Genomic DNA, 72,089 nt, shown 5'->3' on the forward strand with positions numbered 1-72,089 from the left:
TGCCAAACTCACATACGCCAATGCTTTTGATTCTGACTTTTGCTTATTGTTGAGAGAAAGACGATGTGCTACGCTGGGTGATATGCAAGAGGCAGCCTTGGAGGTGGAATCAAATATTATGGCAGCAGAAAAGTTAAAGAGTCAAGGTGACAGAAGAAGGCCGAGAGGTGAGGCTTCTTCTTCCACTGCATCGACTTCCGAGCCTAAGTTAGACAAAATGACCAAAATGATAGAGTCATTGGCTGCTGAAATTTCTAGGTTAAAAGTTGATCAGACTTCAGGCAAAGCAAGGCAGCAAAACACATTTGTCCCAAGAAATCCAAACATATTCAGAAAAGCAAATGAGCAGCTACAGATTATGCAAAGGGGTGAAGAAGCAAGAGAAGATCATAAAGTAAAAGCTCCCTTCCAGAATGCAGTCATGGAGGGGGAACAATATGAAGAAGATGAAGATGAAATTCACTGCTTGGAGGATAAAGGTAATGCTGCGTTTGTAACATTGGCTGAATATGAAGAATCATTGCTGCAAGAGCAAAACAGCCAGAAGTGGGACAGTGGTGCCGTTCTGCAATCCGGTGAGCAGCAGCAAAGATATAATCTAAGATCCAATGCAAAGAAGGTAAAGGAAAATACTACGCAAGAAGCAGCTACTCAAGCAGTGCCACAGAACAGCAGGCAAAGAAGACCAGCAGCTGATCTTGTTACCCTCAAGGCCCCTGTTCAAGAGGTAAAAACTACTGATAAATCATTCTCGTCTTTCATTTTTGAGTCAGAAGTTCAGAAGCTGAAAATAGCTGTCCCTCTGGCTGAGTTGGTCAAGAGCGAATTGTTTAGAAAGACCATCCTTGAAGCCCTTGAGCTAGAGCCTAACCAATCCTCCGTTGACTCTGTCAATTTGCAAGATGACAAGCTTGCTATTGTGCTTAGTCCCATGATTGAACTTGCAGATGATACTTCTCCATCTTTCTATGTTTCATTAACTATCCACGATAAAATCCTCCACAATTGCCTGCTAGACACAGGGGCCAGTCACAATTTAATGCCTAAAACTGTCATGGAAGAGCTAGGCCTTGATATCACTAGACCCTATCATGATTTGTTCTCGTTTGATTCAAGGAAGGTGAAATGCCTTGGATTAATTAAGGATCTGGCCATTTCCCTAACCCAGTTGCCCATGAAAAGTATGATGATGGATATAGTGGTGGCCGATGTTCCTCCTAAGTTTGGTATGCTGTTGTCTAGAGGGTGGATTGAGAGACTAGGAGGGACATTGCAGAATGATCTATCTTATGCAATTGTTCCAGTGTTTGGAGGAGAAAGCAGGAGGTTATATAGAGAAGCGCAGCTGGCATATGTTATTAGTGATGAGAAGAATCCTACAAACCATCCCATATATGCAGTGGACACTGATTTTGGAGCTTGCATTCTCCAAATAGAAAAATCTCAGAAGGCTGCGTTGCAGATTAGGAAACCAACAGCTCAGGCTGAACATAATACAGGTGGTCAGATTTGGGAAATGTTTTTTGATGGAGCATGTAGCAAGGAGACTGCAGGAGCAGGGGTGGTGCTAGTGTCTCCACAGCAAGAAACAGTTCATTTATCTCTGAAGCTGGTTTTTCAGGTGACAAACAACATAGCAGAATATGAAGCACTGCTGTTAGGCCTTCATGAAGCCAAGGATAGAGGAATAAAAAATCTGAAGGTGTTTGGAGATGCTGATCTGATAATTCAGCAAGTAAACAGAACGTTCCAAGCGAAGCATCCAAGGCTGAAAGCTTATAGAGACGAGGTATGGAGAGTCAAAGAGTTCTTTGATTTTTTCTGCATTTCATATATTCCTAGAGCCCAGAATCAGCTTGCTGACTCCCTTGCTGTCTCTGCTAGTTTGTTCATCCCTCCATCGCCTCCCAAACTAGTCTATGAGGTACAAATGAAGTATAGACCCTCTGTGCCTGATAATGTCCACCATTGGAAGGTTTTTGATGATGATGATGAGTTAAGTAGGTTCCTTCAAGTCATTGATGAGTTCTCTGAAATGCAAATTGACCAAAACAATGATGCTTTGTTAGAAGATCCCAAGTCGCAGCTTAGAAATAAAATTGGCAAGAATAGCATAGTCCAGCTTCCTAGTAACCATATTCCTAAGGGTCTAATTCCCCTTGAGAGATTGTTTGACCATAATGATGTGCCTTACAAAGCTGCCCAAAAAGAAGATCAGTCTCAAGTTTGAAATCATGATATAGGAGGTCCAGGTCAGCCCAAATTCATAAATCTGTCCACTAATCTATCTGCTGATCAGAGTGCTGAATATTGCAAATTAATGAGGCAATTTGCTGATGTGTTCGCTTGGGAGTACAGTGATCTGAAAACATATGACAGGAGTATAATACAGCATAAAATTCCACTTGAAAAAGGCACTACTCCTTTCAAACAGAAGCTGAGGCCAATGAACCCTATGCTCCTTCCTCTGGTCGAGAAAGAAATTAAAAAGTTGTTGGCTGCCAAAATTATAGTGCCTCTCAGATATTCTAAATGGGTGGCCAATCTGGTTGTTGTGAGGAAGAAGAATGGAGAAATCAGATTGTGCGTTGATTTCCGGAACCTAAATAAGTGCTCCAAAAAAGATAACTATCCCTTGCCCAAAATGGAGCATTTGTTGCAGCAGGTCTCAGGTGCCAAAGTGATGTCTTTCATAGATGGGTTTTCAGGCTTTAATCAAATCGCTGTGCATCCAGAAGATCAAGAAAAGACGGCATTTACCACTCCTTGGGGCACGTTCATGTATGCAAAAATGCCATTTGGGCTGATGAATGCTGGAGCTACCTTTCAGCGCGCTATGGATATTGCTTTTGTGGGTGAAAAGGATAAATTCATGCTGATATATCTTGATGACATAACTGTTTATTCTGGCAGCCACAGTGATCATTTACAGCATTTAAGAAAGGTGTTTTTGAAGTGCAGAAGGTTTGGGATTTCACTCAATCCCAGAAAATCCCAATTCGCTTTGAAAGAAGGGAAATTGTTGGGACACGTAGTATCTGCTGCAGGCGTTCAGATCGACCCAGAAAGAGTCAAAGCGATTCAGTCCTTGACTTTTCCAAGATCAAAGAAAGATATACAGTTTTTTCTTGGCAAAATCAGCTTTGTAAGGAGGTTCATTCCTAATTTTGCAGAGCTAGTCAAGCACATAACCTCCATGTTGAAAAAGGGAGCATAGATGAAGTGGACTGATGCGGCTAGAAAATCTTTTGAGTCTATTAAAATGGCTATTGTGCAAGCTCCTACTTTGATAAGTCCTGACTATAGCAAGGAGTTTCATATGTTCTCATTTGCCTCTAAGGATACCATTGCAGCTGTCCTGTTGCAGCAAGATGAAGCAGGCCAAGAGCATCCAGTTGCCTTTTTCAACAAGAATCTGAGGGATGCTAAATTAAGATATGATATTATTGAAAAGCAGGCTTATGCTTTGATCAAATCTTTGAAGGCTTTCAGAGTATACATCTTGCATTCCAAAATAGTTGCATATGTGCCTTCTGCTGCAATAAAGGATGTTTTAACTCAGCCTGATGCTGATGGAAAAAGAGCGAAGTGGATTGTGAAAATAATAGAATTCAACATAGAGCTGAAACCCACCAAGCTGGTAAGAGGTCAGGGATTGGCTAAACTATTGGCTGAAGAAAATTGCAGCTCTTTAGACATTGATTTCTTGTTCAATATAGCAGAAAATGGTCAAATGGAAGAACATGAAACAGCTGAAACGCAGAGAGAACAATCGGTGGCCGAGAACCTAGCTTCATGTAGCTGGTATGCTGCAATAATTAATTTCCTGCTAAAGCTAGAAGTTCCTTCAGAATTTTCTCAAAGTCAAGCAAGAACGTTAAAGCTCAAGGCAATGAAATATTGCATCAAAGGTAGCTTGCTTTATTGGAGGGATCCATCTGGAGTGCTTTTAAGATGCCTGGATAAAGAACAGTCAATAGAAGTTATGCAGCAGTTCCATGACAGCATATGTGGAGGACATCATTATTGGAGAACTACAGCCCAAAAGATTCTCAGAGCCGGGTATTATTGGCCCTCTTTATTTTCTGATGTATTTGCTTTTGTTAAATCTTGTGACAGGTGCCAGAGATTTGAAGGTAAGCAGCAGTTGAAATCCCTGCCCCTAAAGCCAATCATTGCAAAAGGACCTTTTCAGCAGTGGGGCTTGGATTTCATTGGTGAAATCAACCCACATTCCAGTGGCCAGCACAGATGGATATTAGTCGCCACTGATTATTTTACAAAATGGATTGAAGCAATCCCCACAAGGAAGGCTGATCATAATGTGGTAATGAAATTTTTATCAGAAAACATTTTCAGCAGATTTGGTTGCCCACATAAGCTTATAACAGATAATGCAGCGGCCTTCAAGGCAAAAGAGTTGGTGGAAATGTGTGATTCAATGGGCATTAAACTTGTTCATTCCACCTCCTATTACCCCCAAGGGAATGGTCTAGCAGAATCCTCTAATAAAAGTCTGATTAGGATTATTAAGAAGCTGTTAGAGGATAATAAGAAGAATTGGGATGCCAAGCTGAAGCATGCACTTTGGGCGGACAGAGTGACCATTAAAAGATCTACAGGCTGCTCTCCCTTCAAGCTGGTATATGGTACTGATGCTGTTTTTCCCATTCAACTTACCCTCCCTGTGGCAAAGCTGCTCCAAACAGCACAAAATGAAGAAGATGAGATGGCCAACAGAATCACTGATTTAATAGAATTATATCAGATCAGAGAGCAGCTGATTGAAAAGGCTACAGCACATCAACAAAAGGTCAAGGAAGCTTTTGACAAAAAGACAAAAAGAAACAATTTTCAGGTTGGGGATTTGGTCATGAAATGGGATGCTTTTAAGGAAAAGAAAGGCAATCATGGGAAGTTTGATGCTCTCTGGACAGGCCCTTTCATCATTTCACAGATTCAAGGGAACAATACCTTCATATTGAAGGGTATGGGGGGAGAACCAGTCTTTGATGGCCCAGTTAATGGGCGGTTTCTGAAAAATTATGTGATTTAAGGTCTTTCGGCCTTAAAAGCTGTAAATATTTTGCTTTTATCAGTTTTAGTATAGCTATAATAGACTCCATGCCCAATGGAACACTAGGAATTTTGGCTAATTTGTTTGTCGCTGGAAAGGCATTGGTCTGCAGGTTCTTGAGACCTCACAGGGAGGATCTTATCCCCAGAAGGAGCCAGTGTTAGCTTTGCTGAACAAAAAATCAAAAATGAATTTAAAATTCTGTCAAAGGCTGCAAAAAATGCTTATAATCATGCCAAAGGATTCATTGATGCTGTCAAAATCCTCAAATTATGACTAAATGCTTTCTACCGATTGAAAGAGCTGCAAGAGGAAAGCCCTAGGGAAGGCGGAAATGATCTATCGGGAGGCTTTAAACACTCCAAAACAGGCAAAGTTCAAAATTGCAGTCCTAGCAGTTCAAATGAGCGACAGCCGTTCGATCCGGCCGATAAACGGTCCAGATCGCATCGGCGGGTCGAAATTGGAGGAGGCAGATCGGCGGATTATATCGCGTCGGCAGATCGCATCGGCAGGATGGCAGTGGCAGCGGCAGTAACAGTGATATGGCATCGCCGATGAAGCGATCGCCGACATCGCATCGGCGTGTCGCTATCGGGCGGTTCAATAGGAGCATGGCCTTTGCACATATGAATGACCGCCGGTTGGCCGGACCCGACGGCCATACAGCGTTGTGTTCTATAGTATTTCGGGTCCGCGGTGTTTTCGCTATCGGCATTGTCAAAGGGGCAGATGCGATCGCATAAGTTATGGGCCGATGCGATGGGCCGGACCCGATGGCCCCTCAACACTCCATTTCATATTTTTCAAATCCGCGCCCTTCGCGTTTTTAATCTTTTTGTGTATTTTCTTTGTATAAAGAAAATACAAAGGGAGCCTTGACGGGTGCCTATTGCGATGAAGCTCGGACCCGATGGGTTTCCAAAGCAAAATTGGTATAACGTTTCAGGACCGCCAGAGCCATTGTTCTATGATTTTGTAGCATTTCTTCATGTATTCCCAAGTATAAAGAAACAAGGGATCGGCCAGCATAAGGTATGCATTGCAGCCCAAATGACGGACCCGATAAATGATTAAAGTCATGACTGAGCCTTTTAAAGAAAAAGTCGAAGCAGTGATGGGCGGGAATGAACGGTGCAACAACGTTTCTTGGATTTAAAGCCAAACAGTCATGATTGAGCCGCTTTAATGATTCAGTAGCTGCCATTAATCAAAAGTATGGCCGAGGATGAAGCAGGACGCCGACTATCAATGCAGAGCATTAAATGGTTATGGTTCCTTTGGTATTACACGCCACCTGCTCCAAGGAGAACTGCAGAGCTACAGAGAGGACAAATCCATTTGCAGCACAGCCAGAGTTGTATCAGCAGCCCCATGTCTGAATGTAAATGTGGTTGGTGGCCATTTATGGGCTCCTCCATGTATTGTTCAATAGAGATATTTTGTATTGTAGCAGTATATATACTCAGAACAGAGATGTAATGGATTGATGAGTGTTTGATGAATGAGAACTTATTGTAGCCTTTTAACTTCTGGAGACTGTTAATACTATGAGGCCTGCAACTTCTGGTCTTGATTTCCATTAATACAAGCTTCTTTTGCTGTCACCTTCTCACTTTCCACTCCTTTTTCTTGTTCTAGGCTGTGCCTGCTTGCATTTATTTGATGTGCTGTGAATGTTTGATAACAGAGGAGCTGTCATCCTACCTCTGTATTATAATTTAGTGGCTCATTGAAATTGTTTGCAGGTCGCTGTTGTTCAAATAGGAGAGAGTTGTCATCCTCACTGTCTATTGAATAATAGTCTTGCAGATCCTTTAACTGATTGCAGCTGGCCATCACAGGGTTTTGTGCATCTGCTGGTGCAATCAGTCTTCTCCATCATCACTTTTACCTTAAACCGTGAGTAGTTGGTGGTTGAAAGCCTTGTAGTTTGGGGGTCTTCACCCATGTCTGGGGCAAATCATAATAGGAGTGGTTATCTGGATTAAAAGTGTTGCATATTTTCATTTATCCATCATTTTATCCAACGTAATTGTTGAATTTTTAATGTTCCTAAGCATCATTGATTTACAACCTAGGTGAGTTTCTTGGGGTGATAACAATGTCAACGGCATTGAGATTTGGTAGAAGATCAGAGTTTGGGCACTCCTTCTTATGTATGTAGGTTCAAAGAAGATACTTGATATTGTCAATATAATCCATCAACCATATTTCCTGGTCAAAGACTTCAACACCTGGTCAAACCCATGCAAGTGAAGTTTCGTTGCTCTCAGTCGCTGTGTTTTTTTCTGTAGGTGATGATTTTCAAGAATGGAGGTTTGTAGTTTGAGCATATGTCTTCTAACAAGTGTATGATGTTTTAGGGGTTGTCTTCCACCTGTATGACACATTCAAAAATCCAAGAGATGATCAAAAGTATGAGAATGGTGAATTTGCCATCTTTTTGCTGCGCTTTTTCTAAAGGAGGAAGTAACATAACAAATTTATTGTGTTTATACATAGTCAACAGTTTAACCTTTCAATCTAACTCCATACCTCTTGAAGTCAATTTATATGGTTATGACAAGTGTCCTTAAGTGTCTTGGAGATTTGAGCCTCATCCTTATGAAGGCATTCAATGTATTTTGTTAATGATTCCTTTAGTCAAACGATTTCCTAATTTGTAGAAGGTGGTTCTATATTCGCTGCTACAAGCAGTAAACTAAGTCTTTTTGGGGAATTTGGTTCCCAAAGGGAGGAACTAATATTTTGATGTATATATGATATAATTTTGATTGAGAAAGGTGTGATTTGGAGTGTGATAGAGAGAAGACAGTGTGCATTGTGCAGTTCTATTTAAAAAAAAATCAATGAATGATGAAGGCCGAAGTCTACTTGTTCACGGATTCCTGTGTCAATCATTTATGGTGCTTTTTATCTCTCGTTTGTGTTTTTTATCTTTTTTTATGGTCGTGCTTAAATTTTATGTCTTTAGCATTTAGTTAAACAAATTTATTTCAGAATTCACTTTCAAGTGCTCTGTTATGAGTAACTCAACATTTTAGCTTTTTTTTCCTCCACCATAATATCTAATTCATCCTAAGCTATATGCTTTAGATATTATCAATTTCATTATACCTCTACTCACCTCTCTACAATGAAATTTTCCAAAGACACCATAAAGGATTGCTTACATTGGCCCTGTCTAAGGATTCTTCATTTTTCCATCATAGCACTGAAAATATTTAGCTTAATTTGACTCCATTCCCAATGGATTTTCCCTCTTCCCTACCATCAAACTATTAAAATTATTTTATCTTGACCTATAGACCTAGCCTAAGATCCGTAAGGTTTCATAAGGGAGAGTCCTCTCTAGGTTTAGAAGGGCTAGCTTCCACCCCTAAAGATTGGTTTGTGGTTACTTTTGGGTTCCTCTCCTCAACTTGGAGGGATTATGAAGTGCTAACATAGTGTCATTGTTGTTGTGGAGTGAAAGGTCCCATTTTCCTCGGGAAATAACCATCAAGTTTCAGATCTGATTATTGATAGTGAACAGTGATTAAACACAAGAAGGTTGTGCATTATTCACTGGGAAACTCTATTGTCAACGAGATCCAGAATTCAACATCAACATTCCACTCATGACTCTACTGGCTCAATATGAGTTCTAAATCTGCAAGGTATGTTCCTTTAAATCGTATGCATATTCCAAGTTTTCTAAATCACATGCCTCATGTATATTGGAAAACTTATTTTCCAAGATTCAGAGATCATAAAGCAGATGATGCCACTCTTCATTTGGTTAACTTTCACATATGTATGTAGATTTAAGGTTTAATTTCATGAGTACTATTTGATGAAGATGTTTATGGAAACTTTAGAAGAAGATGCATGATATTGGTATGAAGGATTACCAACTACTAGTATATATTCCTTATAGAATTTTCACACAATATTCTTTGAACATTTTAAGGGATCCTATCCATCCTCGTTGTTGGTTCAAGATTGTTGTCATCATTTTGAAAGTTTTATTAAACATCTAGAAAGTGTTTATGATGACGAAGAGTCCATGGACAAAGATATACTAGAGGCTTTAAATGATAACCCTTTTCAGCATCATGAACAGAAATTAGAGGTCAATTGTCACACTCATGATGATTTTCAACAGAGTATAATTTATCCCTTAACTAAAACTGATCAGCATCTTAATGTATACATTCATGTTCCTTCTCCTGATATTGAAGAAGAGATGCAACAAGTTTGTTAGCATTTATGTGATCAAGATAGAGATCAAGACACTCAATCAAATTGTTCTTCATACCATCTATTTTTTGAATCTTTGTTTCAAGAAGAAATTTGCCAAAATGAAATCTCTAAAGTTGCATGTATAAGTGAATCAATGTGTAACATAAAGTTTTTGGAAGACACAGGCCCATATGTGAAAATTATGAACTAGAATTGTTGAAAAATAGTCACACACCTTTTGAAATTATAAATTCATAAACTCTTGAAAATCAAGATGACATGCTTTTTGTGCCATATAAAGGATCAATTTTTGACATTCTTGTTATAGATGAGATAGTTGTTGCATCTAAACATTTTCAAGAATATTCAAAGTCCTTCTTTTTGTATGATGAGAATAATTCTATCAAACAAATTGTTGATATTTCATTTGAGAATGATCTTAAATCTGACTACATAGAACATGGACAATTAGAAATTATGGATGGAGATTCCATTTTTCCTTGCATTCATCAACAAGAAGGACATATTCATGATTTTTGGGATTCTTTTGCATTTATGTTGCCAAAATCATAGAATGAGAAATGTGTAGTATTCTTGGAATTAGTCAATGGATTTGGCCTCTCAAAAAGGAGAAATTTTGAATTTGGGTTCAGATTTCATGTTGTTTGGTCATGTCTCAGATTTTTCTTTTTTGTTTGAGCAAAATGAAAGCATAAAGAAACCAAGTAACTATTGGCTTGATTGGCTACATTGGAAGGAGTTATTCACATAATTTTGCAGCTATCCTCAGTATATTATAAGAGAGTATGGTGTGCAATAAGCTTGTTGGGAAAACATCCTTTAAGTTTGGGTTTGCAACATTGTTTTAGTAGTTTGGTTTCAGTTTTTGAATTGAAATAATAATAATAATTATCAATAGTTCTTAGTTTGGAATTCAGTATGGCACTTCATCAATTTTGAACATCATTTTGCAGTAGAGCACACTTTTTATTTTCAGTGGGTTTGGTCATAGGTAGGTTTGCAAGTTGCAAGTGGTAGCAGCATAATGGATTGGGCTACTAATCTACATTGTTCTTTGGTACCTCTGAGGGAGGATGCCATCCCCATTGGAGCCAATGTTAGAGTCCTATGATATAGTAATAAAAGTCAGGTTTAGTATTTTCATCATTTTGGTCAATTTGTAAAAGTGTTGCTATGATCTCATAGAGATCAAGCACTTAGTTTTCGTGAAGAGTGTGAGATCGATTCTTTAGTGTCAATTTAGGACTAGATATATTTAATTTTTTGTGCGGTGAAAGAAAATTCAAAGAAAGAGAATAAAATATGGATTTGGATGAGGGACAACAAACTTTTAACAGGCTAAGGGGGCATTGCAGGAAATGCATAAAAAAAGAAGAGGAATGTTGGACCTGTTAGCTCAGGCAACTAAGGTTTGATTTTTGACAGGTAATCAAGATAATTTTTATCCAAGTGCACCAGTTTATATCAGTCATATCCTCTTATTTCTTGGAACCTTTTGAAAAGAAGATAAGTTACATAGTAACACAACAAATTTGTTGCGCTACTGTCAAAGGCATTGAGATTTGGTAGAAGACCAGAGTTTGGGCTCTCCTTCTTATGTATGGAAGTTCAAAGAAGATATTTGAGATTGTCAACATCATCCGCCAACCATCTAGCTCTGTCAGAGACTTGAACCCCTAGTCAAACACATACAAGTGAAGTTTCACTATGCTCAATCACTGCGTTTTTTTTTTTTTTTTTTTTTTTTTTTTTTTTTCTTCTGTAGGTGATAATTTTCAAGAATGGAGGCTTCTAGTTTGAAAATATGTCTTCTAATAGGTGTTTGATATATTAAGGGTTGCATTCCACATGTATAACACATTCAAAAATCTAGGAGATGATCAGAAGTATGAGAATGGTGACTTCACTGCATTTTTGTTGCACTTCTTCTAAAGGAGGAAGTAACGCAACATATTTGTTTCATTTCTAAACAAGCAACAATTTAACCTTTCAATCCTACTCCAGACCTCTTGAATTCAGTTTATATGGTTATGAAAAGTGTCCTTAATTTTCTTGGAGATTTGAGCCTCATCCTTATGAAGGCATTGAATGTATTTTGTTAAAGATTCCTCTAGTCAAACAATTTGCTAATTTGTAGAAGGTGGTTTTGTATTTGCTGCTACAACCAATAAACTGTCTTTTTGGGGAATTTGGTCCCTAAAGGGAGGAAATAATATTTTGATGTATATATGATGTAGTTTTGAGTGAGAAAGGGGCGAGAAGGCGTGTTATAGAGAGAAGGCATTGTGCATTGTGCAGTTCTATTTAAGAAAAAATCAATGAATGATGAAGGTCAAAGTCTACTTGTTTAAGGATTCCTGCATCAATCATTTATAGTGGTGTTTATCTCCCATTTTTGTTTTTTATCTTCTGTTATGTTCGTGATTAAATGTTATGTTTTTAGTGTTTAGTTAAACAAATTTATTTCAAAATTCACTTTCAAGTGCTTTGTTATGAGTAAATAAACATTTTAGTGTTTTTTCCTCCACCATAATATCTAAAATTCATCCTTAGCTAGATGATTTAGATATTATCAATTTCATTATTCCTCTACTCGCCTCTCTACAATGAATTTTGACAAAGACACCATAAAGTATTACCTACCTTGCAACTATTTAAGGATTCTTCATTTCCCCATCATAGCACTGAAAATATTTAGCTTAATTTGACTCCATATCAAATGGATTGTCCCTCTCCCTTGCCATCAAACTATTAAAATTATTCTTACTTGACCTATAGACCTAGCCTAAGATTTAGAATATTTCACAAGAGAGAGCCCTCTCTGAGTTTGGAACAACTAGCTTCTAGCCCTAAAGATTGGTTTGTGGTTACCTTTGGGTTCCTCTCCTCAACCTGGAGGAATTGCAAAGTGCTAACCTATGAGATCCCCATTGCCCAACCTTCCAATTTTTTGTCTTTTGCAATTCAGTTCTTTTCTTATTCAAATTGATGATGAGTTGGCCCAGCCTTATAATAGTCCCCTAGCTGAAAATACAATGCCAAGGGAGCGATGCTAACATATTGCCATAAATGTCCTTGATGTCTTTGAAAGCATCACATTCCAAAATGAAATGTTTTTTTGGTTCCACTACCCCATAAGTGCAAAAGTTACACACCCGTTCTTACCAAGATCCTTTAGGTCCTTTCCACTGTCCTATTTCACAACGAAGTTGATGCGAGTTAGTTCTTAATTGAGGAATAAGAATCTTTTCTCTCCACGAAATGCTAGCTCCAATGTACTATTTTTGTTGAAGATCACAAGTAGGGACACAGTATTCCTTCTTCCTGCCCAACCCTTTCCCCCATATACGCTTATGAAACCTCTCCATAACAAAATGCTTTAACTACTTGCTATTTGAGGGACATGCCTTGAGGTAGATATTCCATTTTTACATCCATTTGTTGTTTCGTCTCATCTATGTTTTTTTCCTTTCACTCTTGCCTTCATTGAAGATCTAAAGTTAAAATGAATATAGACTAGTTAAACTAACACATATAACTACAATAAAAATATATCTTAATTGGTTGATGACTATTTTTTTTATGTAGTTTTAAATTGAATATAAAATATAAAAATTATATTAAAAAATACAAAAAAAAAAAAATCTAAACAAATATTAATCATAACTTTGCACAAAAAATATCATGTGATAGCTCCTGCCAATTTTTATGAAAAAATATTAGTGAGATTAGAAATCTCTGAAATTATGACTTATATAATCAACAACTTCTATTTTCAATTACTTTTTACTTTATACATAAAAAAACGAGTACTAAATAACAACCTTACATATTAAGCATTTTTTAAAAGACAATTGTTTTGAAAATTCAACAACACAATTTTGTAATTTTTACTACATAAACTAATTTAAAAACAATTAATTTATTCTTTCTTTCTATTCTCAGAAATTGAAAACACTTTAATGATACAATTACAAAAAAAATTCAAATTAAAAATACATAAAATATATAAACTATGCTAACTATAAATACATAAGAATCACATTAATAATAATAATAAACAAAATTACTCATATATTAATAGTAAACGCATTGAAAAACGCTACCTATTTTCCGTACTAAACGCCACAAACTCACATTCGCCAAAAGTCGGGGAAAGCACTAGACGGCATCTCTTTATAATATTAAATGCCGTGATAGGGATACGTATATTCCTCCCAAAACCGGCGAGAAGTACCAAACGGAACAGCACCCTTTCATAATATTATTAATTATATGACAAGTATATGCACGTGGGAATATAGACTTACGTATTTAAGTTCCCTTCGTGTAGTGTATTTTTTAATATTTTATTACTAGGATAGAAAGGTAGAAAAATATTTTTATATCACTACAGTTTTGTTGAGTTAACACGTGAAGGTTGGTAGTGTGGTAAAGATTTTGAAAATAAAAAGAGATGTGAGTAAGAGTTGGGCAATCCAAGAGAACGTGTTTTTCATCTTCAACCTTTTTAGTATCACAAATGTGACAAACTCTTTCTTCTCAAGATGTTTTGGACCAATCTCTGGTTTCACTTTGGAGCTCATGAGAATTAGTTCTTATCTTAACAATGTTCATTTTCTTCTTAGCACTAGTAGAGATACAAAGATACTTTTGGTTATCAAGATTAGGGTTGATCACCTCCTTATAATACCTTCACTTTCTTTTCACTTCTAACTCCTTATCATCCCACAACTTATCCTTAAATTTGGAAGTAATAATATTTTTAATATTATCCTTATTCTCCAAGATGATCACCTCCTTTGCCCCAAATGGTCTAGCCAAGACTGGGCATCCTTATGCCAACCTCACTTGAGCTGAAGGTGGGAGCTTTGGTTAGAGTTAGAAGCAGTTATGGCGAATCTATTGGCTTCCATATTGTATAGATTATTCTTATACATGAGATACCTAATCATAGTCATGCGTTCAATGGGGGTAAGGCTAGCTTCAATCAAGAGGATAGGGTTGGGAGTATTTCCTTTAAATTTGAGGTTGTAGGATATAAATTGGGTTGGGAGTATTTCCTTTAAATTTGAGGTTGTAGGATATAAATTGTTTTTGTATCAACCCAATCTTCCTCCACGATTCTCTAGATATATTACAGCCCCAAAGCTCACATCCATATAATATAACAGGGATGACGAGAGTCTTGAAGAGAAAAAAATTTTTACTCAATACCTGAAGATTTGTCAACTTACAATAGTTTTCAAGGACATAATAAGCTTTCAAGTCTCTAATTATATTTTTTCAATGTGATTATACAAATTAGTGTATAGTAATAAATAATAAGTTATAATTATTAAAATATTGAAAATATATATGGGCCTTAGAATATATGTGTGTGTTTTTTTGGGTGCAAATCAAACCACACCAAAAAAGACTAAAAATATAAATGACTCAAATTTACATATTACTATTTGTATAAAAAGAGAAACAAATTTGGTAAGAGCTCAAGTAATGTGAAAAGTAATCATTGTGTGAGAACTTCATAAACATTATAATAATAATAAAAATGGACAGTTTAAGGGTAAAAGCATGTTAATGTGTATCACTTTTTCCCTTTTTGTGGCAAAGAAGTTTTATAAAAATAAATGGAGTTGGAATGTTTACTCTTAAATTCACAAAATCATCAAAAACTAGGTGGTGGTAAAAGAAGACAAAACATGTCAATTTAAATTCAATTTCATGTCATATTTTTTCTAAATTTAATATATAATTTTTTATCTAATTTATTCATTTTCTTTAAAAGGTATCATTAATATTTTACATAATTTTTTAAGTAGTGACAAAACCGCGACCCCCCATTTCTTTATTGATTTATGTTTTTTAATTCCAATTTCTTTGAGAGATGTGTTGTAAACATTTTAAAGATTGCTAAACAAATTTAAAAATAAAAAGTAAGCATATTTTTTAATTATTATTAAAATACTAGTAAAAATGATCATATTTTCGTATATATAAAACCGCGACCCAAGGAACTACCCTTTCAAGTTTATAAAATCATTTTTTTTTTAATATAAATTTGAAAATAACATATAACAAAATGTTGAAATTATTTTTTGAAATTTTTGAAATTATATTTTATATTTTTTATAATAAAATTTTTAATTATGATTATAATAACGTATTTTATATTATTCAAAATATAATATATAAAATTATTTGTTTAGAAATTCTACTTCTATTTTTATATATATATTTAAAGAGTTTTAGCATTTCATTTAATTTTACATCAAGTTATTTATATTTTGTGAGTGATTAACCATGGCTTTTACCAATATTTACTATCAGTTGACTTATTTGCAAATTTAGTATTTACTTTTTATAACATTATTTATATTTTCTAAACCCATTAAATAGGTTCACTATAGCTTTTACCAAAATTTATTGTGAGTTAGCTTTGTTACAAATTTAGCATTTATTTTTTATAATAACAAGTATGAAACTCAACTCATTTAATTGATACTTTTATATTATTTTTTTTTTATTTTTTTTTATTTGAGTACTTTTTTGCTTTTGCCATATAATGAGACACATTAACATGCTTTTACCCTTAACATATGCTCAAATTTGTGTATATAAGATTTATCTAGGTTTATGTGATTATATTTTAATTTAATTGAGGCATGTTTTAATGATTTTATAGTTACCATTATTACATAGGTATACAAGGAAATGAGGGATCAAATTATCTTAGGAGTTGATTACAAAAAAGAGATGTAAGGGAATATTCATCACAATTTACTGACCACAAGTTTATCTAGGTAATGGACTACAAATTGAGAATCAATTACACACAAGGATTAGTGAGTGGTTTTGTATTAGGACGGGAGGAGATTATGAGATAAGAGGAGTGTATGAAGAAGGTTTTAGTCTATTCCACACACACCATTTGATCATCATTTTGATCAAATATATTCACACTAAAATTTGGTGGCATGATATTCAAATACTCACTGTAACAACAAGGAAGTTTAAATGCATGAAGCACAAATGGATTTTTTAAGTGGGATGAAACTGCTCATCAATAGGAGAAATCTAGATTGCAAAAAACATCATAGTGTCCATGCTAGCTCCACTTGGCTTAGGACAATTATAACCTCATCAGCTTGCATCACTTATTTTTGAGGGTTATTTTTCCTTTCAAATGAATGGAAATAAATAAAAAATCAATGAACAAACAATGAATGGTTCTTTTGTTAATTAGTTCTTAATGAACAAAAAAAGAATGATTCTTTTGTTAATTAGTTCTTTGCAATTTTTATTAGTAAATTATTGAATAGTTTATATCAAGAGAATGGTAGTATCAACTACTGGATTAAGTACCAAAAATTGCAAGGAAGAACACGAGAAAAAGAGATTTGGAAGACCAACACCAAAAATTGTTTAGTCATAGAATAGACCAAAATCTATGAAACATTCACCTTTATAATTATTGAGTTTTTACACAATAATAGAAATTCTAGATTAAGAGAATTCTTCGGCTTAAATCACATGATAGTATATTTGTCGACGCGTTTCGAACCAACAAGTGTGGTTCATGGTCAGGACAAGTTGAAGAGCCAGACCATGGCTATATATTAAATAGGGTGAGCAGATCATCCAATGGCTAGGTTTGAATAAAAAACGGCTCCCTCACCTCCTAGTCGTTTCGTCCCCCTCTCTCTTTTAGTAGCTTGTTCTAGATTTTTTCCCCTTGTTTTCCTTTAACCTTCTTTCTTTAAGCCTTCTTCCTTGGTTTATTTTAATCCTTCTCATTCCTTCAGGGTTAAATTATATAGTATAAGATATTTAAATAGCTAATTTATGTTCTAGTAAATCTATGTTTTTTTTTTTATAAGTAAGCATTTGTATTAAAAGGAAAATATGGTACAAAACTTCTACAACTGCAGATAACGGGCCGCTAAATAGCAGGCCAAGCTTCAGGAGACTAAAAAGAATAGACGGCCCACCACGCAGAGCGGCATAGAACTAAAAGACTGAAAGGGCAGCCGGAAAGGATAAAATATCCACCTCGGCTCCCAAGAGAAGAAAAGACAAGAGCAGAGCTGAACTAACAGAAACTAGAAGAAGAAGGAAACACGGTCAAAACCAAAGGATTTACACAACAAGGGTGGAATCATTTGGTCGACCTTTTTTCCCTTTCTTTTTACCTACTTTGACCCAACCACTTGGACTCTGTTGATCTGGCATGATCTGTAGACTGCGTTGGGCTGAGGGCGAAAGTTCCTTGTCTGAATCCGAAGGAGAAGACTCATGAGTTCGTTTCTGAGATATAGGAGGGACTGTGGCTTCCTCATGACAAACCGAGGTTGAAACCTGTGTTGCCATTTCGTCCCTGACTTCCTCATCTTCCTCCTCGTCCTCTTCATCTGAGCTGGAAAAGACATCCATTGGGGGAGGATCATGAGGTTTCCAGCTTTTGGATTTTGGCTTAGAATTGGCCTTCTTTTTTTGGGTAGGCATTGAAGGACACGAACTTTGAAGGTGCCCTGTGAGATGACAATTTCAGCATCGAAAGGCTGTATTCTCGAAATCCAAGGATTGAGTCCAGTGGAAGTCTCCTATTTTTAGAATGATTTGATCAGGTAGTCCTTTTCTTATGTCTATTTCTGCGCAGATTCTGGCGTAGGTGTAAATTCCTTTTTGCCCTCTTGAGGCGTCTGTGTCGAGGAAATGTCCTAAGGAATTACCTATTCCTTCAAAAACAGCAAAGTGCCATAAATGCGCTAGAAGGTTAGGAAGTCTGACCCAAATTGGAAGTTTGGTGATGACTGCTGTGGATGGATCGAACTCTTGGAACCATGGAGTGAGGAACAAACCCGCAGAATTCCAAAACCATGGGCCTTTAGTTAGGACTCTTTGGTAGTCCTCACTGTCAACAAACAAGGTAATGAAGAAACCTTTTGAACATAGAATAACGTTGCAATTGTTGGTCCAATTTGAGTGAATCCATTGATATAGATCTGCTGTGCGAGGCCAAAGACCATTGAACATGCAAATGATGCCTAACTCTGCAAACACCTGGTGATTCCTTTCCAACGTAGGATGACTTATTTCAATGGATGGGGATTCCTCTAGCTTGTCTACTAAGAATGGTTTAGGAGCTTGAGCTGGTGAAACTTTTTCCTTGGGCTTCTGAGCATGGACGGCATCCTTATAAGAAAATGCTGCAGCAGAGGAGGACTGTCCAACAGCTCCCCCTCTCAATCGAAGGGAAAATGTGATGGAAGCATTTCTCTGAATGTTATAACAGGAAAGGGGACATGAGTCCTCCAATTGTTTGCCTTCGAAAAGGAGACGCTGAGAGGCTAAGGGAATCCCCTCCTTATCTTCCATTATCTGCTTAAGGTCCTGCACTAGATCTGAAGGTCTCACCCACTGCAACAAAGTTTTTCGTGAGAGGAGCACAATCAGAATCTGAAAAGGTGCTGAGTCATCTGTTTTCTGCTTGCTGCTATGATCCTGATTCCAGACAAAACTGGTGCATGCATAGCTATCTGAGGGCGCAAACTGTGCTGGTTCTGTTAATTCCTGTTCAAAAGAGCAAGCAGAACTCCTCTCTATATTCTTCTTGCTTGGGGATGCGGCACCCCTGGAACTCATGGCTTTTACATCTGCAAGACCATGCTTAGGCCCATCTCCTGCTGAACCTTGTGAATCATGCCGGATTCCTAAGACCCTTCCAGCACATTCATTCTGAGCTGAGATTGAGAACAGGGCCCTTTTTGGGACCAAATCTCGGTTGGGCTTTTCGTCAAACACTTGCCCCGCACACTTCTTGGATCTAAAATGAAATATCTTATTTTGCTGGTTCTGGAATTTCACGCTTCTAAATTTCCCCACTCTCCAAATTCTCTCCCTTTGGACCCTATTGGCCGCTGCATTGGGGGCGCCGACATCCGATTCTAAACATTTCCGCATATCCAACCCTGCACTGCTGCACGAGTTGGGCTTTCCCGTGGAGCCGCCTGCTCCTCCTACCTCCTTTCCCCACGCTGATGGAGCCATCTTTGGCTTCCCGCTAATTTCAGATTCGGCAATCTCCATTAACTCCTTCGAACCCGCGAGAGCCTTCGGGCCATGAGCCTCGGTGTACCCAGTGGAGAAGACCTGAGACCACCAGGTTGCTCCGTGGCCACTGCACCGCAGGCTGTTCAAACAAACAAAAGATCTTCGTTGGCGGGGAAGGGGGCCTTCTGGCCAAGAAAAGACGGATTCCTGGATCATTTCCATGTCTCCTCTGCAACTGGATATTTCCGCGCTTCGCAATTCCTTTCTCGTTAGTAAATCTATGTTAATTAGTTACCCATTCCTTAACTTAATTCTATTATTATAAAACTATAATAAATTCCTTACTATTACTAATTCCCTAAACCAAGTAACTGGGTTCCTACTAGATTACTAAGTAATTGATACCCTATCCACTGATAGGGAGATACCATTATCATATTGAATTTTACTTTTAATACCAATAGTAATAATATTAATATAATAATAATTGTGATAGTAATACTAATCTGAATGATCTATTATAAGAACATATTAACAATATCCTTAAATTTAGTTTAATTAGTTACACAATTCATTAACAATAAGGTTAACACAGTAAATTCATTAGAATAATAGTATATTAATTATTATTAGTTATTATTAAATCCTTTCAATTATTGTCCCTAGATATATTATTTCGAGCATTTTCCCTGATTCTATTATTATCTTTTCACATAAATTACATATGATAAGTATTATAATAATATTTTAGCATAATAATATTATATAATTAAATAATTTGAATGTCAAATCTAGCTCTTTATCTAAAACTGACTTAATATAGCCATTTTTTAGTTAAACCTAGTTGTTGGATGATTTTCTCGCCCTATTTAACATACAGCCATGGTCTAGCCCTTCCACACTTGTTGCTTCGAAATGCGTCGACAAATATACTATCATGTGATTTAAGCCAAAGAATTCTCTTAATCTTAACATGGATCACAGAAGCCTCAATTCAACAATAGAAATTCTAATTAAACCTTTTGTAAATTTTTCATTAAAATTAATATAAATTCAAACAAGTCCTTTTGAATTGAATTTTTACCGAATCAAATTTATCTTAAATAATTTTCTAAATCTAATTATAGATTTTTATTTCAATACCATTCTTTACTTTTAAATATATAATCAAGTTATTTGTACATAAAAATAAAATATAAGAAATATGAACTAATTCATTATCATATGAGTTGCGTTAATAAATCAAATCAACCATATATTAATTTAATTAATATAAATTATTAAAGCAAAATAATAAAATTAATTAGAGAAACTCAATTTCACATAAAATTGAATAATATTATTAATTAAATAATTAAAAAACTTACTTAATCTTTACACAAAATTGAATAATATTATCCATAAAAAAAAGTTGTTGCATCAATATTATGCTTGGTTTTGGAGTTATTCTTACATTATAATAAAATAATTGAGCAAAATATAGAGTATGTAATGCCCTGTCCTTAATTAAACTTGACTTAAGACTTCCGACTTCTAATTACTTATTACCAAATTAAGTCAGCTGCGTTTAACTCTGAGTTGATGGCAGTCATCAAAGGATATGATTCACGTGTATGGAATATGTCTTGACTAATTGCGGTTAATATTGTTTTGGGATTTCCTTGTTTTGTTATTCTCTTTTTTTGGTTTATCGGACTTAAAGAAACAAATTATTTAGTTTGATTTAAGATTTTATTCTTATGCTCAAAAAGCTTGGAGAGAAGCTTCCTGAGCTCACTGTAGTTTTGACAACGTAAAAGGCTAGGAAAGTTAGTATTGCAACAAAGATTCTGAAACTAAATAGGTTTAAATATTACATAAAACTAGCAATTGTCCCAAAAGGTACAAAGAGAGGCCGATAGGATTATTAAATTGGAATTGTTGAATTTTTCTAGAAGAGTTAATTGATTTGTGGAAAACCTTGTCTTCTTGGACTGGATCATTGTGCAATTACTTTTCTTTAGATGTTTTGTTTATATCTATGTTACAAGGAACACATTGAATGTCTTATTTCATTTTAGAGTAAGTTAATTACCCAAAATCAAGAAGTTAAGTTGATTACCCAAAATGAAGAAACCTCTATAGATGGCCAAGCATATACAAAGAATATATCTCATTCATATGCAATACCAAATCCATCTTTTCTTTTCTCTGAGTAAAATTTCAAAAGCATGAACACATGCCATTTCATATGCACAATAAACCCAACTTCTGAAATTTCAATGCTTGGATGCATCCCACTCATATGCTACAGTGAACCCATATTTTTTTAAAATTTCAATCCATAAACACATCCATTCATGAGCCATAACAGAACCACAAAAAACAAAACCCAGCCCTACAATGCCAGAGCATTATCCCCATTCAAAAGCAAAGAAGTAGCAAATATAAACGCGAGTGTTCCACCGTGTTGACTGCGCAAACCAATCATTGCCATCTGAAAAATCAAGAAAATAAAGACGATGACCAGTTAAGGAGATGATAGTGACCCTTTTTCTGGCCTTCTTTGGCCGCCTTTCGCCTGGAAGGCTTCATGCTCGCACACATAAAGAAGAATGTCGACTTCAAAAGCTGCAACGTTGTCCTGCGGCAGAACAAAATTGGACAACCCAGTTCCGGAAATAGGATCTGCCTAAGATTTCCCCAATGGCAATCTGATCAGAGTTTTTGCATAACAGGGCCAGGTACTTTATGCGTCATGGCATTTCTCTGGAATTTCCCATACACTGCTCCTCCATTTCACAGGACACACCAGCTTGCATTGCTGTCCATTCAGGCTGGTGAAATTGTGGATATACCACAGTAGTATCAGAAGTAAATGCCATATCTGATGGTTGAAGCATCTAGAAAAACAACCAACAAAAGCTCATAGATCAAGCTCTATCCCAGTTATTCTCTTAATGACAAGTATAGAGATCCAAATTGTACAACAGGTTTATAACAACATGTTAATTGAACTTACATCTTTGGTGAGAAATCCTTCCATGTTAAAGTCCAATCTGGGATTAACAGCTTCAAGCTTCATAGATAGAAACTGTGGGAAATGATTGCAACTGAGTTATGATCATAATACAGCAAATAATCTATAAGATTAATCTTTTGTGGAACTTTTAAAGATCTTACCTCAACTTGGCGCTGAAGTGATTTTACATTGTTAATTATCTCAAAAGCATCACTGCTTTACCAGTTATCTACATACAAATAGCCCGTTCTTTAGTTCAACATGTCAAACACAAAACTAGTGGAATTCTGCCAAGCAAAAGACATGACCTGAAAGATAAAAAAAGCTCCGGCTTAGAGTCTACACTACCTTATTACATCCAGGAACAAGATCTTGCAAAAGTTTCATAGTTTGCTTATCTTTTCTCTTCGCGCCTGTCATTCAGAGGACAAACTTATAGCCCCTCTAATTTTCAGGTTTTCATCAACATATTGTGTGACTCTGACAAAGTTTACAGAGGCATACTCATCCCCCAAAAACTGACATGCTTAATGTTTTTTGCATCAGCCAATAACTAATGTTCTTTTCCCTTTCTCTGTAAGAACATGACTCTTAAGCAGTAAAATTAGAACAATGTTGTTTTACCATTTTGTAATCATCTATCCTTGTTTGATATTTGAAAGGATTTCGATCCCTTTAACTATAGTTAGGAGCTGGGTTTTGAAACAGCCATTCAACCTTGGACTCAGCTAATTCTGTGCTCAAGGACTTGAATTGTATCTATGTTTTGAAAAAATATAAATACAATTCTTCCTCATGATGAAATATGAAGGGAATTTACCCTCTCTGCAAGACTATGGCTATCAGTAGCTTGGCCTCTCCTTGATCTCACATGGATGTAGTCTTTGGGTGGCTCTGAAGGCTTGGCACTTTGTGCAGATTGTTTTGAATTCACTTCAGGCTTCCCACTGTGGATTCCTTGTTCTGCATCAGACTTTGAATCATCCTTTTCCTTTTTAGCATCTGCACTTTTGGGACGTTTTCTTTTGCTGAAAAATCAAGAAAATAAAGACGATGACCAGTTAAGAAGATGACAGTGACCCTTTTTCTGGCCTTCTTTGGCCGCCTTTCGCCTGGAAGGCTTCATGCTCGCACACATAAAGAAGAATGTTGACTTCAAAAGCTACAACGTTGTCCTGCGGCAGAACAAAATTGGACAACCCAGTTCCAGAAATAGGTTCTGCCTAAGATTTCCCCAACGGCAATCTGATCAGAGTTTTTGCATAAGAGGGCCAGGTACTTTATGCGTCATGGCATTTCTCCGAAATTTCCCATACACTGCTCCTCCATTTCATAGGACACACCAGCTTGCATTGCTGTCCATTCAGGCTGGTGAAATTGTGGATATACGATAGCAGTATCAGAAGTAAATGCCATATCTGATGGTTGAAGCATCTAGAAAAACAACCAACAAAAGCTCACAGATCAAGCTCTATCCCAGTTATTCTCTTAATGAAAAATATAGAGATCCAAATTGTACAACAGGTTTATAACAACATGTTAATTGAACTTACATCTTTGGTGAGAAATCCTTCCATGTTAAAGTCCAATCTGGGATTAACAGCTTCAAGCTTCATAGATAGAAACTGTGGGAAATGATTGCAACTGAGTTATGATCATAATACAGCAAATAATCTATAAGATTAATCTTTTGTGGAACGTTTAAAGATCTTACCTCAACTTGGCGCTGAAGTGATTGTACATTGTTAATTATCTCAAAAGCATCACTGCTTTACCAGTTATCTACATACAAAATAGCCCGTTCTTTAGTTCAACATGTCAAACAAAAAACCAGTGGAATTCTGCCAAGCAGAAGACATGACCTGAAAGATAAAAAAAGCTCCGGCTTAGAGTCTACACTACCTTATTACATCCAGGAACAAGATCTTGCAAAAGCTTCATAGTTCGCTGATCTTTTCTCTTCGCAACGGTCATTCAGAGGACAAACTTATAGCCCCTCTAATTTTCAGGTTTTCATAAACATATTGTGTGACTCTGACAAAGTTTACAGAGGCATACTCATCCCCCAAAAACTGACATGCTTAATCTTTTTTGCATCAACCTATAACTAATGTTCTTTTCCCTTTCTCTGTAAGAACATGACTCTTAAGCAGTAAAATTAGAACAATGTTGTTTTACCATTTTGTAATCATCTATCCTTGTATGATATTTGAAAGGATTTTGATCCCTTTAACTATAGTTAGGAGCTGAGTTTTGAAACAGCCATTCAACCCTAGACTCAGCTAATTCTGTGCTCAAGGACTTGAATTGTATCTATGTTTTGAAAAAATATAAATACAATTCTTCCTCATGATGAAATATGAAGGGAATTTACCCTCTCTGCAAGACTATGGCTATCAGTAGCTTGGCCTCTCCTTGCTCTCACATGGATGTAGTCTTTGGGTGGCTCTCAAGGCTTGGCACTTTGTGCAGATTGTTTTGAATTAACTTCAGGCTTCCCACTGTGGATTCCTTGTTCTGCATCAGACTTTGAATCATCCTTTTCCTTTTTAGCATCTGCACTTTTGGGACGTTTTCTTTTGGATACATTCTGTAGGAGGAAAACAACAGATCTGTTAAGAGTGTTCTGCCATGAAAGCAGGCTAAAATACCTACAAAACTGCATGTCATACAAACCCATTTCACTTAATTTGACTCGAAAAAAATGAGTTAATAAGGAAGTTGGGTTACTTTGACAGAAATTATCACCTTTGCTGTTATGTTATTTACGAATGTACTTATACGCGTAGGTGCAAAAACAGAGTGATTAGTCCCACTTGAATATAATATTTAGGGTTATAGATATAGAATTAGGGAAGCTACATGAAATTGGGCTCAAGATAAATAAAATGTCATCAAATACTAGGATTCGCAGGGAAAGGCTAATTGGCTTTAGCATTCAATGAATTCTCTGTATTTCATCTTACAAACAAAAGGTCTTGTAAATGAATTTAGTATGTGGTTTAGCCGTGATTTTAGAAACATATTATTATTATTAATTATTACAAACTTCTAACTAAAAAGCCAAAAAAATTGGGTTCAAGATGAGAACATGACATCAGATACCAATGCATGCAGAGGCATGCTAATTAGATTTAATCTCCACCTCGCGCCCTCCTCCTGTCAGCAAAAGCTATCTAATTGGCTTTACCATGCGACCAACACCAACACTCCCCTGCTCTCTACTTTCTTGGATCCTTTTCAGGAACTTGGTTCAGAGAGTGCCAGAGTCATTGGAACTACTTTGAGCAGAACATTAAATTGATAGACAATGATAATTGAAATTTTCATAAGCAGCTCGGAAGGACCTCCCATGCCATGGTAGGCAATCTCAAAATCAAAACCAGAAGTTATATTCTACAACAGAGGTAGGTCAAACGAGACAATTCAAAAGACGATTTTCTTGGGTCTTCTCGGAGGGGAAAAAACATATAAAGAAGCTGATAAATTCCAAGTCCTAGACATGAGCCTTAAAGGAAAAATAGAACACACCTCAGTATTCTTTTCACCAGGAGAAGCAATTATCAATGCTTCAGACCTTGCTTTATCAGTTGGTTGGATTCTCCTTTTCCTTCCGCATGTACTCTGGTCAGAACTCGAGGACTCTTCACCGGAGGCATTGCATTTTTTTTCAATTTGAGGGTGTTGCGCCCTGGCTGAACTGAAGAAGTTACGCTGAGAATGCTCAGATACCAACTTTACATCTTGCAGATGGATTCCTCTGCTGACATTGTCTAGTCCATGGACTGAAAATGGCAAGAGATCATCAAAGCTGTAAGAGGAGTTTGGTGACCTTAATGAGCCCTCTGCTGCTGGTGGCAGAGATGGATGGCGGTTCATGTCCAGAGCACAGCTTGCAATGCCAGAATGCCAACTAGCGGACGATGTTTGGTAATTCTGGTAATTCAGAGAAGCCAAGGAAGAAGAATAGCAACAACAACTGGCAAACCAAAGAAATTATTAACTCGGAGGCCAAGAGTGACATAAAAGAAAGGGGAAAAGCAGTAAAAATATTCAAGAGTGACATAAAAAATCAGAAAAAGCAGTAAAAATATCTTGCCATGCCACGGAAGTGAAAAGAAAGCAACTCAACTAATATTTGGAAAAAACAGTCACACTTCAAATCAATGGTTGAAAGTGTCTCGCCTTATCCAATGGAGTAGGGTAGAAGTGTTGACGATTGTTGATGCATAGGAAGGCCTATCGGCCTAATTATTTTTGAAATTCGATTTTTAATTGAGAAATTATGACATCCTTCTCAATTTAATTTTTAATTAAAAAATTATTAGATATATTTATATTAGTTTGTTTATACGGATAAATATTGAATTATTTTTACAAAATATTTATATTAAAAAATAAGTAAAATAAAAAATCTTATATATATAGTTATTTTAAATAAACCGTATTAGATGGTTTGAAATGTCAACCAATGTAATTAATACGAAAAAATTTATAAAAATCAAAATGAGTATAATTAGAATAATATAATGTGGTAAATATATAAATCTCTTCCATATTTCGTCGGAATTTAATTGAGGTGTTCAAATATTGTTAAAGCATTCTTGTAAAGATTACTATATCATAGTGAAACTTTTGGTAGGAGCGGTATATCATAAGTAGTGATTTTTTCCCTTTTATCATCTATGATTTATTTTATGAATAACTTCTTTATTTCTACTCTAATTGTAGAATCAACTTCTATTTTTTATTTTATGAATGACTTCTTTATTTCTACTCTAATTGTAGAATCAACTTTTATTTTTTAATAATTTTTCTTAATAATATGGATTTTAGGATTATTTTAATTTTTAATTTATTAAATATTTCAAAATTATATTTATTAAATGGTAATTTTTTTATTTAAATTATTTAAATTTAAATATAAAAAATAAAATATTTAGTTTATAATATTTAACATTGCAAAAATAAATATTTTAGTATGGATAACTATCTCATATATTTTATGTTATTATTTTTAGATATTGTTGCTATATTAGTGCATGACTTTTAAATAAGAATTGTGATTTTTTATTCTTAAGCTTTGCAAAAAAATCATTCAAAATTAAAATCTTTTAAAATATTTGATACTTAGGTAAATAATATATTTTCTATTAGTTACTTGTCATCATAATTTAAGCCTTTGCACAAGGAACAAAACAAGAATAAGAGGTAAATAAGGATGTTGTCAGGTCTCAATCCTGATACCTATGTAGAAAAGTAATAGCGTGAATCATTAACACAAGCATAATCATCATAAAGGGGAAAAAACCAGAAGTTCAGTGTCCATGGATAGTCGACACAGTACTAGACTTGTGAAATCTGTAGATGGATGTCAAAGTAGGGAAGCGAAGGTGAAGGAATAGCCACAAGAGGACTGAGTCAGCCATGGCTTATGATGTGAGATTACGGAAGCCAATGTGAAGGACGATGATGGTACTCATACTGTTCGTTTAATGGGGGTGCACTAACATTGGTGAAACCTTGCAATTGGCTTACAATGTGAGATTGTGGAATCCAACATGAAGGACGATGATGGTACTCATATTGTTCGTTTAATGGGGGGCACTAACATTGGTGAATCCTTGCAATTGGCTTACGATGTGAGAGTGGGGAAGCGAACGTGAAGGACATTATGCATTTTTAGTGATTAAACATTTTATAAGTATGTTGTTTAATAAATTATATATGCACCTAGGTAGTGAATATTTAATAAACATGGTTCATTAATGGAACGAATTAAATGCATATGTATATATTTAGTCATTTAGATAATATTATGAAAAATCACATTATTTTAAAATATTTACATGCAAGAGTTATTATGTGAGTGACATACATGACCGTAGGTTATATAGAGATGATAAGGAGAATTTTAAGTTTATATATTTATATCTTAGTTTGAGAGGCATTAAGACATTATGAGTAGAACTGGATAAAGATGAACAATTAATTAAATCTTTTAAATTTCAAATGGATGAATAAAAAATTTAGTGAAAAAATTGATATAGTGTTAATCATTCTAAACATTCAATTTAAATAAGCATTTTTTAGATGTTCATGCAAATAGTTTGTATTGTTTAACTTTGTTTTTGTTCAATTTTATGTAATAAAAGTTATAAATTATTGTTATTAGTTAATTGAAAGTAGCGTTTGAAGTGGTTTTCACAAAGAGTGTCTTAACAGTATACCCATTCATCATCAGTTCATATATATATATATATATAATAAACAAACATAAAAAATTTAATTAGTTTAAGTTTTTTATTTTTATTTTTCAGAGGATTAATTAGTGGGAATACTTACAAAGTTTCCATGGAGTGTTTTAACATTACACCTATTATTATAGCCCCATGAACTTATTAATTAAAATAATTAATAAGCTTCACCTAAGGAAAAGGTATCATAGAGCAATCTGAATTAAGGACTTATTATCCAAATCTACAATATCTAAGTCAAAGTCATGGATCAAAGGTATTTAGACATTGCAATTGGGATTGGAAACTATTAAATTGATAGTCTTATTGATTATAATATTTTTTTTGATATGTGTAATAATTTTTTATAATTTTCTACTTTTTCCTCTTTTCATATTAGAAATTTATAAATTGAATATATATCTCAGCATACGTATAAGTATAAAGATACACAGAAATAGAGATATAGTTCTTGAAGATAGAGCATGCCTCAAAGACGTAGTGGTGTGCTTGTTGAAAGATAAACAATAACAATGGGCTCAAGGAGATTTTTTACTTCAAACATGATAAGTTCTTGAAACTCTTAAAATAACATTGTGCAAGTGAACAAAACATGGTACAACTACAAACTTCAAGTGATATATTAATTCAAACAAATTTTATGACCATTACTAGAAAACACTACCACCATGCTACAAATTCATTGGCACAAAATATTTTGAATTTTCATTAATTAAGATGGTCAATTAACATTGTTCTTGACTTTTGTAGCAAGTTTAGAAGTGACTTCTTCTTGAGACAATGATAGGTAATAAATACAAAGGCTATAAATGTTGAGACACTCTTGCTGCTAAGATAATGTATCATTTTAAGATCACTTAATAAATTTGGCTGTTAAAATCCAACTCTAACACCTTGCTTGACACATAAAGGATTCTACACATGTCAAAACTATTTGAATGACATGGACCCATCCCATTCATTGTTTGTAGGAAAACATCCTTACCAACCAAGTGACATTGAATTGCGTATTACATAAATAGAATGTGGAAGCAATAATTACTCATATAACAACATTAGTTAGATATGAAATCCTTTTGATTTTGTGTTTCACCTCTCCTAAATTAACATTTAGAGACCTTTTAATTTTTCATTTCATCTCTCGTTAATCTCCATTTAGAAGCTTATAAAAATTATATAATTTAGAATAAGTGGCAACTGCATCCTCTATATAAAAAATACTTAATATTCGATATTTTTAAATTCATGAAATCCTCTAAATCTTGAAAAAAAACTCAAAAACCATGATACAAATGAAAAACACCCAAAAAAACATCCCATAATATAGTGTGTTTGGATGTAATCCAAACAAAAACTTGTAATAACTTTTGTTGGTGTTCATAGCTTTATTTATTTTTTTTTTTTTGGTAAGAAACAGGTAAGGGTTTTGCATTAAAAATGACTAGAATATGGGTTAGAACCCTTACAATAGAATTCTAATATTTGACCATAGAGATGTACATTTTCCCATGCGAACAATATACCAACTCTAGAGCTGCAATTCACAATTATACAAAAGAAGCTTATACTGAGAGAATGACAAAAATACTCAAGAATAAAACAATATTTACAAGATAGCTTGAAACATTTTGGAGACTAGCAAGCCAACTTAAATCACATCCTTCAACTATGGCCATTGTGAGGGCGGTGAGACCCCGCAGATGACGAGTCTCCTTTTTCTTTAGGATAAAGTTGGAGCCAATTCTACCTGTGTTGAGCTAAGCATTACTAGAGATGATATTTTCCAAAGCTAAAACTCGCGCATTAAGAGTGAAAAGCTCCTCACGCAAACCATTAATGGATTGTTCCATATTACTTAGATGGAGGGGCAACTTAGCTTCTAATGAAGCTAGAAATACTGATGAAAATTTTTCGCCATCTCATCCTACCTCTGCCTAGCTTCCAACAAGGTTTTGGATGACTTCAGTATCCTGTCAAGCAATAAACCATCATTTTCCTTGTTTGGGAAAAACAGGGGTTCCTCCATGTCCAAAAGAAGTCGTTGAATGTAAACAATTATCACACCAACAAAGATGAGCCAATATCTAGAATTGATTAAGAAAATTGACCCATAAATACCCAAGGGAGCCCAAAAAGCCATTAAATAATCAACATTAAAACTCTGCCATGACTTGGGCTAAAATATAAGATCCAAATCCAAACCTAAAATCCTTAGAAGAACTTTGGGAAGGCTAATGATGGGAGATGTAGAGTGTTGGCATATTAAATCCAACCCATTGCATAAGGAGTAGCTCATCATTTCTACAGTAAACTCTACGAACTCCATCCACTGCCAAAATAAATATAAGTACCACCCAGTGCATAAAAGAATTAAAGATACTAGATACTTGCACAAAATTTACCACTAGTGAGAAATTTTCAAAATTTGTGGCTGGAAAATGATGTATTGTTGGACCACATCACACTTCCATCTCTTAAATCGCGTTGAGAGTAGGGGAGAATTCCTTGATCTGAGTTGAATTAAATTTCTCACGATGACATACTTTTGAATATCATTCAACCACCTTGAAATTCTAAGCATAATCAAGGAATTGGTGCATAGTTGATTATACCTTGATTTGTTGTCCAAAGGAGGATCCTTTTTTTGTTAACTCATCCACCATAGGGTTAAGGTTCTCGAACATGGAAAAATTCAAATCGCTCAAATTGAGAAAGGATTGGAGAGATCCTTTGAAGAGTGGGAGGGGGTTCTAATCATTGGGCTCTTTTTGCCGTATGGACTTGTCAAATGATGAACATGGAATCACCAAAATTATCAGACTATAAATTTTCTTTGCAAGAGCTAATTCCAAGCCTTTGTAGAAGGCGGGGAACTCAACCTGATTATTGGTCGCAGTGCCAAGGCCCCAAGCAAACTGAAACACTATTTTTCCATCGGAACTAAATATAACCCCTCTAGCTCGTGCCTCCCCATAGTGAATTTAGCTATTCTATTAGACATTATTTACCACATTATTTTTATGGCACATATAAGTATGAAGACTTTATTTGACATTTATAAGATTTTAGTATAATTCATATTCAGATTTATATTAAAAAATCAATTGAATAACAAAATAAAAGATTAAGATAGAATACAAATATAAAATTGTATATAATGGTATGTATATTTTATTTTAAATATGATGTTAAACTATAATAAGGTAAAGTTTGATTTTACTTATAAGATTAAAATTTATATGTGATTAAAAAGTATATGAATACATTGGAAGTAGCTTCCATCGCAAAGGCTATGGTTTAAGTTGAAACAAGTTTTAATCTTAGAATTAAATCTACAACTATTTATAATGAGTTAAGAGTTTATTTTATTAAAAATAAATATGTTAAAGCATCAAAATAAAAAATTATTTAATAAAAATAAAAACAATTTTAATGGCCCAAACTTACATAACTGAATCATATTACATATTTATAAATAAGTAATATATCTATCATAGAAACGGAATATATTTCAAATCCCAAAAATTATACCAAAATAATATTGGCTTAACTAATTATAAAAATCCCAAAAATAACCTATTCACTCTTAAAACACAATATCATATCATAGTGAATATTTTAAAAAATAACAACCAACCTGTCTATCTATGTATTATAAAAGAAGTCAATGAAACCTCGAAGCACTGCCCAAAACCAAAATCAGCCATTACTAAATGAAGATTGGAAACTCATAAATTGCAACATACCAACACGCAACTCTTTCTGACCGTGGCCATCACTGTCATTCATTGAATATTATCCAGAGAGCAGGCTTACAACACTTCCAGGTAAACCTTTTCTCGACTCAGAAAGAAATAGTGAAACATAATCCCATCAAGGTCAAGTGAAACTTGTTATTTATAGTCACACTGATTCAATGAAACTTGAATACCTCCCCATGGGCTGTACTCACAATCCACCATTACTATTTGGTCTTTGGAAACATCTTAATATTGGTCTTTGGATACATCTTAAAAAATTATATTTGAGGTTTGATGGATAATCATTATTATTGGTTTTTTAATTGGTCTTAATGTTGGATGGAAAAAAATTTATTCAATTATTGTAATTAAAATTATTGGAAACATCCGTCTATTTGGAGTAGCTCATGTGACAGTGGATGTGGAAATAAAGTCTCACCGAACCAGAAATCTTGGATTCAAATTTTGTAATACCCTTCCCTTGTAAAAAAATCTGAAAGTCCTACCAATCTTACAAAAAAAATATCATTCAAAACAATTATACAACAATTAAATTTGAAAATTTACTATATAAACTACACAGGAATATACTAGCAATTATCTATTTTTTTTTGTTGAAAGCTTTACTGCATCTGCCCTTCTATATTACTTTACAAAGATCAAGCAATCCAGCTTCTTAACCTGACATACATCACTCAACAAATAAACAAAAAATAATCATATTTAAAATAGATCTATACTGATTAAATTAAATCCAACTTTAAATTACAAAACTGATACAAATGTTTAATGATATACTAAATCTATATACCATCTAATTCAGATGTATATATTCCTATTGATCCCATTGATCATTTCAACTCGTTAATGCACCTTCAAATTTAGACTGAGAGTCAGAAAATTTGTTTTATATTGAACGCAACTGAACAAAGGTAGAAGCTATATTTGATAAATTTTTATCAAATATTCAAGGTGATACACATCGCTATATTCAATGATTTAGAATTTAAATGTCAATTGATGTAATCAAGAAAAATTGAATGAAATTTTATTTTAATGATTTAAAATTTAAAAGTTAATTGATGTTTTGATATAATCAATAAAAATTGAATTATTTTTTTATTTTTATTTTTATTTTTTTATGATAAAATTATATTTATATTTATTGTAAATTTTAAATTATGATTATATATATATATATATATATATATATATATTATATATAAAAATATTTAATTTAATTATTTTAATAATATTTAATTTAAAAATTTAAAAATATTAATTAATTATTCTATCATTTTTTATAAATTTAATTTTATTTTTTATTAATATTTAATTAAAAATGCTTAAATATTATTTAGTTATTTTATGAGTTTTCTATAACCATGAAGTTAAAGTTAAAACTATGAGTAGTGTTCAAATTAAGATTAAAATTTTCGATATATATTATGTTTTATTTTTTATAATAATAATAATAAATTTTACAGAAGAAAGATCAAACCATAATATTCTTTTCGTAATATTATTCATTTTGATTGGGAATGATAAAAATAATAAAATAACTATTTACTTAAAATAATTAAGTTATTAGAGATAAAAATAATATAACAAAGTGTAAAAGCTATTTAAGAATAGTTGCAGGCAAGCTTGTGTCTATAAGTAGATATTTAAAAGATAGGCTAAAATATAAAAGTTAAATGTATTCATACAATATAATTAAAATAAATTCCTATTGAGTTGAGTTTATCTTATGTAGTAGGGAAGAATGATTGTTATAGTCTTCACTCTAGTGTTGAAAATAATACTGAGGGGGGGGTGGGGGGGTGAATCAGTATTATCAAATTCTTTTTCAACTTTTATAAAGATTAGTAGATCTGACTAATGAAACTTGTGTATACTTTCCTAACTTATAATTTAATTTATTCTTCAGATATTGATCATTAATTTGTGTGTCAGAACCATATAACAGTAAGCAGGAATAGAAAAGGAGAGCAGACAATCACACAAAGGAACACAAGATATAAGGTGGAAACCCAATGTCGGTGAAAACCACCTGCTGCAATATGTCTCTATCTTCTTTCAATTAGAAACTTCCTTTTACAATGATTCTGTACTGGTGCAGTCTTATACCAGCATGCAGGCTTCAACCTGTAGAAGGCTACAACCTTCTCTCATTCTCCAGACTCTTCTGGAAGGGAGATATAACCCCCTTAGCTCTTGCACTAGCTGAGGTACTTGTACGTAGGTGCTGACCTACAAAGGACTTCTCTTTCCTTCCAGGGACCACGTTTCATAAATTTTCAAACGGGATCCATGAATATCAATCAAACATCAAATAGATCTGCAACCAACCAACTTCCTTGTACAAATACTAAATCAATAACTTCTCAGAACACGGTACTAGTAACCAGACACCAAGTCAGACCCCTGAACACTGCAGAAATAGATAAAAGAAGCTAAAATATATTTCAAGGAAAAAGTCCGCAACTTCGTCAATAGAAACCCGCGTACATCTGCAATATTCCCTTCTTTACCCTGCGGGTATCCGCACCTCCTTTGTGTCGAACCTGCGGTATCCGCACCTGCACTCTGCTGGGGCTGCGAGTATCCGCACCTCTTCTGTGTTGAACCTTGGGTATCCGCACCTGCAATGTGTCGAGCCTGCGGGTATCCACGCCTGCACTGAGTTGGGCCTACGGGTATAGAAATTTATCAGACTTCGATTATACCCCAGATTATCAGATTTACAGATCTGATCATGCACCAAATAGATCTCGACCCCTTAGTAGATTCGTCTTGTAATGCTCAGGTTTCTCCTTGATTCAGGTCCAGCTCACCAACCGATCACAAATATTTTAGATCTTTCTCATCTCAAGATATTTAACAACTTAGTTGCCCAAGCCAAATGATCTCCTTTCCTTTTTATAGTCTAGGCCTTACTCAAAACCATGGTCCTAAACCATAGAGATCCAATACTAGGGACCCAAAACCTGGGTTCAATTTTTTAGATGCAAAACCACGGACCAAAACCATAGGATCAAAAATGTCGGACTAAATACCATGGACCAACCATAAGATTTCCCACATGCGCACTTTTCTCTACATGAAAGTGTGTGTACTTTACATCTGCACTTTTTGATCGGAGAACCTGCGTACATGTCTACAACTTTTGTTTGATGCACCTGCGTACATCTGCGGCTTCGTGAACAGGAACCTGTGGGTATCTCATTTTCTACTATTTTGAGAGCCTGAACTTGTGATCTGCTATTTGAGCGAGTTGCCATCAAGGACAACACTTATGCCATCGAGCCAAACCTGTGTCATAATGCCAACAATCTCCCCCTTTGGACTTGGTGGCAACCCAAAGTCACTCAAAGTCTTTTCTCCCCCTTTGACATCAAGGGCAAAGGGTTATGCTCCCCCTGAGTACATGCTGAAATCTCTGCTTTGCTGTGTTGTCCAAGCTCCCCCTGACATATAGGCAAGATTTGCAAGAAGATGTTCTACAAAAGAAATATGACTTTATACATCATAACTGACCTTCCTATCACCAAAGACTCATACATACGACTCCCAACCAAGTGGGGATACATGATATAATAGGCATATGACATTATCCATCTCAGGCATAGTGGGGCAACCAAGATAGGTTGTTACATGACCTTGACAAAAGAAAGATAGAGACAAAATATCAGCATCATCTATCAAGCACTATTCAGATCAGTATCCATGTTCTCCTTTTGCACTTGCTCCTCTTGAAATCAAGACAACTGAAGAATTGAACCAAGATCTTCTATGATAATTTAAACAATGCATTATTAGAAGAATATATGCTCCCCCTGAACCTGTGCCAGATTGTCTCTGACAGATCCATATCGGACTCTTCATCCTTGCTCTTCTTCAAGTCAACTGTACCCACATAAACCAGCGTATGTACGCGTATACCCCATATGAAACTCACGTACAACCAAAAATCTCTAAAACAGACAAGATTCAACAACAAGATGATGCATCAACTACCCCTAGCTTTTGTCTGAGGTATTCGAAGGTCTCCCTGGGTAGTGGTTTGGTGAGAATATCAACAACTTATTCCTTAGAGGGAACATACTCTAATTTGACCTTTTGTTCAAGCACCTGTTCTCGGAGAAAATGATACTTGATCAGTATGTGCTTAGTCTTTGAATGCATGACAGGATTCTTTGAAATATTGATTGCACTTGTATTGTCACAGAAAAGAGAGATAGGTGGAGTGCAGGTGATTTGAAGATCTTGCAATGTTTGCATCATCCAAAGGAGTTGTGTGCAGCAAGATGCAACAGCTACATATTCTACTTTAGCTGTAGATAATGCAATAGAGCTTTGTTTCTTGCTGAACCAAGATATTAATTTAGGACCCATGAAGAATGCACCACCACTAGTGCTTTTCCTATCATCCACGCTTCCTGCCCAATCCGCATCTATGTATGCATGAAGTGTGAGATATGTACCTCTAGGATACCATAAGCCATAGTTTTGAGTTTCTTGAAGATACTTGAAAATTCTCTTAACTACTTGAAGATGAGTTTCCTTTGGATTTTCCTGAAACATTCCAACTATACCCACTGCATGCATAATGTCTGGTCGGGTACCTGTTAGATAGAGCAAACTACTAATCATGGATCTATAGGCTAGTTGATGTACTGCTACTTATTCATCATTTGCGTTGAGGCTGCATCCTATCACCATAGGGGTACATACTGGTTTCGAATCCTCCATCCCATATTTCTTCAAGATCTGCTTGAGATATTTGGTTTGTGATAGAAAAATGCCATCTCTGTTTTGTTGGACTTGTAAACCAAGAAAATATGTGAGCTCACCAAGCATGGACATTTCAAACTCTTTCTACATCACCAAGGCAAAATTTTGACTCATGTCTTCTTCATTGCTACCAAAGATGATATCATCAACATACATATACAGATTGCTATCAGTTGATCCTTTTATAAAACCTTGTTGATGGAGGTACTTATCCAACCGATAATACCACGCCCTTGGTGCCTGTTTAAGGCCATAGAATGCCCTTTTGAGCCTGCATACAAGTTTTGGATCATTTCCAAGAATAAACCCATCTGGTTGTTCAATATATACTTCATTTAAGTCTTCATTCAGAAAGGCAGATTTTACGTCCATCTAAAATACTTTGAACTTCTAAAAGCTAGAGAGCAAGGAACATTCTTATGGCCTCAAGTCTGGCAACTGGAGCAAAAGTTTCTTAAAAGTCTATTCCTTCTTGTTGCGCATATCCTTTACAAACAAGTCTTGCCTTGTTTCTAACCACATCCCCATTTTCATTTAGCTTATTTTCAAAAATCCACTTTGTCCCTATGACATTCTTATATTTTGGTCTAGGAATGAACTCCCAAGTGTTATTCTTTTCAATCTGCTCAAGTTCTTCTTCCATGGCCTTGACCCAGCATTCATCTTTGCAAGTCTCTCTTATGTTCTGCGGTTTAGTGGAGGAGAGTAATGCTATATAGATTGAAGCTTCTGAAATGGTTCTTCTTGTTTGTACACCTACCTCTTTCTGCCCCAAAATTTGAGATTCTGGATGATTCTTCTGAACATATCTGGATGGAGTCTTTTCTTCTATCCTTATCTATTCTTCTGGTGCCTCATGGGTTTCTTCTTCGTCATGAATCTGATTTGATGTTGACGGATAGTCTTCTTCAAAATCTTCATATTTTACCTGCCTAGGAGTGTTTCCTTCTTCATCAACCACTACATCAATGCTTTCAACAATTTTACCAAGTCTTTTGTTGTAACATTTGTAAGCTTTGCTGTGGGGAGAGTAGCCAAGTAAAATGCCTTCATCTACTTTAGGTTCAAACTTGCCAAGATTTTCATCAGTCCTTTTAATGTAGCATTTGCTTCCAAAAATTTTGAAGTATTTTACTGTGGGAGTCTTACCGTACCAAAGTTCATGAGGAGTCTGAGTGCTATTCACCCAGACATTTGTCTTGTTGAGAATAGTAAGAACGGCATATGTGGCTTCACCCCAGAAGGTTGCAGGAGTTCCAGACTCATCAAGCATAGCATGAGCCATTTTTTGAACCGTTCTGTTCATCCTTTCCACAACTCCATTTTGCTGAGGAGTCCTTGCAACATAAAATTCCCTTCTTATTCCATGTTCTTCACAAAAATCGAAAAATTCATCTGAGGTAAATTCCCCTCCTCGATCAAATCTAAGGCATTTGATTCTGCAATCTGATTCGTTTTCAACCAAGGCTTTGAATGACTTGAACTTTTCGAAAGCTTCATCTTTATACTTCATGAGTCCTATCCAACACATCCTTGAAAATTCATCGATGAATAATATGAAATACTCTTCTCCTCGAGGTGATCTCTTCCTAGTTGGACCACATATATCTGTGTGAACAAGTTCAAGTGGCCTGCTAGCTGATCCTTCCTTCTCAGGGAAATTAGTTCTGGTTTGCTTACCAAATTGACATGATTTGCATATTGTATTATCTGGAATTCTGATGTCAGGAAGATCACGAACTGCCTGATATTTGCATGCTTTCCTTATCTGAGAGAAGCTAAGATGCCCCAGTATTCTGTGCCATAGCCAGTGTTCATCATTCTTGCTTAAATAACATTGTTGTTGTTCTCCCTTGAGTACGTATAAGTTATTTGGAGTTCTTATGCCTCTGATCACTGTCTTTCCTGTATCCAGCTCACGAACAATAGATCCATTTGATCGAAATATTACCTCAGTTCCTTGATTGCACATCTGACTGACACTTAACAGATTGTGTTTTAAGCCATTAACATACATAATATTACCAGCCTTGACCTTTTCTTTCAAACGAACAGAGCCTTTACCTTTTATGAATGCAGGGTGTCATTTCCAAATGAGACCTTCATTTCCTTGTCTAAGGCACTATATGGCTGAAGTTTCTCTTTATTACCTGTCATGTGTTTTGAGCACCCACTATCGATGTACCATTGATTTTCCTGTCCCTTCGCATATAGGGCTATCCCACACCTTTCCGGTTGCGTTTCTTTCTTTTTCCATGTTTTGGAATTCAATGAGGCTTGCTCCTTCTGAGTTTTTTGTCGAAACCTGCTTCTGCATTCAGAATCTTCATGACCGAAGCTGTTACAGATAGAACATTCTATTTCATTTTCAAGAGCAAAGAAATTATTGTAGGTTCTTTTCATGATTCCTGTCACACTCCTTTGTTTTTGAGCTTCCCTAGTCATGATGGTCTTGTAGGCAACACATTGAGCAGCTTTATGACCAAAGTTATGACAAGAGAAACATTGGCCATTGAATAAATTCCTGCTATTATCATATCTACCAACCATATGATTGTAGTTTCCATCCATTCTTGAGCCAATATGAGAATTATTTACCTTTGGTTGGTTGAGGCTTCTGTTCATCCTTGACGTAGATTACCCCTGATAATCTATTCTTGAAGGAAATTGTCCCTGATTTACCTGGTGATCTGCATTATGCTTTTGCTGTCGATTGTCAACTTGTTCACTTCTCCTTGCTGCATCAAGATAACTTTTGGAGGTGGATGGCTTCTGCACTTGCTTCTGAGCTTGAGATGCTTCTTCAGAATATCTGAGACCAGTCTTGATTAGAGGAGAACGCTGCACTTTGATAATCTCATCTAGAGTTTCAGATCCTTTAGCAAATCTGAGATTAAGGGCTTTTGTTTTCTCAATTTCTTTTCTAAGTCCCACAATTTCACATTCTAACTCTTCATTGTGTTTATCCTTTTCAGCAAGTTGGAATGTTAGAGTACCTATAATCATATTCCTTTCCTCTAAACAAACTTTAAGTTTAGAAATTTCTTCATAAAGACCTTCATTTATAGCATCCAAGAAATCATCATCTTCAAAAGCCATCAAAAGTCTATCATCATTACCTTGTTCATATTCATCACTATTTGAAAATCCATCACTGTCTTCATGCGTGTAATAGCTCTTCTTATTATGTTTTTTGTTCCATCTAACAGGTTCCTTACCTTTGTCTAGTTTATCCTTATGAGGACATTTTGCAGCATAATGACCGACTCTCCCACAAGCAAAGCATTTGAAAGGAAGCTTACCTCTGAATCTTCCAGTTCCTTGTTGAAGGTTCTTGACAAAATTTGATTCTTCATCTTCTTCTGACACATGTCCTACCTCATAGTAATCTCCTTTTCTTGAAGCCTTGAATGCAGCTTCTCTCCTGTATGATGGTCCTCCTTTTCTCATCTCGTAAGCAGTTAGAATTCCGTGTAGCTATGACATGGTAAGGCTCTGTAGATTCTGATTTTCTTCTATGCCATAAACTTTTGAATCAAACTTAGGAGACAAAGATCTTAGAACTTTTTCAACCAAAACAGCTTCTTTTATTTCTTCACCCAAGTTTTTCATATAATTTACGATCTCATCTATACGTAGGAAATAGCTAGCCACACTTTCATCATTATGCATTCTGAGACTTTCATATTGAATTCTAAGAGTTTGTAAATTTGCTCGTTTTGCCTGTTCATCTCCTTCATAGCTCAGAGCGATCCTGTCCCATATTTCTTTTGCACTTTTGAGCTTCATAACCTTGACGAATTCTGATTGAGATAGACTTCCTAATAGAGTATTAACAGCTTTTGCATTTGTTTCATACTGCTTCTTACCAGTTGCATCTGTAGGAGTTGCTGATGGAAATGTGTATCCAGTTTCCACAATATCCCAAACTTCTATACCAAGAGATTGAACACAAGCAGTGATTCTTACCCTCCAATAGACGAAGTTGCTTCCATCAAAAATCGGTGGCCTGATAGATGGTTCTTTTTCGTAGTTGCTCATGATGATAGATCTTCCTTCAAGCGATCAAGCTTTTTCTGAAGAACCTATTTTGATACCAATTGTTGAAAATAATACTGAGGGGGGGGTGAATCAGTATTATCAAATTCTTTTTCAACTTATATAAAGATTAGCAGATCTGACTAATGAAACTTGTGTATACCTTCCTGAATTATAATTTAATTTATTCTTCAGATATTGATCATTCATTTGTGTGTCAGAACCATATAACAGTAAGCAGGAATAGAAAAGGAGAGCAAACAATCACACAAAGGAACACAAGATATATGGTAGAAACCCAATGTGGGTGAAAACCACCTGCTGCAATATGTCTTTATCTTCTTTGAATTATAAACTTCCTTTTACAATGATTCTGTACTGGTGCAGTCTTATACTAGCACGCAAGCTTCAACCTGCAAAAGGCTACAACCTTCTCTCGTTCTCTAGACTCTTCTGGAAGGGAGCTACAACCCCCTTAGCTCTTGCACTAGCTGAGGTACTTGTACCTAGGTGTTTACCTACAAAGGACTTCTCTTTTCTTCTAGGGACCACATTTCATAAATTTTCAAACTGGATCCATGAATATCAATCAAACATCAAATAGATCTGCAATCAACCAACTTCCTTGTACAAATACTGAATCAATAACTTCGCAGAACACAGTACCAGTAACCAGACACCAAGTTAGACCCCTGAACACTGTAGAAATAGATAAAAGCAGCTAAAATATATTTCAAGGAAAAAGTCTGCAACTTCACCAATAGAAACCTGCGTACATCCACAGTATTCCCTTCTTTACCCTGTGGGTATCGGCATCTCCTCTCTGTTGAACATGTGGTATCTACACTTGCACTCTACTGGGGCTGCGGGTATCCGCACCTCTTTTGTGTTGAACCTGCGGGTATCCGCACCTCTTCTGTGCTGAACCTGCGGGTATCCGCACCTGCGCTGTGCCAAGCCTGTGGGTATCTATGCCTACGATGTGTCAAGCCTGCAGGTATCCACACCTGTGCTGAGTTGGGCCTGCGAGTATAGAAATTTATCAGACTTCGATTATACCCCAGATTATCAGATTTACAGATCTGATCACGCGCCAAGGAGATCTCAACCCCTCAGTAGATTCGTCTTGTAATGCTCAAGTTTCTTTTTGATTCAGGTCCAGCTCACTAACCGATCACAAATATTTCAGATCTTTCTCATCTCAAAATATTCAACACCTTAGTTGCCCAAGCCAAATGATCTCCTTTCCTTTTTATAGTCTAGGCCTTACTCAAAACCATGGTCCAAAACCATAGAGATCTAATACTAGGGACCCAAAACTTGGGTTCAATACTTTAGATGCAAAACCACGGACCAAAACCATAGGATCAAAAATGTTGGACTAAATACCATGGACCAACCATAACATTTCCCACATGCACGCTTTTCTTTGCATGAAAGTGCGCGTACTTTACGTCCGCACTTTTGATCGGAGAACCTGTGTACATGTCCGCAACTTTTGTTTGACGTACCTGCGTACATCCACGGCTCCGTGAACATGAACCTGCGGGTATCTCATTTTCTACTATTTTGAGAGCTTGAACTTGTGATCTGCTATTTGAGCGAGTTGCCATTAAGGACAACACTTATGCCATCGAGCCAAACCTGTGTCATAATGCCAACATCTAATTCAACTCATACAATAATATAATGAATGTTCATATATGACAATCTTATTGAAAATAAATGAAACTGAAAAATATAATTATAAAATGAAAATTGTGAGTTTGAAATGGTTTTGAATATATAATTTTCATTATTATAAATTTGATATAAGAAAAAGATGGATCATAACATCAAATTAATAGGTCTTTAATATTCACTCATGCCATATAGGTTTATCTAGATATATCTATTCTAAGGGATCACTTCTAAAGAGTGTTGAGGAGAATTGACCAAGTGCCCTCTCACAAATGACTTCTCAGTAAAATGCTTTAATAACAAGAATTCTACCAATTAAAGTAACCTTTGATACTGGGTAATATATTGATTATTTATCTATTGAAATTTATATAAATACCATATATCTAGAATATATTAGAATTAAATTTATGATATAGGAACTATTTTATAATAAATAATAATAATCTTTAATTAGAAAGTAGCTTCATCCATAATTCCAAGGAATATTATTTAGATTAAAACCAATTTTAATCTTAAAATTAAATCTAAAACTATTCTTAATTAATTAAGAATTAATCTCTTTAAAATATAAAAATATTAAAACATCCTAATCAAAAAATATTTGAAAGAATAAAAAGAAAAATCATTTTCATTATGTAAATTTAGCTCATAATTAAATCATAATAAATTTTAAAATTTTAAAAAATTATTTTTTTCAAATAAATATTATATTTTACCTCAGAAACAAAATTTATTCCCAATCCGCAAAAATACACGAGTGAATAGGTAACCCATTAACTAATTATAAAAATCCCGAAAATAACCTATTCACTCTTTAAAAAACAATGTAATAGTGAATGTTTAAAAACTTGACAGCCAACCCGTCCTTTTTATTATCATAGAAGCCCTCAGGCGATGCCACAAACCAAAATTAGCAATTACTATTCAATCATGCTATTTGATTGAACGCTATATTCAATTTAGAAGTCAAGATTGGAAATTCATAAATTGCAATCTGGACATCACTGTCATTCATGGAATCTTATCTGGACATAAAAGGCTTATTTGCAACACATCCGGGTAAACCTTTTCCTGCCCTAGAAAGAAATAGACATGGTGAAACATAATCCAAACAGTTAAACAACCATTAAATGTAAATTAATGCAGATGCTGCCCTCGAATATGTACACTAATACTCACCCCACAAAGAATTTTCACTAATAAATCTTTACAAATATTGGATCAATTGTGAATGTACAACATGAGGGAAGTACCCAATAAAGTATTTTCCAGTGCTTGTAATAATGTAGGGATGTGGAGTGACGTTCGATGCTTAAAAAAATCTTATTCCGCTTTGACTGGTGGATCTTGCAGTCAGGCAACAAGGTCCTGTGCACGTTTAAATTAATGGTCTCTTTCTTTTTTGCGGGGAAAGAATTGCCATACAATTATTTATCTCTATTCATATAAGGAAAACTAGCATAAATTGTAGAATACATGGAAAAATCATCACCCTCTGCAAAAGACGCCTATAGCCTGTCAAATTTACATAGTTACACAAGTACGGCTCCCAGGCATTGGAGAGCACATACCTGAAGATCCCCCACTCATGAGACAGGCATTGGAGAGCACATACCTGAAGATCCCCCACTCATGAGAGCTTCGGAGCTTATCAGAAATGCTCCAAAACCATTTGGAGCTTCATCGGGTACTTTGGAGCTTTTCAAGAGCTTCACTACAACTGATTTTCCAGGTTTTGGGAGCTTCACTAAAATGAATAAGTGAAAACTTAGGTGTATTTGATGTTGCAAGCTTGGGTGTTGCTTAAACACTGTGGGAAGGGAAGGGTATGCCATTGGGTTTAGATTTGGATATGGGTCTGGAACTAAGAGAAACACCCTGTTTATGGAAGCCCTTCTATCCAAATGAAGATGAGGGTCTCGCCAATGTGATCTTTGTCATTGGAAAACTATTCATTCTCCTCATATACGCGGATGGCAGATGGATATAAAAGAATTTAGGAAGATTGTTGGCCACTAGAAAAACAATCATTATCGCCCAAGTTGAATGGACAAAAGATCAAATACTAAAGAAAAAAAATAGTTGAAATTATGAAATATAAATATTATAAAAAAAACAATTTTTAATTTAATTTTCATATTTATTCAAGTATAAAATATATATTAACTTGGAAATTTATAATTTTATTATACAAACTCTTTTTAAAATAACATTGGATTTAAACTCTATTGTTTTAATTTTTTTAATTACTATTAATATATATTTTATTTTTTCTTATCTCTATCATAATTAAATGTAATATATATAATATTGGTGAGGTTACATCAAGGGCGAAGAATTGAACCAATGACTTAACATATAGCATTTCATGAAATCACATAATAATTGAGTAATAAAAACCTTTTTTCCGGTTTGGGAGTTCTGCATGTTTCTTTGCTCAGAAAGAATTTGATTGAGAAATTGTTGATGGATTAATATTTTGATTTTTTTTGGCGATGTTTCAAAATTCAATCTTTTACATGTTTCTTTGCAAGATGGAATTTGATTGGCAAGTTTTGGATGGAAATAAATAAATTATTTTATTTTTATTTTTAATATATATTAAATTTTAATATATTATATTATTGTCACTCCCAACTTACGTTTCCTGTAAATTTGGGCAATACTTCTTGCCGTGTCGGATACTTGTTCCTGCATATCAAAAGTACCCGCTTACTAGAAAATTGTGCAACATAGCAAATTTACAACCTCCAACTTATTGGAGACACCAATCCCAAAATTTTGTAGGCACCCACCTATAGGGAACACCAATCCCTTCTTTATCTTTGATTTGAATTATGTTTGTTGCTAGCTAATATGCTCTCTCCTCTACTCTTTCTTTATCTCCTCTTTACTCACACTAGCTCTTGTTGTCACTTAGAAAATGTATTTGTTGTATCTCTCACTCTTATTGTTTATCTTATACACTCACGTAGATTTCATTGTACTCATATTCCCTGCTCATTGTCCTTTTACAATGTCTTGATATTTTGATTACACTTCTTTTACAACTACATAGTATCAACAACTTCACCAATTGTATAACCATGCATTTATACAACATGAATTCTTCTATGAGTCCTAGCTTTACTATCCGTATCAACCCACGATATTTACCCATAGTATTATGCTTTGACTGATTCTTATCCAACAAAGCTTGCCAACACAATGAGGAACTTCCTTTCACACACAAAATGTTTCTCTTCTACTTGATTGACTATATCTTCCTCTTTGTCCAATGTTAGAGCCTTTGCGCTTTTGCATTCACTCGTGTACATGGTCGTAGCTCTACATACTAGGACCTTAGATCTATTATATGTTCTGACATGACGGTATGACACTAGCTATTGGAGTTGGTTCTTTCTTTTTCTGACCATGTGCTATGACCACTCCCTAAGCATATAAAACATAAGAATACTTAGTCTGTAGTTCTTTCCCTAATTTTCCAATATGGCAATAAGTTGATACCCCTAAGGATTGGGATCAATGCTTCTGAACTAATGGCTTAATTTTCACAGGATATCAAGAGACTTAAGTTTGATTATTTTCTATATTTCCAATATGCCAAGGCCTAAAGCCCTTAGGTGCTACATCTTTACCTCCATATGACTTGGCGCCATGACCTTTGGCTATTCTCTATTGGATATTGTTAGATGAGGTTTGCTCCTTTATTTTCAAACATCGATATGGTGATGTACTGAGATCTAAACCTCTTAGGTGTTCTCACTTAGCACCTCACAATTGGGGATTGTGACCTAGAGCCAAACCTTATTGAATATCAGTGGAACCCATAGACAAAAGACAAACATGTTTAGGCACCTTGGTAGCCTACAACCTGATATGGCCCACCTTTCCACCTCACCTTCCATTATACTTTCCATGTCATCTATTGGAGCCAATAAGGACTTTCCACATGTCACTTTCAATTGGTCTAGTCAACATTCCAAATATGTCAAAAAACCTACAATGTGTCATTCACCATTATTGCCATGTCACGGTCTTCGCCACCTATCACCACTTTGTACCCTACATCATTATTGCCACTTGGCATACTATGTCATTTATTAGATGTCAAATTATTGGAGGTTCATAGAGTTTTAGCATTGAGAAATGACCAATAGGATGAGGATTGATGTGGGTGATAAGCCAAATTACCTGAGCCTGATAGAGTATGCACTTGATCTGTTCTAGAATCCATAGGGTGAAGGCCGAAATGGTTGATAGGCCAAGGCTCGACAACCCAAGGCTTGATATGTCAGAACATCGACTCTTGATATGACATGTCATTAATTTATGACATTGTTTATAGGATTTTGCATCATCTAAAGAATATTAGATGTCAAATATTTGTGTGCAAGCACAAATTAGATGAGCCAAATGTGATGCGGGCCAAAGCCTATGATGCTGAAAGATGATAACCAAAGGCCTGATATGATGGAATCTCAAGGCTTGATATGATGGAACATCAAGTAATGACATCTATTTTCATCAATTATAGCATGTTTCCTTCGCTCTGCTTCCTTTGTTATGTTTCCATGGTTGTTTCCCTTTGTTATTTTATCTTAGCATGGATCCTCCTAAGTGTACCCTCTGCGTCCTGATCTTAGAGTCAATCCCCCTGAGTTGTTGTTTATAGTTTTTAACCCTACACAATTAATTGTTGCAAACTATTTCTTAAAAAAAAAATAGAAAAAGATATAATGGAAAACACATACATTTACATAGAGATTTTATCTTGGAAACCGAAAACCGAGAAAACTAGCAAGCTTTCTTCTTCATTATATTTTTTGTACAATATTACAATACAATATAAATCAAGTGGCATACATTAATCACCAATCAAACCCTAGTCCTTTAACCAAAACTACAAAACCACCATGTGCAACCAATTTTTTTATAGAGAAATTATGGGCCAAAAACAACCAAAATTTTGATGCAAAAAGCTGCCCAAACAAATTTTCTTGGGGTGTTTCCCCAAACCCCATATAGGGGAGCTCTCACCCCATTACATACCCCCTAACCAAGGGGGGTTAGAAAACCCCCCTTTGTTCATGGTGCATATAATTCATGCAAAAAATACAACACATACCCAAGATTCTCCCACTCGTTATTTTATTTGCATATAGGGGGCAACATGAGTTTTCAATAAAAAATTCAAGGCAGTGATACCCATTTTTTCTCTACACCAAGATAAATTTTCAATTCTCATACATTTTATTAATGCATCCACAGTATTATTCAAAATGTCCACCTTCACCGACAACACCTTCTTGTCTTCAATCATATCCCTTACAAAGTAATGCTAAACACGAATATGCTTTACCCTCAAATGACAACTATGGTCGCTTGCAAAGGAAATTGCATTTTGGCTATCATAATTTATCATTTAGATTGTTGTACCAACTCCATACTTGAAATGGAATCTTTGTAACCAAACTACTTCTTTGCTTTCATGAGTGATTTTCATGTGTTAAACTTTTGTAGTTGAAAGTACCACTATAGACTATCTCTTACTCATCCAATTGATAGTTCCTCCAAATAGTTTAAACACATACCCACTCATAGATATTCTCCTATATGTATCTCCAACCTATTCTGAATCAACAAAGCCATGTATTTGCAATCATTTATTTTGTCTTGGTCTTCCTTGGTATCACAATCCATAATCAATGGTGCCACACTGATACTTGAAATCGATCTTTACTATTGTCCAATGCTCCTTGACTAGTTTTGACATATACCTGCTTAGTACTCCCACTACATCAGTCTAGTACAAACCATTGGTCACATCAAACTTCCAACCACCCAGAAATATGGAACATGAGCCATCTAATCTTCCTCTTCATGTGTTTTGGGATATTGATGTGCAGATAACTTTACACCTCGAGGAATTGACACCTTCACCAATTTACTTACATATATATTAAACCTCTGCACATTACCCTAATATACTTCCTCTGATTTAATCAATGTTTCCTCTTTTCCTGATCTCTTTTAATTTCCATGCCTAAAATGAAATTTGTAGCACCAAGATACTTCATGTCAACTTTAAAAGACAATTTGGTTTTCATTTCTTAGATGATTTTCCTATCGTTTCCAATTAACAATAATTCATCTACATAGAATACCAAATAAATAAGATGATTACTAAATAATTTAAAACAGACATAGTGATTCACTTTGATCCTTCTGAGGCCAAGTCATTGTATATATGTATCAAATTCTTGATACCATGTCCTTGGTGATTGCTTCAACCCATACAGGGACATTTTATGCCTACATACCAACTCTTTATTAACCTTGATAATGAAGCCTTTTGGATGCTTCATGTAGATCTCTACTTCTAGATGCAAATGTAAGCACTTTTTCTTCACATCAATATATTCCACTTCAAAATCAAAAGCAACAACAACAGATAAAAGAAATCTAATATAAGTTAACTTAGAAATAGGAGAAGAAATATCTCCAAACTAAATTCCCTTCACCTGGAAATAACCTTTTGCTACTAATTGAGCTTTGCATTTTGTGACCTTTCCTTCTACATTCAACTTCTTATTAAACGCACATTTGTTGCTAATGCGTTTTCTTAAAGTTGATAACTCTACTAGATCCCAAGCCTCATTCTTGTCTAGGGCCTCCATTTCTTAAACCATGGCCTTTTTCTAGAGTTTTCCATCCTCTAAATCCACTTCTTTCTTAACAGTTCTAGGATCATTATTAGTAATAGGTAAGTCCAAATTCGAACTGAAATTTGGTGGAGTATACCTTTTTGGCTTCCTTCTTTCCTAAACTAATCTCCTCAATGCCAGAGGATATGGTTCTTCTTCTTTTGATTCATTTTCTTCTGAAGAGTTTGAACCATCATCCTATAGTTCAAACTCTATCTTCTCTCATTCTTTCTCCCTTGGAAAGACTTCCTATTTGATAACATCTTTCACTTCTTTAAATACCACATCTTGACTGTACACATACTTCTTTGTTTCTGGGTTCCAAAGTTTATAACCTTTTAAACCATCTTTATAACCAATAAAGATACACCTTTTAGATTTTTCGATCCAACTTATCTTTATTTTCCTTTGAAACATGTACATATGCATCATAGATAACACCTTTCGGTGTGTGAGAAATGGTTTCTTACCAGTCCATACCTCATGTGGAGTCTCATCATCCAACGTTGATGAGGGTGATCTCTTTACCAAGTAAAATGTACTATCCACTACGTCTATTGAGAATTCTTGTCCTAACCCAACACCATTGAACATGTTCCTTGCTTTTTCCATCAACATCATGTTCATCCTTTATGTAACTCTATTTTGTTGAGGTGTGTATGTTTCATTCTTCTGCCGTGCTATACCACACATTTTACGTAACTCTTCAAATTCCTTCCCCCAAAACTCTCCACCATTATCCATCCTCAACACCTTTATTTTCTTCCTTCTCTAATTCTCCACCAAAACATTAAAACCTTTAAATCTCTCAAAGACTTCATATTTCTTACTAAGGAAATATATCCATGTATTCCTCGAGAATTCATTTATAAATGAGACATAGTACATAAATTTACCCAATGATGGAAATAACACAAGTCCAAACACATCACTATGAACTAGTTTTAGTTTTCCCTCTTCCTTTTAATAATAAATGAGAACATCACCTGATTCTGCTTTCCATCTAAAAAAATGTCACAGAAATCAAAATCCAAAGAGAAATTAGACATACCTTCTACCATACCATTACAATCTAGTACTTGAAGGCCCTTGTCTTTGATATGTCCCGATATTTGATGCCACAACATAGTCTTGCTCATCTAATTGATAACTCCTCGAAATAGGTTAAACACATACCCACTTGTAGATCTTCTCTTATACATATCTCCAATCCAGTATACATCAACAAAACCATGTATGCCCAACAAATCTATCCTGTCTTGGTCTTCCTTGGTATCATAATCCATCATCAATAGTGCCACACAAATACTTGAAATCCCTCTGTCATGCAACCAACTCACAAAAACATAGATCAATGACTCAAAAATTATCCTCTTCGAGGGGGAAACCTCCTTTACATTACATAAATGAATAATTCTTTGATCATACAAATGATAAGACCTCATTTGTATATATAGGATTCTAAGGGGTCACAATATAATCAAAACCTACATAACAATAATAATGTAAGGGCACATCAATAACAATAGTGGGCTTCTATGGGGAACACTAATAACGATATGGTGGCCACATGGGCACAATAATAATAATAAGGGGGATACACTAGTATTATAGGGACCTAACATGCCCCTCTCCTTCAAATAAGTGTTGTCCTCAATGCTTGAGTAGTTATGGATTCTTCTGTATAAAATTCTCATCCTCCCAATCTTCAATAGGTAAGTTCTTCCACTTAATGAGATACTCTAAAATTGATCGATTTCATAGTTGTCGAGTTCTTATTTCCATGATTTCTTCAGGCTCAAATATGATTTTTCCTTCTTCGTCAAGTTATGGCAACACTGTTTGAACTAAAATATTGTCACCAATAACCTTCTTTAAGCACGAAACATGGAAAACTAGGTGTACTTGAAAAGATGTAGGCAACTCCAATTTATATGCCACAATACCAATCTCTTGCTACACCTTGTAAGGATCATAGTACTTGGGTGATAATTTATTATCCTTCTTAGCTTTCTTCAGAGACATTTGTTTGTATGGTTGTAGCCGTAAAAATACCTAGTCATCTACATCGAAACTTATTTCACTACTATGCTGATATGCTTGTTGTTTCATTCGATTTTGCACCAAATTGAGGTTATCCTTTAAGAGTTCAATAACTTGTTATTGATGCTTGATGTGATATTCCCTACTTAAACCTTAGAATTTTCTCCTAAATATGATGTGATGGATGGTGGATGATATCCATAAAGTGGCATAAATGGGGTCATTTTTGTTGCAATATGGAAGGAAGTGTTATACCACCATTCAACTAGAGGTAACCACTTGATCCATTGTGTTTATTTTTTAGATACAAGGCAATAAAATATGTTTTTCCAAAAAATTGTTCACTATCTCAGTTTTCCCTTTAGATTGAGGATAATAAGATGAGCTATGAGCTAATTGAGTATCAAGAAAAGAAAATAATTATGTCCAAAATTTCCAGTGAAAATGGGATCTCTATCACTTACTATAATATTTAGATTTCCATGAAACTTTTGAATTGTTTCCATAAATGCATTAGCAATTGTAGTGGCTTTAAAAGGATGGGATAATGCACGAAAGTGTGCATACTTGGTAAGTATATCAACTGCCACTATGATGAAACTCTTTCCTTCAGACTTGGGTAAACCTGTGATAAAATCCATTGAGACGTCCTCCCAAAGCTAACTTGGAATGGTTAAAGGTTGTAACAGACAAGGGGTCTTAATTGTCTCAACTCTATTTTGTTGGCAAACCGAACATTCTGCCAAAAACTTCTGAATATCAGATTTAAGGCCATCCCAAAAAAACTCTTTCTTGACTCTATGGTAAGTTTTAAAAAATATTGAGTGCCCTCCTAAGGGAGTGATGTGAAATTCCAAAAGAATATTTTGTTTGACTTGATAATTCTTACAAATATCTAAGCGAAATTTGTACCATAATGAATAATTTTTCCAGCTAAATGTATCAGATGTACTGGGATCTTGTTGTAACTTTTGAATGAGTGACCAAACCTCTTCATCATTATTTCATTCATCCCTTTCTTTAGTTATCCACTCAAGTTAGATAATAAAAATGACACAAAGAAATGCTTCCACATCTGTAACAACATTTTTCTTCCCTTTTTTGTAGATGATTTCAAAGTCATAACCCAACATATTTGTCACCCATTTTCGCTACTCTTCTGAAGATAATATTTGTTCCAAAAAGTATTTAATAATATCGTGATTTGTTTTAACCTTGAAGTGCCTTCCCATTAGGTAAGGTTGTCATTACTTTAATTCATGTAGTATTGCCAACATTTCCTTGTCATAAATAGGTTTGTGTAAATACTTTCCTTTGATTGGATGGATTTCAAAAGCAATGCGTATTCCTTCTTGCATTAAAAAACACCAATTCCATTTCTCGAAGCATCACATTCCGCAATAAATTTGTTGTGAAGTCTGGCATATCTAAGACCAGTGTTTGGCACATTGCCTCTTTAATATGTTCAAAGGCCTTTGTCTCTTCTGAAGTCCAAGAAAATGCATATTTCTTCAGCAATGATGTTAGAGGTGCCACTATTCTCCCATAATTCTTAACAAACTTGCAATAATACACTGTAAACCCGAGAAATCCTCGAAGATGCTTTATAGTTGTCGGGATTTTCCATTCCTTAATGGATTTAATTTTGTTAGGGTCTACCTTAACACCCTCATGAGATACAATATGACCCAAATATTCCACCTCCTATACTCCAAAAAAACATTTGGAGGTTTTTGCATATAATTTTTTCACCTCCAATTGTTTGAAAACCCTGTTAATATGTTGAATATTATCCTTCCAAGACTTGTTGTAAATTAGTATATCATCCAAAAATACTAAAACATGTTTTCTAAGGATGATTTTGAAAATGGAATTCATCAAACCTTGAAATGTGGAAGGTTCATTAGTAAGGCCAAAAGGCATGAAAAAAAATCGTAATGACCCTCATGAGTTTTGAATGTTGTTTTCGTAATGTCTTCAGTCTTCATTCTAATTTGATGATATCCTAAATGAATATTCAACTTGGTTAAATAAATTTTTCCATGTAATTCATCTAGCACTTCATCAATGATAGGAGTGAGAAATTTATCTTTAATAATGAGCTTGTTGAGCTCCCTATAATCTAGACACATACACCATGATCCATCCTTCTTGTGCATCAATACTACTGGAGCAGAGAAAGAACTTTGACTAGGTTGAATTATACCAGCCTCTAGGATTTTTGTAACCATACATTCAGTTTCACTCTTTTGGGCATAAGGATATCTGTAAGTCCTGATGTTTGGAGGAACATTTCCTGGAATCAATTGAATCACATGATCATGATCACGAATAGGTGGGAGGAATTTGGGAGTCTCAAACACCTTGGAATGATTGTCCAAGACTTTTTGGAGATATGGAGAAATAGATGATTTCAATGTTTGAACCCTTAGTGAGCATAATTGTGTAATTACGCCCCATTTTTATTTTTTTAGAATCATTGTCATGCCATTAAATTTGATTATATTTCCTTGTTTCCTTGAGATACCCCTTAATTCAACTTCCTTTCCTTCCAAAAAAAATTTCAAGAAAAGTTGTTGAAAATTGAAAGCTATCATCCCCAAATGGACTCCTAGTACAACCTCAGCACCACCCATTGGAATGGAAATCATTGGATTATTCAATGAATACTCCCCTATTCGTATCTTGACATTATGGCACTATCCAGAGAAATTTATAGCTCCTCCATTTGCAACCATCACTTGAAACTTTGTTGCTGGTTATAGGAGGCAATTTAATTCCTTCTCTATCTTACAATGAATAAAATTATGGGCACTGCTCAAAGCAATCAACACTATTACCTTTTTCTTCTTGATATATACTTCTATCTTGAGAGTGTGAAGAGTGGTAATTCCCGCCAATGCATTACAAGATATGGTTAGATTCATTTCTTATTTTTTTGGGGTTGGTTATTTGTGTACATACTTTTCTTTTGATTTTTCTTGTTCCTTTTCTTCCTCCTCTTCACAATCTATGTGGAATAATTTCTTCTGAGCACAATTATGACCTTTAATCTATTTGCTATCACAACTGTAACAAAGCCATTTTGCTCTTTTTTCCTCCAATTTTTGTGGTGTAAGCCTTATAGGTTGTGGAAGGCTAGGAGAAACAACACTTCCATCTTTATAGTTATGAGTGGTAGACTTCCTTGTTGCCATAATTTTTCTTTCAACTTTACTTTCCACCCTGAATACCTTCTCCAATGAACTAGGATCCCAAAGGTGAACCTAATGTTTTATGTTATCCTTTATGGTACCTACGAAGATATCCATCCTATGCTCCTTTGGAATATAATTTACCCTCATATTCAATTTTTGGAAGTCCTCAATGTGCTCCGCCATTGAACCCTTTTGTTTGACATTTATCAATTCGCTAAAGAAGGTGTTTCTCTTTGTATCCTCATAATGTGCTATCATTTCCTCCATAAAAATTAACCAAGTGGAAAGTGGTTTACGAGAAAAAATCCATCACTACCATACAAACTGACTGGGTTCTAAATATAAAGTTGCAAGGTGTACCTTTTGTTCATGTTTCAGATTATGGAGATCGAAATACTGCTCCATATATAGTATCCATGTTACTGAATTTTTGGCATAAAACTTCATCATATTGATATTTGTAATATGGCGTGTCTTCAATCCAAAGTTAGAGCCTATGGAATCATGATTAAAATTCCTTCTATTCTCATAATGAGTTTCATCTAATACCTTTTCACCAGTAAGAAGCATTTCTTGTAGTAACTTTGTCAAACCTTCCATCTCTGTTTTTAAACCATTCTTCAAATCTTGCATGTTGCCTTTCATTTTTTATTCTATACCATAAATCTTAGCATCCATACCATTCTTCAAACCATCTATATTATATTCCATTTCATTTTGGTTACTCTTTGTGAGAGCTTAATTTTTTGTACTTGGTCTCGTAATTTTGATATATCATGTAGCATTTCTTCCTCTTCTTCATGCATCATAATAGATCTTTCTAGTTTCTTACTAGGTGTTTCCATTTTCTTGCTTTGAGTAATTTTGGAATCAAACAATGATATTGATGCTTTACTATTCCCCTTGAATCGCTTCAAACTGAATTTTCAAACGAAACTTATGCCAATTTTTACAAAATACACACCTTTTACTTGCTTTGTAGGAGCATGATATTGAAATTATTGTATCTCTGTAAATTCGAATCTTCAAGGTATGAAATTTGGTCTTGTGGTAGGCCTTTGCATATTATTTACAATGCCATAAGTCAAACCAAATTTGTATTATTCAAGATGAAGTTATGTCCAATCTCCCACGATGGGTTGATTATGGATAGGTTTAGTAAAACAAACTTGTATGGAGTGCTACATGTCATTGTTTCAACCTTCGGCTCTAAAAACAATAAAAAAGATACTAATGTCTGTGTAATTTCAGTCCCTTTTTACGAAATTCAAATCCGATGCTCGTAGAGGAATATATCATGATTTTGCGAATTTCCCCTAGTTGAGATGAAATTCTGGAGCATGCAAAAACCATAACTTACATGGATTATATCTAAGAAACTATAGGGAACCAAGATCTTAAATTCATATATGAGTTTTGCCAATATTTTGGATCCCTGTGATTTCAATTTCATTTTCTAAAGCTTCGTAGAAAAAAAATGTTATAGTGAAAATTCCAAGATGACATGTTTGAAGAAGTGAAACCCTAGAATCCAAAGCTCTCATACCAAATGTTATGCAACCTGTTATCACTCCAGGAAACTCTCCTAGGTTGTAGCTTGGAGATGCCTAGTAACATATAATCTTTAATATTGTTCTCTAAACTATTGGAATAAATGATGGTTTGTATCAAGTTAGATAACCATTTCAGCTCTATTCTCACTCAAGGCATTCATGAACACTCTCACCAATATAAGGCTTTAGACCACTAATTCTCAATAATTTATAAATTCAATGGATAGATGGAGAATACTGATTGTACCAACAGATTGCATACATAAACATAAATGAATGGCTAGCTACAGGCAGCAAAAGAGAATATTGACTGTATCGACAGATGCATATATGACCACATATGAATGGCTAGCTACAGGTAGTAAAGAAGCTTGCAAATCTAATTCATCAAAGTAGAGATAAGATGACAGTTATCTGGCCTTAGACACAAAAGAAAACATGAACAAACTGTTCAAGTGCAAGCATAGAACAACAAAGAGAATGGACATTGAACATATAATGGCAAAAGAAGCTTATATTGCTAGAATGAAGATGAGAAGCTTGAAGGAACAGAGGAGGAATAATCTCCAGAAGTTGAACCTCTATTACATCTTACTTTCAGCTATTTATAGCCTGTTTACAATGCTCCTGAGCTCTCTAGAAGGCTCGGAGTCTTAATCTATCCACTCTGTCCCTTAACTATTTGATTCCCTGAAGGCAAGCATGGCTTGGAGGTTTTTCCCCTTCTGACAAAAGAATAACCGCATTCAGATATTTTGGGTAGCTTAATGCGCTGCCTAGGATCTCTCTCATGCCAATAATGCCCCATGATGCTTGTTTTGATGAGCTGTGATGTGGCCTTTGATATTTCTGTTTGTTTTGGACAGCTGTGCTGTCTACTCCATGATCTCTATTGATTTGGCTGTGTTGCGTTGTTGATGCTCCTTGATCTTTCTTTTTTCTAGTTGAAGCATACTGTGACCCTTCTCTTTCCCTTTCTGGGCTCCTGTTTCCTGGAAATATGTCTCCCGGGCTCGGTTATATGGTGGAATGGGTCTTCGGGCCCTTGTAATCCCTTTAAGTGGCCCCTTTATGTTAATACATGACTATTTTCTTTTTTAAATAGAAAACGCAGTGACACTGTGAAAATACCACCCATCTCTGTCCTTTTCAGACTTAAGAAATCCTTAGATATAGCTTATTCTCCTCTTGGGTCCACCCTTGCAGTGATAACACATCTCCATCGTTGATCTGGTAGTCCTAGATCCAACGGTGATGATCCATTTCGGGCACCTCTTTTGTACTGGAGTTAACCGCTTGATAAGGGCAGTTTTCTCTCTCCTCGTCTTGGACACATGGTATCCACTGTATGGCATCGAGTGGAACTTGACCTAAACCACTTACCGCCCATGGCTCACCCAAAATCCTACCTATTTCGCGATTTCTTTGTGTTTTTTTTTTAAATGCGCCAAAACATTGAAAATCATTAAAAAAAGACTTTGGTGGACTTGAAAAATTATCTATTTCACTTCCCAGAACCCATCGGGTCCAGGTTCCATCGCTATCACTGCCAACCAATGCTCCCTTCATATTTTAATTATACAATGAAAATACATGAAATACATTAAAATTTGGGCTTTCACGGTCTTCAATATATATATATATATATATATATATATATATATATATATATATATATATATCTGAAACCCTTTCGGGTCTAGGTTTTATCGCATTGGCGCTGTCCCCCATTCCCTTTTTATTTTGTTAAAATAACGAAAAACACAGAAAATGCTTTAAAAATGGCTTTGGCATGGACTTCAAACTTTATGAATTCTCATATATACTGCCGTCGGGTTTGGCTATCAGGTCGCCCATATGTATGTGCATAGGCCCCACTGCTTGGTATAGTGCCGATGCGATGTCAGTGATGCGATAAATGGCAATCGCTGCTGGCCAATGCTCGGGTCCTTTATATAACACAACCTACTCCCCTCTGATGCAACCTGATAATCCAATCATTGGCGATCACTGAACGGCGGTGTCATGTGCCCACCTTTATATTGTCCCCTCTACTCGGACGATTGCGATTAGCTGCCTAGATCTGGGCTATTGATAAGCCAGATCTAACGGTGATTATTCATTCCTCTATTTAAGCTTGCATTTGTGTGTTTTTCATGGTTTTTTAAGCATTTTAGCCTCCTAATAGTGCATTTCTGCCCTTCCAAGGGCTTTCCTCTTGTGTCGATTTTGATCATTAGATGATATTTGAGAAAGAATTGAAGATTTCAAGGGAATTAATGGATCCATTGGCATGTTTCTAATTAAATTTGGAGACTTCAAGAGCATATATGGATCCATTTGTGGGCCTTTTGCTAGCAAGGCTAACACTAGCTCCTTCTAGGGATGAAATCCTCCCTGTGAGGTTTCGAGGATCACAAATCAATGCCTTTCCTATAAAAAACAAGATCAAATCTTCCTCCTAGTGTTGCATTGGGCATGGAATCTATTTAGCATGAAATAAAAACTCGAAAACAACATATTTACAATACCAAGGATTGAAAGCCTTAATTGAAATAAAGTTCAAAGAACAACCCATTGAATGGGCCACAAAAAACATCTCCTCCTTCCTTTGATGCATTCCTTTTGAGAAAACAATCACCAAACTAAAAATTGACCCTTTTTACCTTTCTATGAAAGGTTTCTTTCTCTTGGTCAATGTGCATATCAGCCAATTCATCAAGGACTTGCAAAAGCTTATTGATTTGATCCTCTACTTCAAAAAATTTCCAGCATTTGGTATTATCAAGAAGAGATGGTCTATGTTTCACCTCATCTCTATGTGCTTTCAGCCTTGGATGTTTTGCTTGGAAGGTTTCGCACACCTGCTGAATAATAAAGTTTGCTTTATACTCTGCTGTGTCATTTGTGACCTTGAAAGTTAATATAAAAGATGATTCAATGTATTCCTCTATGGGGGACACAAGGACTTCACCTATTCCTGCAACTTCCTTAGAGCAAGCCCCACCAAGGATCATATCCCAAATCCGTGGGCCTTCTTCCTCTGCGATCTAGCAAACTAGTTTTTTAAGCTGTGTAGAGGCCAACTGATCAGGCTTGGTAATGTCAAGACCAAGCTTATCCATGACAACCTTGGGCATTGGATTATGGCTGGCTCCAGTCTCCAGAAGAAAATTATGAAGGATTTCATCATGAATAGACAGAGAAACATAGAATGATGGGGAGATGTCTTCACAATTTTCAATCATTGGGCTGAGAATAATAGCTGGTTGGTCATCTTGCAGATTTACATAGTCAATGGAGGCTTGGATGGTTTTAGGCTCAAGAGCCTCAAGGATAGATTTCTTGAAGGACTCATTCTTCACTGGTTCAATCAGAGGCATAGGTATTCTTGGTTTATGAATTTCTGATTGAAAACTGAAAGAAGAAGGGGACTTGTCAAGGCCTCTTACCTCTATGGCTGGAGCTTTGAGGATGATAGGATCAACTGCTAGTTGCTTCTGCTTATTAGCTTGTTGTTCTGTAGGGACAAAAACTTTATGAACAGGAGTTTCTTTGAAATTATTCATCCTATACCTCAGATTATATTGGTGCTAATCTTTAGTTTGTAGAACAGCTTCACCATCCCATTCTTAGCTGATCTGGTCATTGAATAATGACTTCTCATAGGCAGCTTTGGTTAAAAAGGTGGCATTGCCTTTGTCTTCCATACAATGGATCTCATCATCCTCTTCAAATTGTTCTTCCTCCATGACTACATTTTGAAGAGGGGTCTTCAACCTTTGGTCTTCATTGGCATCTTTGCTTCTTTGCAAAATCTGCAACCGCTCATTTTCTCTTCTATATGGATTTGGATTTCGTGGAGCAAAGGTACTAGGAAGCCTTCCTTTCCTAGAATGCTTCTCAACCTTTAATTTGGAAACTTCAGAGGCTAATGACTCTATCATCTTGGCCATTTTATCGATCTTGGGATCTGAAAATGATGAAGGCTCACCCCTCTGTCTCCTTCTATCAGCATTACCTTTGAGCTTTTCCGCAGCCATGATGTTTGATTCTACTTCAAGGGTTGAATCTTGCATATCAACCAAAGAAGCACATTGTCTCTCCCTCAACAGTAAACAAAAGTCAGAATCAAAGGCACTGGCATAGATGAGTCTAGTAGAGGTAGTGGTGGGTTTCACTTCAGCTGGTATCTTGTTGTACATATGGTTGAAACTCTTATTAAAATCAGACAGCAGCTCACCATTTTCCCTCTATAAGTTCCCAAACTTAGTGTGGTAGTAAAGGAGATCCTTCTTATCCCCCCAATTCTTTAGGAATGCATCATCTAAGGCCTCAATATCTGCTATAGATGTTGGGGCCAGTTCCCTGAACCATTTTCTAGCCTCTCCACATAGGCTTTGAACAAAGACTCTCATCCAAACATCATCTTCACTAATGTCTAGGTTATTAGCATAGCTATAGAATGACTCGATATGTTTTTCAGCTGAAACACCTTCAGTCCTAGTGAACTTAGGCATATACTTCTGATACTCCCCAGTAGGCATAACATTCAAAGGAGTGGGCAGTGTTAGAGGTCCATACCTAGCAGCTATGATTCTTTCCATTTTGGTAGGTGCTTGTGGACCTGCCATAGCTGTGGTGGCTAAAAGAGTACTAGTAGATTGAATGATAGAGGGCTGAGGAGTGACTGACAGGACTAAAGGAGTATGATGGATAGGAGGTGAGGTTTCCTTTGGGCTTACAACAAAAGGAGAACCTAAAGAAGAAGGAGCTTCATGAATCTCTGAGAGCTTTTCTTCACTGCTAGTATTAGATGCTATACTCTCAACATGTATTTGTTCTATTACAAGCCTTTCTTGAAGAGATATAGAAGATTGTTTAGGTTTACTTGAACCCGATGCTCCTTTCTACAATACCTTTCTCTCTTTGATGATTTTTTTAGGGTTAGGTACTGGGTAAACTTGTAGCTTCTGACGATTTCTCCAAGTATGCCTCACAAACTGAGCCAGCACTATGAAGTGGAGTCGCCAAGAGGTTCGAACTCTAGTAGAGTCACAAGATATATGATTACAACCAAAAAGTGTTTAGACTTTGTCTATCATCAAAGCTAGATCTATGATGTTTACTAGGGAAGCTGAGACTCAATTTCCTCTCCCCGGCATTGGCGCCAATTATGTTATCACTCCAGGAAACTTTCCTAGGTTGTAGCCCGGAGATGCCTGGTAACATATACTCTTCAATATTGTTCTATGAACTATTGGAATAAATGATGGTTTGGATCAAGTTAGATAACCATTTCATCTCTATTCTCGCTCGAGGCATGCATGAACACTCTCACCAATACAAGGCTTTCAACCACTAATGCTCAATAATTTATAAATTCAATGGATAGATGGAGAATACTGACTGTACCAGTAGATTGCATACATAAACATAACTGAATGGCTGGCTATAGGCAACAAAAGAGAATACTGATTATACCAGCAAATGCATATATGACCACATATGAATGGCTAGCTACAGGCAGTAAAGAAGCTTACAAATCTAATTCATCAAAGCAGAGATAATATGACAGCTATCTAGCCTTGGACACAAAAGAAAATGTCAACAAACTGTTCAAGTGCAAGCATAGAATAGCAAAGAGAATGGACATTGAACATATAATTGCAAAAGAAGCTTATATTGCTAGAATGAAGATGAGAAGCTTGAAGGAACAGAGGAGGAATAATCTCCAGAAGTTGAACCTCTATTACATCTTACTTTCAACTATTTATAGCATGTTTACAATGCTCCTGAGCTCTCTAGAAGGCTTGGAGTCTTAGTCTATCCATTCTGTCCCTTAACTATTTGATTCCTTGAAGGCAAGCATGGCTTGGAGGTTTTCCTCCTTCTGACAGAAGAATAACCGCATTCAGATATTTTTGGTAGCTTAATGCTTTGTCTGGGAGCTCTCTCATGCCAGAAATTCCCCATGATGCTTGTTTTGATGAGCTACAATGTGGCCTTTGATCTTTCTATTTGTTTTGGATAGCTGCGTTGTCTACTCCATGATCTCTCTTGATTTGGTTGTGTTGTGCTGTTGATGCTCATTGATCTTTCTGTTTCGGGTTGCAGCGTGCTGTGGCCCTTCTCTTTCCCTTTCCGAGCTCTTGTTTCCCGGTAATATGTCTCCCAGGCTCTGTTATATGGTGGAATGGGTCTTTGGGCCCTTATAATCCCTTTAAATGGACCCTTTCTATTAATACATGGTTGTTTTATGTTTTAAACAGAAAACATAGTGACACTGTGAAAATCCCGCCCATCTCTGTTCTTTTTGGACTTAAGAAATCCTTAGATATGCCTTAATCTGCCGGTATAGTCAGTATTCGCTTTCCCTTTTCAGGCTCCTGCTTCCCGATAATATGTCTCCCAAGCTCTGTTATACGGTGGAATGGGTCTTTGGGCCCTTATAATCCCTTTAAATGGCCCCTTTCTGTTAATACATGATTGTTTTCTGTTTTAAACAAAAAACGTAGCGACACTGTGAAAATCCCACCCATCTCTGTTCTTTTTGGACTTAAGATATCCTTAGATACGCCTTATTCTCCTCTTGGGTCTGCCCTTGCAATGATAACACATCTCCACCGTTGATCTGGGAGTCCTAGATCCAACGGTGATGATTAATTTCGGGCGGCTCTTTCGTATTGGAGTTAACCACCCGATGAGGGCAGTTTCCTCTCTCCTTGTCTTGGACACATGGTAGCCGTTGTATGGCATCATGCGGAACTCGACCTAAACCACTTACCACCCATGGCCCACCTGAAATCCTACTTGTTTCACGATTTCCTTTTGTTTTATTTTTAAAAACATGCCAAAACATTGAAAATCATTAAGAAAGGACTTTAGCAGACTTGAAAAATTATTTATTTCACTTCCCGGAACCCATCGGGTCTGGGTTCCATCGTTATCGCTGTCGTCCAATGCTCCCTTCGTATTTTCATTATACAATGAAAATACAAGAAATACATTAAAATTTGGGCTTTCGCATACTTCAAAATATAAATATTTTTATTTTGAAACCCTTTCGTGTCCGAGTTTTATTGCATCAGTGCTATCCCCCATTCCCTTTGTATTTAACTAAAATAACGAAAAACATGGAAAATGCTTTAAAAATGGCTTTGGTGTAGACTTCAAACTTTATGAATTCTCATATATACTATCGTCGGGTCTAGCTATCGGGTCGCCCATATGTATGTGCATAGGCCTCGCCCCTTGGTATAGTGCCGATGCGATGTCAATGATTCGATAAATCGCAATCGCTGCTGGCGAGTGGTCGGGTCCTTTATATAACATAACCTACTCCCTACCGATGCGACCCTCCAATCCGATCATTGACGATCACTGATCGGCGGTGTCATGCACCCACCTTTATATTGTCCCCTCTACTTGGTTGATTGCGATTAGCTGCCTAGATCTAGGCCGTTGATCGGCCAGATCTAACGGTGGCTATTCATTCCTCTATTTAAGCCTACATTTGTGGGTTTTTCATGGTTTTTTAAGCATTATAGCCTCCCGATAGTGCATTTCTTCCCCTCCAAGGGCTTTCCTCTTGTGCTGATTTTGATCATTAGATGATCTTTGAGCAAAAAATGAAGATTCCAAGGGTATTAATGGATCCATTAGCATGTTTCTAAGTAAATTTGGAGACTTCAAGAGCCTATATGGATCCATTTGTGGGCCTTTTTCCAGCAAGGCTAACACTACCAATGCACAAAAAGATAGATCAACGACTTCAAAATTATCCTCTTCAAGGGGAAAACCTCCTTTACATTACATAAATGAACAATTCTTGGATGATACAAATGACAAGACCTCCTTTGTATATATGTGAGTCTAAAGGATCACAATTTAATCAGAGCCTACATAACAATAATAATGTAAGGGCACAACAATAACAATAGTGGTCTTCTGTGGGGCACAACAATAACAATATGGGGGATACGTGGGCACAAAAAAAAAAAAAATAAGGAGGATACACTAGTATTATATGTACCTAACATCCCCTTTATTATTGTCCAATGCTCCTTTCCTGGTTTTGACATATACCTACATAGTACTCCCATTACATCAGTCTAGTACAAACCATTGCTTACATCAAAATTCAATGCGCCTTGGGATATGGAACACGAGTCATGTCCTCTTCCTCCTCATGTGTCTTCGGAGATTAATGTGTAGATAACTTTACACCTCCAGGAATAGAAACCTTCACTAACTTACTTTCATGCATATTAAACCTCTTCATATTATCTCGATATACTTCATCTTAATCATCCATTGTTTCCTCTTTTCCTTATCTCTTTTAATTTCCATGCCTAAAATTAAATTTGTAGCACCAAGAATTTGAATCACGATCCTCTACTTCGAACTCTATCTTCTCTGGTTCTTTCTCCCTTGGAAAGAATTCCTATTTGATAACATATTTCACTTCATTAAATACCACATCTTGATTATACACATACTTCTTTGTTTATGGGTTCCCAATTTTGTAACCTTTTAAACCATCTTTATAACCAATATAAATGCACCTTTTAGATTTTTTATCGAACTTAGTTTTATTTTCCTTTGAAACATGTACATATGCATCATAGAAAAATACCTTGAGTTATGTGAGAGATGGTTTCTTACCAGTCCATACCTCATGTGGAGTCTCATGATCCAGCCTTGACAAGGATGATCTCTTTACCAAGTAACATGTAGTACCCACTGCCTATGACCATTATGAATTTGTTGATGGTATAGCTGTAGAACCTAAGAAAATTAAAACCATCATGGAATGGCATGTCCCTAAAAGTGTTGCAGATATTCAGTCTTTTATGGGGTTAGCTGGATATTACTGTTGTTTTATAGAAAAATTTTCTAGGATCACTTACCTTACAACTTCTTTGCAGAAAAAAGGGAGAGCACTAAAGTGGATAATAAACGTTAGCACAGTTCTGAGCAATAGAAAAATTTATTGACTACAACCCATGTGTTGAAAGTGGTAGACCCAGAGAAAGATTTTATAGTTTGCACATTTGCGTATCAAGAAGGTGTTAGAGGAGTTTTGATGCAAGAAGGGGGAGTAATAACTTATGAATCACGCAAATTGAAAGAACATGAACAACGATATTTTTCTTATGACCTAGAAGTAACTGCAATAGTTCACGCCTTGAAGGTATGTCGACATTATTTGTTGAGGAAGAGATTCCTTTTAATGACTGATCATAGCATTTTAATGAGTTTCTTTAAACAACCTAATTTAAATGCAGGCCAAGCTAGGTGGACCACTTTCCTAAGCGAATTTGACTTTGACATAAGGCATATCAAAGGGAAAGGAAATCGCTTCGCTGGTGCACTAAGCAGAAAACTGCATTGTGTGTATGAGATTTCCTAGAACGAAGTAGAAATAATTTTTTTTGAGCAGATCAAAGAAGTTGCCCATAAATACCTAGAATACAGATTCTTATGGTAGCAAACCAAATAGGCACAAATTTCTAGAAAACAATCCAAATATGGTATATACTAATTCCTAACCGTGTCCTAACCAAACCATTGTTAAACAATTAGGGAGTTGTTTTGTTGTGCTATTCTAATTGTGGTTTGGATCTAATCCAAACAAAAACTAGTAATAATTTTTGTTGGTGTTCATATTGAATTTAGTTTTTATTAGACATTATTTACCACATTATTTTTACTATAAATAAAATATGAAGACTTGCATTTGATATTTATAAGGTTTTAGTATAATTCATCTTCAGATTTATATTAAAAATCCAATTCAATAACAAAATAAAAGAATAAGATAAAATAGAAATTAAAAATTGTATATAAGTGTCTATATTTTCTTTTACATATAAAATTAAGTTTATATATAATTAAAAACATTGATGTGACTTAAAATAGCTTCAGCCATGATCATAAAAATTATTGGAAATATTATTCAGGTTGAAACCAGTTTTAATTTTAAAATTATATATAAAACTATTTGTGATTAATTAAGAATTAATCTCTTTAAAATATAAAATATTAAAACGCCGCCGTCAATTTTTTTTGAAAAAATAAAAATCATTTTAGTCATGTAAACCTAATTTATAATTAAATCCTAATAAATTTAGAAAATTTTAAAAATTGACATATTTTCAAGTAAATATTATAGTTTATAGTAAAAACAAAATTTATTTCAAATTCAAAAAATTACACGAGTGAACTCATCAACTAATTATAAAAATTCCAAAAATAACCTATTCACTAAAACAATATAATGCTGAGTGTTTTAAAAAATGACAGCCAACCTGTCTATCTTTCTATAATCAAAGAAGCCTTGAGGCGCTGCCACAAACCAAAATAAGCAATTACTACTCAATCATTTAATTCAACGCTATATTCAATCGATAAATTCAAAATAGGAAATTCATAAATAGCAACATAGCAACACTCAACTCTTTCTGACCATGGCCATCACTGTCATTCATGGAATCTTATCTGGACATGAAAGGCTTATTTGCAACACATCCAGGTAAACCTTTTCCTGACCTCGAAAGAAATAGACATGGTGAAACATAATCCCATCAAGATCAAGCGAAACTAGCCATTTATACTTAGACTGATACAATGAAACTTGAATACCTCCCTATCGGTTGGTTGGTCTCATCACAAGGGGAATCTATCCACCACTACGATCTGGTCTGGATGATGGGTTTTAATGGGATGGAAAAAGATCTATCCATTATTATTTATTATTTGGTTTTAGATCGGTTTTAATGTTGGATGGAAAAACAATTTATTTATGGTGATTATTTGGTATTCAATATTAAATACAAAAAAATATTTATCACTATAACAAAAATTATATCTATCACTATTATCTAGTTTCAAATTACTATAAAAAAATAAATTTATTTACAAGATATCTTAATCGAAACTAGTTTTTCAAAAAAAATTATTTACAAGATATCTTAATCCCAATTATCCAAATTCTAGACATCTTTATCCCTCAAACACATCTTTATCAATCAAAACAGTTAAACCACCATTAAATTTAATTTACAGCAGAAGCTACCCAGAAATATGCTCTTTTGGAAAGCTTTACTACATCTGACTGTGTTTCTGTTGCTTTACAGAGTTCATGCGGTGCAGCCTCCTGACCTGGCATGCATCACTTAGCATCACTTAGCTGGACAACTCCTAAATGAACAAAAAGGTACTGCTAGACAACTCCACTCAGTACGTCCATACAACACACATGCTAATACCTACCCCACAAGCCTTCGTACAGAGAAAAAGAAATCAGCAAATTTTCAGTAATAAATCTTTCCAAATATTGGATTAAATTAATGGTCATTCTTTTTTGGAAGAATTGCCCTACAACTATTAATCTCTATCACATAAGGAAAACCTGCTGAAATTGCAGAATACATGGAAAAATCATTACCCTTCCCACCATTATAACCATGAGGAATAAATTAGGAGAAAATTTACGGTATATCCATAAAATAAAACCTGTGAAATAGAATTTTGAGATAGAAGAAGGACGGCCTATTAAAATCCAAAAGATAACCAGAGTCAACTATCTTTTATGTTTATCTTCCATCTCCTCTCTCAATACTCCAACGATTTTAATATTTTTTTTCTATTAAATATTCATCTTTGGTTCAGATGTACATATTCCTATTGATCCCATTGATCATTTCAACTCGTTAATGGACCTGCAAATTTAGTCTTAGACTCAGAAGCTTTGTTTTATATTTGACAAATGCTTTGAAGTCATTCCATTGCCTGAGACTCCATTTGTGTGTGCCTCTTTCTACACAAGTTGGTCAAGCTTGTGTACGTTCCACGGAAGCTTATACTTCGATGGTTTGTAGGCATAGTTATGATTATGAATTAATATTTCTGAGATTGCACAGGGAAGGTGTTAGGTTTTGTTTTTTAACATTCTACGGGGAGAGATGGGTTGATTTTAACATTTATACATTCTACGGGCAGAGATGGGTTGATTTTAACATTTAATTTCATTTATTTGAGTAAGTTTTAGATTAGATTTTGTTATTATTATTTGGATCGTTTTTATGGTTAAAATTTGATGATATTTTGGATCGTTTTTATGGTTAGAATTTAAATGTTAATTGATGTTTTTGATATAATCAATAAAAATGGAATGAAATTGTATTAATTTTAAAGATTATAAAATTTGTATTTATATTTATATTTTTTAAAAGAATTTTACATATAAATATAAAATTTTATTAGTTATATATATATATATATATATATATATATATATATATATATATATTAATAATGTATAATTTAAAAATTAATTATATTTTTTAACTTTAATTTAATTTTTATTAGTATTTAATTAAAAAATATTTAAATATTAATTAGTTATTTTATGAGTTTTCAATATAAATAAAGTTAAATCTGTGAGTAGTGTGAAAAATGTTGAAATTAAGACTAAGACATTGGATATATATTATGCTTTATTTTTTATAATAATAATAATAAATATTTTTGTAAACGAAAAATCTAACTATGACTTCATTTTTCCTTGATGGTATTCATTTTGACATGGAAAAATAACATGATAAAAATAATAAAATAATATTTATTTAAAATAATTAAATTGTTAGAGACAAAAAATAATATGACAAAGTTAATAACAAAGCATAATAGCTATTTAAGAATAGATGTATTGGTAAGATTGTGCTTATAGATATTTAAAGATAATCTAAAATGTACAAGTTTAGTGTATTTATACAATATAATTAGAATAGATGTTTATTGACTTTATTTTAAGTGGTTAGGAAGAATGATTGTTATCTTCTTTATTCTAATTCAACTTCTACAATAATATAATGAACTTTCATATATGAAAACCTTGTTGAAATTAAATGACACTGAAAAATATAATTATAAAAATTGTATTATCATTGTTAATTTGTCCATTAAAAATAAACAATCTCAATTTTAAAAAATTAAAGCAAGAAAATTGTAAATATAAAATAATTTTGAATAAATAATTTTATAATTTTCATTATTATAAATTGATATAAGAAAAACATAGATCATAACATCAAGTTAGTAGGTCCTTAATACTCATTCTCCTGCCATATAGGTTAATAGGTTAATTGGTTCATCACTAATATAGTTAGATGTATTGACTTGTTTGAGGTAGTACTTTTTAATGTGGTTATTAATGATAACTATTACTATAGAAGCTATCTAGACAGAAACAGGATCACTTCGGAGTGAGTAACCTTCCATTAGCAAAATGCTTAAACCACCAATTAAACTGCCCTTTGAAAATAAATAGTATATTAATTATTCATGTAATGATATTTGTATATATATTACAATTAGGTTTATGATATAGTGACTATTATATAATAAATAATAATCTTTAATTTTTTTAATTTTAAAGTTTAATGAGTAATAATAATAAGTTGACTTAGACTTTAGAGTTATAATTCGTTATTTTTAAATTAAGTCACTTGCGTTTAACATTGAGTTGATGCCACTTGTTAAATTACACGATTCACGTGTATGCAATATGTAACCTTGACTAACGTCTGTTAATACTGTCTTGGGATTTCCTTACGTTGTTATTCTTTCTTTTTATAAGTTTACTGTAGGGCTTGTCGTTTGTTTTGATTACTCATGGCTTGTGCAAGCCTAAGTAGGTTTAGCCATTACATAAAATTAGTTTTGAAATTCGATATTACATAAAATTAGTTTTGAAATTCGATTTTAATTGAGAAATTATAGCAATGCTTTCCTAATTTAATTTTTAATTAAAAAACTATTAGATATATTTATATGGGTTTGTTTATATTGATATTTATTTAATTATTTTTTTAAATATTGATTTTTAAAAATAAATTATATATATATATATATATATATATATATATATATTTTATATATTAAATTAAAATAAAATGTTACATGTTATTGTCATTCATATATATTTTTATTTAGTATTTATTTTATTTAGTTATGTTATAAGTAATTATACATTCAAAAATATAAAGAAAGTAAAGGTTACATTACATCAAAGACACCATAAATTAGGCCATAGGTTAAAGAAAAATCTACAAGGAGAAAACCCAACAATCTTTTCTTTATAGAATTTTTGTCAGCAATAGAGAAATGCAAATTATAGACGAATCACCCAAGAGCCAAGTCAACCCTCCACCAAGCAACAATTTTCCACATGAAGTTTGTCCACAAGATGCCATTTGTTTGTCCGTAAGTTTGCCACAAAGATGTAGCATCATAGGTAACTTAAATTTCACAGAGATGCAGTGTCACTGGTAGCGCGGATTCCACATAAGTATTGTCACTGGTAGCTCGAATTCCACAAAAGTATGGTGCAACAGATAATTTAGATACCACAAAAGTATGTTGCCATTGAAAACTTGTTTGACAAGAGAAAGGTGTGGCTCAAGAAAAATCGTTTTATCACAAAAGAATAGTGCTTCAGGTAGCTCGCTTAATCACATAGAATGTGCCTCGGATTGCGCTTCAGATTCACATGTCACGCACCCAAATTTATCTCCACAAATGAAGTGTGAATTGGTTTTCAAATGATGGAGTAATGGTTCCAATGTATAGTTATTTCCTCATTTGAAAAGGTGCCTCTAAAGGCTCAGTCAATTTGTCCTCTAGAAGGCCAACTTTGCAGTTGAGATTTGAACAAAAGACACATAAAAAACAATTTTCTTTTTCTTATAAAAGTCCAAATGAGACATGGCAAAAATAATTTTCTTTTTTACTCTAACATAAAAGACATGCTTGAAAAATTATAATAAACACAACAATGATAGATATACATTATGAAGATCAAACATAGTTACAATTTCAAGGAATAAGACATAATGTAATAGATGTATGATTTAGTTGTTGCACTAAATTTGATTATATTAATATGTATTTACTATTTATGAATATTTTTTTTTAATGATGTGATATACATGTTATTAATGTTAGTTATATAGAGCATATGCTATTTATGCAAGTCATATATATAGTTATTAGGAGAGAATGGTGTGCTATATATGATTGATCATTAATACATGTAATGATTTTATGACAAGAATGAGATCTTGAGAGAGGATATGTATCTCATGGACTTAGTGGGTTAGTTTAATAATAGACTTTGCGAAATATTCACAAATTTTGTATTTACAATGATCTAAATAAACATACCATAATATGAGTTGGGAATACAATATCATGTAATCTTGAACTATATACAACTATTCTTTATAAATACGCGTTAGAGGTATTGATTTATTTTTAAATATTATTATATATTTGGGTTATCATATCTTGACAACATGTGCATTTTCACATTATTACCATTATATAAATTTGTTGTTTTTTTGGCTTAACTTTCATTATGCACATTTAGTAATTAAACATTTAATAGATACATATATAAATGGTTGTCTAAATAATATATAAATTAAATATAGATCTCACCATACATATAAGGGTAAGGATATGAGGAAATAAAGAAATAGTTCTTGAAGATAAAGCATGTCTCAAAGACTTAGTAATGTGCTTGTTGAAAGATAAAAAATAACAAGTGGCTCAAGGGGGATTTTTTTTTCTTTAAATATGATAAGCTTTTAAAACTCTTAAAAGCAAAATATGAGTGAACAAAACAT

At 34.7% G+C, this 72,089-nt stretch overlaps 1 pseudogene; it reads right to left on the bottom strand.

Moving 5' to 3' along the window:
- Positions 1 to 22,113: 22,113 nt before the first annotated feature.
- On the bottom strand, positions 22,114 to 42,769 carry LOC149244292 (uncharacterized; annotated as a pseudogene).
- Between the last annotated feature and the right edge of the window lie 29,320 nt (positions 42,770 to 72,089).

This window comes from Pinus tabuliformis, chromosome 8 (genome assembly GCF_031772625.1).
Source record: "Pinus tabuliformis cultivar Carrire ecotype Pingquan chromosome 8, CPIR1, whole genome shotgun sequence".
Taxonomy (NCBI): Eukaryota; Viridiplantae; Streptophyta; class Pinopsida; order Pinales; family Pinaceae; genus Pinus; species Pinus tabuliformis.